This window comes from Chlorocebus sabaeus, chromosome 20 (genome assembly GCF_047675955.1).
Source record: "Chlorocebus sabaeus isolate Y175 chromosome 20, mChlSab1.0.hap1, whole genome shotgun sequence".
NCBI lineage: Eukaryota > Metazoa > Chordata > Mammalia > Primates > Cercopithecidae > Chlorocebus > Chlorocebus sabaeus.
The window spans coordinates 105,260,527-105,321,474 of record NC_132923.1 but is presented as its reverse complement, the minus strand read 5'-3'; the positions used below and the strand labels follow the sequence as shown (position 1 = coordinate 105,321,474).

The 60,948-nt window shown below is 48.4% G+C and overlaps 1 protein-coding gene across 2 annotated transcripts; it reads right to left on the bottom strand.

Annotated features, from left to right (window-relative positions):
* Window positions 1-13,183: 13,183 nt before the first annotated feature.
* Window positions 13,184-41,271, bottom strand: SPOCD1 (SPOC domain containing 1). Of its 2 annotated transcripts, XM_007979618.3 has the most exons (16): window positions 41,200-41,271; window positions 39,201-40,613; window positions 24,464-24,505; window positions 23,252-23,428; window positions 22,829-22,951; window positions 22,621-22,675; window positions 22,214-22,298; window positions 21,251-21,410; window positions 21,017-21,133; window positions 19,403-19,528; window positions 16,921-17,032; window positions 16,544-16,694; window positions 16,085-16,235; window positions 15,425-15,514; window positions 14,953-15,139; window positions 13,184-14,016 (listed from the first exon to the last, which is right to left on the bottom strand). In XM_007979618.3, the coding sequence occupies exons 2-16, from the start codon at window positions 40,572-40,574 to the stop codon at window positions 13,367-13,369; spliced, it is 3,600 nt and encodes a 1,199-aa protein (XP_007977809.2). In that variant the 5' UTR covers window positions 40,575-40,613; window positions 41,200-41,271; the 3' UTR covers window positions 13,184-13,366. The 2 variants fall into 2 exon arrangements, with proteins under 2 accessions (XP_007977809.2, XP_037849681.1); XM_037993753.2 differs by lacking the exon at window positions 24,464-24,505.
* Window positions 41,272-60,948: the final 19,677 nt, after the last annotated feature.

Here is a 60,948-nt window from a genome sequence, read left to right as displayed (position 1 = left end):
TTCCTACCTCTGTATCCACCCTATTCCCTGGGAGCTAGACACCATTTACAGATCATGCCAGGCTCCTTCACACCTCCAGTCCTTTGCCTGTGCTGTTCCCTCTGCCCAGATTGCTTTCCCAGCACCCCTTTTTTGTTACCAAATGCACTCTCCTAGGCCCCCTCTTCTGCCTCCCAGATTTCCCCAGGAAGTATCGATTCTTCTCTACCCCGGGCTCTGTTTGTAAACTCCTTCTTCTGTGGCACAGGTCACTCCATATCAGAGCTCTTTGTGCCAGGGTCTGCCTGTTCCACCCAACTTGGAGCTGATTAGAATCAGTGCCTGGGCCCAGCGCACTGGCTCACGCCTGTAATCCCAGCACTTTGGGAGGCTGAGGCAGGCGGAACACCTGAGGTCAGGAGTTTGAGACCAGCCTGACCAACATAGCGAAACCCTGTCTCTACTAAAAATACAAAAATTAAATGGGCATGGTGGTGCATGCCTTAATCTCAGCTACTCAGGAGGCTGAGGCAGGAGAATCACTTGAACCCGGGAGGCAGAGGTTGTGGTGAGCTGAGATCGCGCCATTGCACTCCAGCCTGGGCAACAAGAGCGAAACTCCATCTCAAAAAAAAAAAAAAAAAAAGAAGAAGAAGAGAAGAAGAGAGGAAAAGAAGAAAAGAAGAAAGAAGGGCGGCCTGGCGCTGATTTACTTGATGTCTCCTTCACCCAGCACCGAAAGTGAATGGAGAGAGAAGACAAAGGGACACGATAGAAACACTTGCCCCTGAGCAGAGTGCAGAAACTGAGGCAGAGACCCAGAAAAATATTTATGAACGTGGTGAATGCTTCTCTCAGAAAGGAAAGCTGGGTCAGCTTCCAGCCTCTGCCCATTGGAGCCAAGCCCCGCCTCCATCCCCTTTAAGGTTTTCTCCTGAAGCACCCCACCTCCACCAGCCGCCACCCTGGTGTTTTCACCTCTGCTTTCAGTAAGTGAGATAAAGAAAGCCCCTATAGCCAAGAATTCCCAAAAAGCAAAGGCAGCTCTCATGGGGGCAGTGGCAGAGCAGACTGAACTGCAGCATGAAGGGCTGTGGGCAGGCTCAAGGAAGAACCTCCTGACCATCAGAGCTCAGGTGATCCCTAAAGTGATCCCTAAAGGAATGGCCAATGGGGAAGAGGAGGGGGCTTGACCTATCCAAGGGATGTCGGGAAGAAGCAGCCGGGGATGGAACACAGATCTTTCTAGAGGCAGGGGCATGACCTGGCTGACTTGCCTGAGAGCTTGGTTCTCACTTGGGGGGCTGCTACTCTATCTCAAGGCCCATCGCTCACATTAATTACCGAGAAAAAGCTGATTTCTCCTCATTTCCAGATCTCAAACGACAGTATCATTAGGCTAGTAATGTGCTGAGAAATTGTGCGTGTCTGTCTTGGAATATGTCCTGAGCCAGAATGGATGAGGGCGCCCCCAGCAGGGGTTTGTCTCCAAGACACTCTCCATGGCTGAGGGACAGTCTCCAGAAGAGATGCTGTACCACCAAGGCAGAGATACTCTCCCGCTCTGTTCAGTTGGTACTAACGATGGTGATTAAATCATAGCAGGCAATGGTGTGGGCAATAGCCCACAACACAAAAACCCTGCCACACATGAACAGAGCCACTGCTGACTTACCACAAGGACAGGAACTCCCTGGTCTGGGCTGAACTTGAATTTGAAACCTGCTCTGCTGTGCCATGGTCCTTCCCAGTCTTGCCTGGACACTTTTCTCTGAGCTCCTATCCACCTGTGAATCAAGAGGCATCTGGGCGCCATCTTGCCTCAGGGAAGGAGGAGTTGGCTGGTCCTGAACATTTTCTCTTCCCTCAGCAAAGTCAGCTCCCTGGATGTGAGCGGAACACTGCCTCCTATCCCTGAAAAACTCCTCTGCTCACAGCTCTTCACACGCCTCTCCACACTCTTCTCTTCGTGTCTAGTGCTCTTTATTTATTTATTTTTTTTTTTTTGAGGCAGAGTCTCGCTCTGTCGCCCAGGCTGGAGTGCAGTGGTGTGATCTCGGCTCACTACAACCTCCGCCTCCCGGGTTCACGCCATTCTCCTGCCTCAGCCTCCTGAGTAGCTGGGACTACAGGCACCCGCCACCATGCCCGGCTAATTTTTTGTATTTTTAGTAGAGACGGGGTTTCACCATGTTAGCCCAGATGGTCTTGATCTCCTGACCTCGTGATCCGCCCGCCTCAGCCTCCCTAAGTGCTGGGATTACAGGCGTGAGCCACCGCGCCTGGCTGTCTAGTACTCTTTCAAACGCACTTGACACACGAGGAAACTGAGGCCCAGAGAAGCAAGGCGATTTGCCCAAGTTCAAGCCTCAGAGCTAAGCCTGACCCCCAGGTCTGCCAGAGGCCAAAGCTCAGACTGAAGTCAGAGGCCTCAATTCAATCCACACAGTACTCTAGGCATATGATGTCCTCCGTCCCAGCTCCCGCCCTCAGAGCTGAGGTTGGTGAGGGAGAGGCAGGATGTGAAAATATAATTATAGCTCAGTGTGATGCATGCATGACACAAAAGAGGAGATCCAAAGGTTTATCCTCCCCAGTAATCAAAGAAATGCAAATTAAAACAACAGTGTAATGCAGTTTTACCTGTTGAAATTAAGACAGGTTTTTGTTTTGTTTTGTTTTGTTTTTTAAAGATAGCACCAGTGTTGGTGAAAAGTGCAATCTGGGCGCTGTCAGACTCCATTGATGAAAGGGTAAATTAGAACAACTTTTCTAGAAGGCCACTGGGCAGGAGTGTCAAGAGCTTTAAAAACAGATAGACCCTTTGGCCCCATTAATCTACTTGGAGGAACTCAATCCAAAAAATAACCACAGCTGTTAAAAAGAACCAGGTACAAAGATGCTTATTACTGTTATTTACAACTATAAAAAATCACAACCAACATAAATGTCTAGCAATAGAGGGTTGGTTCAATAAATTATCATATATCCATATATAAGGATATTATGCAAACATTAAAAGTCATGTTCTTGAAGAATTAATCTGGGCAAATGCTCACAATATAATGATACATGAAACAAAGCAGGAGAGAAAACCATACAGATAGGATGGGCTTTATTTTATAAAGAAAATGTTTTATCAATTCATTTGAAGAAGTCTGGAAGGAAATAAACTGAGAGTTAATCTGAGAGGATTCTGGGTGATTTTTTGTTTCAATTTATACTTTTCTGTTTCTTCCAAATCTTCTATACATTTTGGGGGGAAATAAAAGCCATTAGAAATATATGCAGTGTGTGTGTGCGGGTGGGGGAGTAGCCCAGGATGAAAAACAGAGGCTCCTAACCAGCCTGCAGGCAGTCAGGGAAGGCTTCCTGTTGGAGGTAATGCTTGTGCTGTGTCCCAGGATGACTAAACTTTATCCAACGGAGGGAGGATTCGAGTTCTAGGCTGGGGAACAGGTATGTGCACAGGCACAGAGGCAAGAGAGATCCTGGCCTCTTCTGGAAACTCTTAGTCACTGGCTAGGTGAGGGGACAACAGGGAGAGGATGGGGGTGGGCAGAGGTCTGACCAGGGAAGGCCCAGAAGACCAGGCTGAGGAGCTGACACTTTGCCCTAGGAACAAAGTGAAGCATTGACAGGTCCTAAGCAGGTGGGTGACAGGATCTAAGCTGTGTTTTATCTTCATGTACACAGAATGGTGAGCGGATGGGGCATGGAAGATAGAGAGAGGCCAGATGTGGAACCTGGGCCAAGGGGGCAGCGGTGGGGAGGCTGCTGCATGTCCGGAGGAGGGAGGGTTTGGCCTGGGCTGGGCAGTGGTGGCCAAGAGAGGAGGGGCCCTTGGAAGCAGTGATTAGGAGGAGATTGGACAGGACTTGTGATTAATTGAAGAGTAGCGGCAGAGTGCGGGAGGGGGCCTCTGCTGCTGACAGTGACTATAGCATGCTCAGAGATTTCGATCGCAGTTTTAGGAGTGGCTTCCTCCTCCATTTCCCCTAGATAGACAGATCTGGCCTTCTATGATATTAGGCTGCAGATGGTGGGAGAAGTTGACCTTGGTCCCACCACCATACCCAGCCTGACCTCTGACTCACCCTGAGCACCCTGCACCTTCGTCACCTCTGCACTGCCAGCCCTGGAAGGTGGGGCGGGCAACGACAAGGGAAGTCCACAGGAAGGTCAGGAAGTCCCTGGCAAGGTCCCTCCCTCAGGACACAGGCACACACTGTCACACATGGGGACACACATCCTCAGAGAGAGAGCACAGCCACTCACGGGGCTCTGAGAGTCAAGTCACAGGCACTGATGTATACCCAGGGACACAGCCTGACAGGAGCTATAAGATATGGGACTGTCACACACACAGTCACCACCCCACAGTTACACAGCCTCTGACACTGCCAACTCCAGCCTGGGTCTCACATACAGGCCATTGTGCTCAGCTAGAGTTCCCAAGGTCCTCCCTCCTGCCCTGCCCCCCACCTGCCCCCCCCACCCTCCTCCAGGAGGACAGGGCAGAGGGCTGGCTGGCAGAGAGGCCAGCACAGGGGGCTGGCACAGGGACCCGCAGCTCAACGGGGCAGCCCAGCCAGGAGGGAGGCCTCTGAGAAGAGGTTGCCAAGGCAACAGGCTCCTGCAGAGCCAACCAGAGGCTGAGATTCTCGGCTCTTATTTTTAGAAGTTGGGCCTGGGCTGGTTGGGCCGGTCAGGGGCCAGGCTCCCCCGGGCACACCCAGGGCATAGACACCAGCTGAACACCCTAAGGGGTTCTGGTGGGCAGCATCCATGCTGCGACTTCTTCCACACACTCCCAGCCTCCTTCCTGGGTGTCATGCCCCAGGTGGGATCTTGCATTTCCTCTGTCTTCAAATACAGCCAGGGGCCTACCAGCAGCACCCACCACCCACCAGGGCCCAGGCCAGGAACACAGCCTGTTCGCCCTCTGCACTGCAGCCTCTGAATGTCTGTGCTTCGACTGATGGCATCAGGGGAAGGGGAGCTTGGCCAGGCCTGTAGGGTGGTGTTGCGAGGCTTGCGTGTCATTGTCAGCGTAAGTGTATATGTGTGTATTGCAGGGGCTGCTCTCACTCTCAACTGTGTGTGTGTGTGCATGTGTGTGTGCATGTGTGTGTGTGTGAATTCCCTCTTCTATGGGGCAAAACAGAGGGTCTCCCTCTGGCTCAGCTCCACTCACCACCCCCTGCTAACTTCCACCCCTGCCTGGATTTCTTTAAGGTGAGCAGAGGGGGCAGAGATCTCAAGCTGCTGCACTAACCTTGGTGGCCCCCCTTGTCCAGCCCCTTTCTGTGTCTGAGCAGGCTTCTGAGGGGGTAGAAAAGTGGTGGCCAGGAGAGGGAGGGGCCAGGCAGGCCCAGCCCGACAGAGCCTGGGAGAGGGGTACTGGGGAAGCTGGGGTGAACTGACTTTAAGGTGACTCCTCCAGCTGCCAGGGATTTCTCTGTTAATCTGGGACGGCTCTGTTTGCATCTCATTTCCCTATATTTGCATAACAAGGGCCTGGCTGGCACCAGAGATCGAAATTCCTGGCCTGGTAAATTGTGTGGAAAAGCCTCTGGAGGCCCAGCAGGAATCCTGGGGAAGCAGAGGCAGGGGTTGGCTGTGTTGATGGGGAAGGTCCCCATCCAATCCCAGGAGTCTCCACTTCTTCCCTAATCCCTGGTCAGGAGGGATGGGAATGTTGGTGGAAACAGAGAGGGAGGGGTGACATATCGCTAACAGAGTAAATTTCTAATGTTCTCATCACCAAAAAAAGTTAAATATTTGAGAAGCAAGATATGCTGATTAGCTTAATTTAATCATTCCACAGTATATTAAAAACTCATAACACCACTTTGTACCCCACAAATAAATACAACCATAACTGGTCAATTTACAGTAAGAAAACAATTTGAGTCATCCTCAACAGACCCTGGCACCCAGCATGGAGCTGGGGTGCGTACCCATTGGTGGAAATGGCCTGAACTTGGTAAGGTCAGAGTTGGGATGAGGAAGTAAACCTCAGCCCCCACTAGTCTCAGGAGAGGGCCTCTCTGGCAGGAATGACTGGGATCATATCTGGGACCTGCCACTTACTGTCCCCAGGACTCTCAGACCTGGGCAAACAAGGTCCATGCCCTGGGGTCCCACTTTAGATGACACCCTTTGGCCCTCTTCTGCATGGGGGTGAGGAATTCAAAGGTTCAGGGTCCACCCGGAGCTCCAGTCCCCTTCTAGGCCATATTCCAACCCACAACCCTGAATTCCCTGCCCAAGGAGGCCTAGGCCAGCAACCAGGGTCTATGGAGCCACTTTCCCATGCGCATCCTTCCTCCTCAAGCCCAAAGGGTGGCTGTTTGCCAGGAGTGTGGACCAAGCAGGGACTGGAATGTTGGGGTGCCCACAGGCATGCATACAAGGGCCCTTATACTGTAGGATGGAGCCCAAGGTAGGATGAGAAGGGGGGTGGGCAGAGGGCTGGGGTCCTCCTTTTGTGTTGCTGCCCTAGGCTCTTTAAACACTTGGGGTGGCTCTGACAAGCTGTTTGACCTTGGGCAAGTTACTTAACCTTCCTGTGCCCCCCAGTAGGGTTAATAATAGTACTTGCCTCTCAGAGTTGTTATGAGGATGAACTGAGTTAATTCATGTAAAGCAATTTGAACAGTGCCTGGCACAGAGTACCAGTGCGTAAGCGTTAGCTATTATTATCCATTATCCTGGGATTTGGCTTTTTTTTTCTCTCCAGCTGCAGAAGCCCCTTCTCTTTCATTTAAGAGACTGAGCAGGAAGCAGGGGAAGGGGATCCCCTCCACTTCCTCTTCCTCCTCCCTCAGCCCAGGCCCCTTTTCTCCTTTCCCAGCTCTTGCACCCCCAGGCCAGGGGTGCCAGGAGGACAGCCAGGTCATTGGACTGAATGTCATGATTTGTTTAAAGTCTTTATTGGCTGAATGACTGGATGAGCAAGTGAATAAATGAAAAACAAGGACTGAGTGAATAAAAGTCAAACAGAAGGCTGGACGGACTGATGGAAGAACAGACTGACAGACATTTTGGCTTTGGGGCCCTCAGATCTGTTTCCCTGAACATTACTGTTTTCTGCCTGTTTTGATTAGATGGTGGGAGGCAGATAGGGGAGGCAGGCTCTCTGCAAGGTCAGCTCTGGCCTGGTGAGTGGCTCACCCTGCAGAAGGGGCCCCTGTGCCTGTAGCATTAGAGGGAGAATGCCCACATTCAACCAAGTCCTTCTGTGTCCTGTAGATGTCTGACTGTGAATGAGAGACCTTGGGACAGGCTCTGTCCTGGCCTAGGGCAGTGGGGGCTGAGGGGAGAAGCTGATGAGCCTCATTACTTCCTTATTTACACCCCAGTCTGCTTCTGGCAGAGCCAGGCCTCAGTGCCCGCCTGTCAGCCAGCGGGTTAGCGGTGATGGAGAGCTCCCTTGGGGCCTGTCAGCCTCCACCATCTGGCCAGGCTGGGGAAGCTGGGGGGACCTGTCGCAGGATGCCCCTCTGGGCCCCCCGGCTTGGCACTTGGCTCATCTCAGAGAGTGATGGACGAGTGGGCATGGGGGGGTGCAGCTGTGTGGGCCTTCATGTGTGTGGCCAGCCAGTGCACACAGTGGCTAGGTTGGGGTGTGACAATAAGCAGCATTTGATGTGTTCGTATTCACGACTGGCCATGTTTGTGTGTCTGCATGACTGTATTCTGTGCATGACAGTGTATGCCCCAGAACGTGAGCAAAGTGCATGGGTCTCACGTCTGGGGGTTTTCCAAGGGAAGCTCAGGGCGGAGACAAGGGTGGGGAAGGCTTGAGCCCAGTGGGGACTGGAGCTGCGGCTTTAAGAGGAAGGTGCTCAGTGAATTCCTGGCACAGCTTTCAAGCAGGAGAAATTAACCTCCATGTCTGTCTGTTGAAAGGGGCTGGAAGTCCCTGTGAGGGAAGCCAAGTCAGCCTGAGAGCTTCCCTGCCTGTCCTTGAGCCCCATTCCGGTGGTGCGCGGCGGGGAGACAACTGCTTTCAGGTACCATCCCAGGCTTCCCAGGGCCCGGCCCCAGCACAGAAACAGGATACATGTAAAGCCACTCGGAAGTACAGACACACAATTACCCAGACATGGACACTAGCACAGCATGATTACATGTGATCCAGTCACCCACAAGTGTAGTCAGAGATCTGCTGGGCACAGCACACATACATATACCCAGGCATCACGACAGACACTCACCTCATGCAGCCACACAAACGTATAGACACACGCATGTTTACACACAGGAATGTGCCCATACATGGGTGAAACACATTCTTATAAAGACGCACATGCTTACAGTCGCATGCATGCAGACACACTTGCATGTTTTCACACACATTCTGTCACTCCTGTGTCCCCTCCCACCCTCCAGCTCTCTCTCAGTCCAATTCTCTCCAGTTCACGCCAGTTCTCTCTCAGTCCAGTGCCCTGCTGCTGCCCTCACCCACTATGGACAATCCTCTGAAGGGCATCACAGGAGGGTTGTATGCACATGTGACCCTATGAGTAGAAAGCTGTGTGTGTCTACACATCTAAGTTTGTATATGTGAATGTCACTGATAGTCTGTGTGGCTCTAGCTCTGTGAAAGTGTATGTTTGTGACACTGTGGGTATTTTTCTGTGTATCTCTGTATAGGCTTCTGGAAGGCCCTATGTGTGCTGTGTGTACTCGTCTGTGTGAATGTGAGTATGTGAGACAGTGAGGAATTTTTATATCTTTGTGACTGCATTCTGTGGGCCACCTCTCTGAGTATGTCTGGATGTGTTTCTCTCTGTGTGCATTTGCATATCTGTGCCTGTGTACATGCCTCTGCAGTCCAGGATCCACAGTCTGGCTCAGTGGGCACCCCTGCCAACAGAGGCTGTGGCCTGGGGTGGGGCCAGGCAGGACTGAACTGAATACCCTGGCCATTGACAGTTGTATTTACAGAGCTCCGAGTAGGACGTAATTGCTTCTATTAATCTTTCTCCGGTTGTTAATTGCTCATTTATTGGGTTGTGTATTATGCCGACTGTTGCTCTTAATTCGCCTCCATAGCTGCAGGTGTTTGCTGCCTTATTAACTGTTAATCGGCACGGCTAGGGATGGAGACTTAATTGGCCCCCAGAGTGGGACACAGGCGGGCCAGCCGGGCACTGCCAGGCTCACAGCCTGTCCCTGGAACCCTCACCTGTGGAGCACAGGTGGCTGGCCCACTGCCATCCACCAGTAGACAGCAGTTTTGCATACCGCAGTCAGAGTGACAACTGCAGAGTACGGCCCCCATACAGTCCTATCTCCTCCAGGAAACTACTCAATTCCTTGGAACCCAGTTCTTATACCCCTGTCCATCACCAACAATCTTCCTCCACCTAGAATAGGAGCCAACCCTAGTTTTTAAATGAACAAGAGCCTCCAGGAGTTCTGCTGCTCCTATCCAGCACACTTTAGGGGTCCCTTTCGGCTTCTGCTTGCACAGCGCAAAGAACAGGGAACTCCCTCCACAGCACTGTTACCATAGCTGCAGCAACCAGAGGGTTCTCCATACTGAGCTGACTTCTTACCCCCCACACACGTTGCAACAGAGGAGTCCTTACTGCCTACAACACGGAAACTCAGGCTCAGAAATGGCAAGGGGGTGGCCCCAGGGTTCCCCAGTCCTCTCTGGTAAAGGTACAGACATGTGGCTCTCCAAGCAGTTTCTGCTCTCAGTCTCCCTTCCACCCCAGTCCTGCTCCATCCCAAACACCTCAGTCCTGGAAGGTACTGCCTCAGCCACCACCTGCTCCGCCCTGGTCTTCGGGCCTCCCAAGCTGTCACTGCTGCAGCTGTCTCAGGCTCCAGGCCTTTGGAACAAGAAAGCAAGTTTTCTGGAAACCAGTGGGCTCCCTGAGAGAGACAAGGCTGTAAGGTGGAGGCGGGAGGAGGGTCCATGCTCACCAACCTGACCTCCAGCTTCTGAGAAGGACAAATAGGGAAACCAACAGTCCTCATCCTGTGCGTCAAATCCAGTCTGCCCTGACATCTGGAAGTTCTTCTGGTGTCTAGTTGGCATGTCTTAAGCAGCAGTGGAAGTTGATTTGCTTTGGTTGGGTTCTGAGAAGAGTTAGGCTCCAGGGAAGGAGGAAGGGAGTACCACTGAGTGCCTACTATTAAGGAATGAGACCACTACTACTTCTGCCGCCCTCCTCCCCTCAGCTTTGCCCAGTTCACAAGATAGGAGGAAAGAGAGAAAGCAAAAAGTTGGAAAAAAACAAAAGTAAGATAAATAGCCAGACAACCTTGGCACCACCACCCAGCCCTAGGAGTTAAAAAAAGTAATAATAATAACATCAACCCCTGACCTAAACTACCTGTGTTATCTGTAAATTCCAGACACTGTATGAAAAAAGCATTGTAAAACTTTCTGTTCTGTTAGCTGATGCATGTAGCCCCCAGTCATGTTTCCCATGCTTGCTTGATTTATCACGACCCTTTCACGTGGACCCCTTAAAGTTGTAAGCCTTTAAAAAGGTCAAGAATTTCTTTTTCGGGCAGCTCGGCTTTTAAGATGCGAATCTGCCGACGCTCCCAGCCGAATAAACCACTTCCTTCTGTAATCCGGTGTCTGAGGAGTTTTGTCTGCGGCTTGTCCTGCTACACTATATGCCAGAAAGCAGCAATTGGTGTGTGTAAAAGTGGCATCCCGTTTAACCCTCCCGTAACCTGGTAAGTTAGAGATTAGTATCCCTATTTACAGAGAAAAAAACTGAGCCACCTAGAGGGCAACGAAACGTGTGCAAGGCCACACAGCCAGAAAAGGGCAGAACTGGAGTGCCAACAAGGCCTGGCATTGCTTGAGAAGCTGAGTGTCTTCAGTCAGGGATATCTGGATGGATTCATGCTAAGGGTTCAATAAGGGGACGTGGGGAAAGGGAACTGATGGTCACTATCACAGCTTACTCATCCACCCCATGTATGACAACACGGACAGGCGAAACACGCATGCGCAGCCCACGTGCCCATCAGACGGGATAAGGAAGCAGCAAAGAGAACCGTCCAGGGATAGTTGCCCAAACAAGTTCCGGCCCCGCCTCTATGTTAATGACATGCAGATATATGTAAATTTGTACAAGCAACCGCTCAAACCTTTGGGAGCAATGGGGTGACACAGGAGCAGTTGCTATGGAAATCCAAAAGTGATACCCGCTCCGCGCCCCCACCCCACAACAGGCAGGCGCACAGACACGTGCACAAAGACGCAGCGTTCTTCACTCCAGAGCCAAGAGGATCACGGAGTGACAGTGTGTGTGAACCGGAAGGACCCTCAGAAACTGCGTCCAGCTGGGCGAAGCTCAGGCCCGAAGAAAGTCACCGGGAGAGCAGCGTCGCGATCCCTGGTAGCCTGGGGCGCCTTCCACTAAAACCCAGGGCGCAAGGTGTCCCTTCTGGGTCCCGGGCGATTCCAGCTCCGGCCTAGCAACGAGACCCGCCCAGTGTTGCATAGCAACGTCCCTGGAGCCTAGCAACCACCAGCCACGCCCCCTAGCAACGTCATGCCTAATCCTCGCTCCAGGCCTTTGCCAAGAGAGAGAGGCAAGGGGCTCGTGGACTGAGGCCAAAAGGTGGCGAGGGTGGGGGAGGGTGTCATGTTTAGCAGGCTGCAGGATTTTAGGGGCCACCTACAGCCCTTCCACGGGCGAGCTGTTACAGAGCCGCGTTATCACCCCCATTTACAGAGGGGAAAACTGAAGCTCCCAAAGGACATCCCTGCCCAGAGTACAGAGCTCGCTCTTCCCTGCGTGCTCCAGGAGAGCAGCTCTGGCAGCTCTCTGGAGGAAGCCCTGGGCCTGGAGGGGAGGTGGTGCACAGTCGTTTCCCTCCGTACCAACTGCATTAGGAAAACCACCCAAACTGTGGGCTCAAAACGGAGCTGTAGGTTTGCATAGTAATTTGCGTCATTTGCATATAGTGCGGAGGCTGCGGCACTCCCAGGCCATTCCGAGCCGGAAAAGTTCCCGAAGGAGCCCCGCTTCCTCCCCCGGTTCAACTGTCCAGCCCCCTCTCCCTACCCCTCACCCGCACTCCACCCGCATCCCATGCCGCCCCCGCTTCCAACTCCTTCCGCTAAGTTCCCGCACCTCGCCCCACCCCCCGCTTTGACTCCGGTCCTGCCAGCCCCGACCTCCATCCCAAGGCCGAGGGCCCCCTCTGCTGTCTTCCGCCGGTAGGGCAGCCGCAGAGCTCATGGGGCAGAGAAGAGGGGCTCCCCCAACCGAACATCACCCCACCCCTCCCAGTCCGGCAGGGTCCAGGAGAGGCCTGTACACGGATGGACATTGCGAAGGGGTGGGCAAGGAGGGAGTTAGGGCCCTTCTGGCCCCGGGGCGAAGGGTGGGGTTCTAGAGAGGTTCTCTCCTGGAAGCCAGGCCCCTTTCCCTACGCTGGGTTGGTTTGGCCCTGGCAGCTGGTTCCCCCATCAGTCCGCAGATTCAGTTCTCAAGACGTACACCCCACATGAGACACTTGACAGTTACAGCTGCTGTTAGAAGATTATTCTAGCCCCAAGGCAAGGCAGCACCATCCAACCCTAATACCAGTCTCCAACCCCACCCTGAACCTTTGACATTTTCTAATACCAGTCTCTGGGATCTGGCAAGAGATACAGAGAGGAGTCACTCAATCTCGATCTCCTGACTTCCTCAACAGAGACCTACACACAGGCAGGCCATGAAACTCACACGGATACTCACGCATGCTTGCAGGCACACCCATGCACAGAGATCCCCAGAAGCACATAGACACAGAGACTTGGAGGGAATATGGTGGAGGTATGTACTGTCCTTCCCCATCTAGTCAAAGGAAAAAAATCTTAGTATTAACTGAAAAATTTAAAAACTACTGCAACTTGCTCTTTTTCTCTCTCTAGCAATCTCTTGATGTCTGTGATCCTCCAAAAGGCTCTGTCCATTTCTCTCTCCACCCCCAACCTTGGTCCTACTGTCTTTCCTACCACTTCGTCTTCCTTCCAGTTCAGAATACTTGCAAAATGCCTCCAGAAACTACTGTGGCAATAGCTGTGCCCTGGGGCACAGTGATGGTTCAGGACCTCAGACCAGCAATGAGCAAGGCTGCACATTTGTGCACAAGACACTCACTGACACACCCACCCAACCATGGGACCAGGACCAGGGGCTCTCCTGACCAGCTAGCAGATGCAAACCCAATTTTGCCAAATTCTTTATTGAACAAAAAATCAACAGCAAACACTGTCAAACAAGAAGCTCAAACAGGGCAGGTGGGTAGAGCTAACCATCCTCTCCTTGCAGCCCCGTCTCTCTCTGTAACAGGCTTCAACACTAGTGAGAGCATCAAAACCCGTTCTGGTGGGTAAGGAGGATCACGCCTTTCTAGGGAAGGGACACTCAGAGCCAGCTTCATCTGTAGTCCCCAAAGAGGAGTCAGGGGCTGGGCCAGGGGGCTCTGGAGCTGCAAGGGGGCTGGACAGACACTGCAGAGGGCAGGAGATGGAGTTCTTGTCCTGGGGGCACAGTAAGGCTTGGAGCTGGTGACTCATGGTCACCAGGGATTCGAGGTGCCGGAGCAGGGCTTGGTGGGGACAGGAGTCCCTGTGGAGGTGCTGGCCACGGCCAAAGCCATGACCAGCTGGTGCTACTGAATAGAGATGCTGGGACTGGCGCAAGCCTGGTTCTGGAGGCCATTGCCCTCGCCCAGGACCCTGCCAGGTTTCAGGCTTTGGCCAGAGCCTCCCCCTGCCTCTGGGGGGCCTCTGCCAAGCACAGATTTCCCTTGGAGCTATACTGCCCCTGCCCTGGCTCTGCTGCCAGGCACCTCCTGGGGGAGGGGTGCCCTTCAGGGGCACATTCGGCCTCCTGTCATCTGGCTGGTAGTATCTCTTCTCCACCTTACTGTTGAAGGAAACCATCTTTTGAATCTTCCCCAGCCAGAGGCTGGACCCTGCTGTGTCTGGAAGCCCTTCCTTGGGGAGCAGCACAGCCAGCAACAGACTTGAGTGAGTGACCTCCAGACCTGCGAAAAGAAGAGGGGAGACAGGAAGAGCCCAAAGGCCTGTGAGGGAGAACTGTGTGCAGCTTAGCTGCAGCAGATCTGGAGGCTAGATCCCAGGAAGGGCTTCTCCACAGTGAGATGGGGCCCATGAGATGCTGGGAAAAGTAAGTGGGAAGGTGGGGCTGTCTCAGAAGATTTGAGCTCTGTGGGATCAAGGCTCATCCGGCTGAGGCTGGGATATGGATGGTTTGACCTGAAGACTCTACAGACTCAAAGTCTACCTCATTGTCTCAGGACATGGAGCGTCGAAAGGCCAAGCGCTTTGCTCAGGAGTGGGTAAAGCCACACCGCCACCCTCGCTGCTTTCCAGAGCCACACTGTGGAGGGTGTCTGTGCACAGAGGCCGAGCTTGGCCCCCCGGGGCTGTGGTGAAACATCTCTCCCTCCTCTCTGAGGTGACAGTTACAGTCAACTGTGTGTAGGTCCTGCCTCTGTCCTGCTGCCTGGGTGTCCCAGGAGTTTCTCTTCAAGGGTGCCTACCTTGAGAGGCAGTGTAGTGTGGTGGTTAGGGGCCAGGTTTCTGAAGCCATGTTGCTTGGGAGTGAAGCCCAGTTCTGCTACTGACTGGCTGTGTGACTTTTGACAAGTCACTTGCCTTCTTCCTCCCTCAGTTTCTTCGTCTATGAGATGGAGAGTCTAGTCTAATAGTACCATGCTCATAGTGTGATTTTGAGACTACAAGAATTCGTCTAGGTAAAGCTCTTAGAACAATGGCTGACATGCAGTTCATGATATCCAAGCGTGAGCTATTGCTGTCATTGTTCTCACATTTGCCTGGCTGGGTAAGGAGTTCCCTTCTGAGATGTGCCTGCCTCTGCTGGGTAACTGTGTCAACCGTGCCTGGTCTGGTCACCAAGTGAGCAGAGGCAGGGTCTGGTATGGGGACTGGGCACTCACCTGGGCCCCCCAGAGGGTGCAGCCTGGTGGGCAGGGGCTGGAAGGCAGGCAAGGGCAGCAGGACCATCCCCACGTGCTCCACAGAGGCCAGGCCGTGGCGCTGCCTGTCATTGAGGTACGAGTAGAGCAGGCGGCAGTTCTGGGTGTCCCGGGCCCCATGTGGGCACAGTCTGATCACGCAGACGTCCTGAGGTGGCAGGAGAAGAGCAGCTGTAAGCGCAGTCATCCTCTGCTCCTGCCAACACCCCTGGGCTCCCTGAAACCTGAGAACCCTGTAAGAAAGTATGTCCCCATCTTCCAGAGGAGGAAACAGAGGGACCTGCCCAGGGTCACACAGTGAGTCTGCAGTCACTCTGGGAACTAGAGCCAGATATCCAAGCCAGGCCTCTGCTCTGGAAATGGAGAGGGAGGGGGCACAAGGGTGGGAGTAAGGTGCTAGGAAAAGAAGGGATGCCCAAGAGTGGGCAGTTACCTTGGCTTTCGCTGGGCAGATGCTGGCCAGAAGGTCCCAGACAGTGTTGGAGGGGATGCAGCCTGCCGAGCAGATCACGGTGGGCAGAGCCTGGGGGCAGGAAGGATGGCCAGTCAGCCCCCCAGCTTCCCACCCACTCGGGGTGGACGCATTCCCAGCCCCCTGGAAGGTTGCAGCCTGTGGCAAAGATGGGCAGGCAGTATTCCAGTACCCTCGGTGCCTGCCCAGAAAGCTCTAATTGCCCCATGGAGGTCTGCAGCCTCTCCTGGCTAATCTACAACTTATCCGAAGCCCCTCCCTCCCTCCTCTATCCTCTGCCCTCATCCAACACTTTAGCTGATCATTAAGTCACTCAACGATCACTCTTAAAACCCTCCTTTGGGCCCTTCTTGCTATGTGCTTTGGGTGACAAGGAGTCTTTTGCCCTGTTTGTCTCTGTAGGAATGGGACCAACATCTCATTTACTCCCATGCCTCGCACAGGGCCAGGCACAGAGAGGAGTGTCCATGAGTTGTTTTAGAATGTGTGAGTGAAAGGAAAGGGGAGGGGAGGGGAGGGGAGGGGAGGGGAGGGGAGGGGAGGGGAAAGGAAAACAAAAGAGAGAGGCTGCCTAGGCTGGTCAGTGTGTAAGGGAGTCCCTGGTGAGGAGGGCAGGTGCACCTGGATGAGCCGACAGCTGTGTCCTGAGACCAGCTGGGCCCTGGCCCGGAACCGCTTAATGGAGAACATGTCCAGAACACCTTCCCAGGGTGGCACGCAGGGCAGAGCCTTTGTGGGTGCAGCAGACACCTGGAGCCCGGATGGAGGGACCCTAGAGGGAGGGATAGAAGACAGAGCAGGCCATGAGGACTTCCCCAGCACCTCCTTTCTTTTCAGAGCAGATCCTGTGTCCCCACTGTGGGGACTGGAACATTGGCCCAAGCTTGGTCTTGGGCAGGGGGCGGCCAGGAGGCTGGGATGATTAGTTCCATTGCACAGATGGGGAAAGGGAGGCTCCCAAGGGAGGGAAGACTTGCCCAAGGCCACACGGAAAAAGCCAGTGCTATGTCTGTTGCCCCAGCTGGTGGCCTCCCGCTCAGCCCTGCTGGGTTATCCACCTCCCTGCTCCCAATCCCACACCTGTCCTGTGGTTCTGTGGGAGGCATCTCCCTGGCTTTGGGAATCTCTGGAGCAGGCATAGGAGTTTGGCTTAGGGCTTTCTGGAAGATATTGTCCCCACAGCTCTTGGCGGCTTTGGAGGAGCCTAGCAGCTCATTCGAGGACTCCCGGTCTACAAATAGCAGAGGCAGGAGCTGAAACAAGGGCAGCAGCAGCACTGAAGCCAGTCCAGGGCTTTAGAGCCAGGGTTGAACCAGGTGCTTTTCTAGGTGACCTGGGGCACAGGCACCCCCACTCTGCTACCCTCTCCCCAGGCCACAAATCCCTGTTGCTGCTGAACTGCATGCTCAGCCCCAGCCTGGCCGCCACCCCTGCACCCCTCCCGTGTCCACTCCCACCCATGCAGATGCGGCAGTTGGGGTCTAGGAAGTGGTGGTCATGCTGCCCCGTGGTGTCCTCTGATGCGATGGGCAGGGCCTGTGGGCTGCAGTCCATGAACACCTGCGGTCCCTGGGAGAAAGAAGACAGAGGGGTAGGCTGAGAAGGTGGCTGGGGACGCCAGGAGCCCTCCATGGGTAGAGGGCCCCAGGATATGGTTTATTTTTCTCAATAATAAATGTTTTATTACCAAAATACTGTGAACTCATAAAGAAAATTGGGAAAATACCAAAACTTGAAAATTAAAAAGAAAATCCCTTCTTGTCCCACCACTGAGACCACTGTTGATATTCTAGGTATTCCTTTATAATCTTTTTCTTTTGTTGTTGTTTTTTGTTTGTTTTTTTGGTTTTTGGTTTTTTGTTGTTGTTGTTTGTTTTTTGAGACGGAGTCTCGCTCTACTGCCTGGGCTGGAGTGCAGTAGCTCGATCTCGGCTCACTGCAACCTCCGCCTCCCGGGTTCAAGCGATTCTTCTGCCTCAGCCTCCCGAGTAGCTGGGACTATAGGCATGCACCACTACGCCCAGCTAATTTTTGTATTTTTAGTAGAGACAGGGTTTCACTATGTTGGTTGGCTAAGATGATCTTGATCTCTTGACCTCATGATCCGCCTGTCTCGGCCTCCCAAAGTGCTGGGATTACAGGCATGAGCTACCGCACCCTGCCCTTTATAATCTTTTTCTATACACAGGGCTTGGGGGTCCTTTTCCTAAAATAGCTGGGATCAAATATTCAACTTAGTGTTCTCTTTTTGTCCACTAATAACAGCAGAGGCGTTTGTCACGTCATATAGTCCCCATAGACACTGCTGTGATGGGGTGAGACTGGAGTGGACGCCTTACCTCTGTTGCTATGCATTTGGGTCATTTCCAGGTTTTTACTATTACTAAATAGCAGTGAGGACATTTTTGTGCAGAAAGTAGTTTCCTAAACTTTAAATTATGTCCTTAGGATAAGATTTCAGAAGCAGATGACAGAATCAGGGATAAGGAACATTTTAAAGACTCTTGACGTCTATTGCCAAATCACTTTTTTTCCTCATACTAGAAATAGCTTTCAACATAAAACAATCATTGCTTTAGGACGGTTTAAGAAGATTTTGAAACTCTTCTCTTATCAACCACCTCCAGAACAGTCTCAAAGCACAGGCTTTGGAGTCAGACAGGATGGGTTCAAATCTCAGCTTCCCCACCACACATATGTGACCTTGTGTAAATGGCATCAGGTTCCGCACCCCAGAAATGGCCAGGGAATAGCACCGATCTCCTAGGCCATTGTGAGATGTAAATGAGACACTGCTTGTAAAGGGGCACATAGCAGGTGTTCAATAAACAGTAAAGATTGTTATCATGTGTTATTTTCCCCTCCCCTCCCCTCCCACCTCCTCTCTCTCTTCCTCTCTGGGGCTATCTAGGTTTTTCTCCTATATTGCCTTCAGTTTGTTCAGGGAATACAAACTGATTTAGACTGGGGAGCAGCCACACCCCTTGGGGCTCCTCTTAGCACAGGTAGAAGTTCTCCCAATCGTTGGCCTGAGTATTAGTGGTAGGAGTGGGGAGCAGGGATTTCTGTCTGTTCACTGTCACTTCCCCAGTGCCTAGAACCGTGCCTGGCACCTGGTAGGTGCCCATAAATGTACTGACTGACTGAATATAGTTAAAGGGACCTGCCCTGCACCCCTCTCCTGAACACGCAGCTAATGAGACCCAGGTGAACATCTGACCCACACAACACTCAACTACAGCCAGAGTGGCCTTCCGAGAATGACCGAAGGGAGCCAAGGGAAAGTTCTAATCAACTGCAGGAGTCTGAGATGATGGCTTCACGGATTCTGGGGCTGCTGAGTCACCATGTCAGGCTATGTGCAAGCCGGGGCCAAGGGGGAGGAAGGAGCAGGATGGACATAAGGATGGAGCAGACCCTCAGCGCCAAGACCCCTAGACTCTTGTCACTCCTGTTGGCTTTTCAGGTCTGAGGACAAGTTCCAGGAGGCCCTCTGGATGGACTGCCAGGGCACCGGATGGTTCCCTGCCTGGAGCATCCCTTAACCAATCCACTGAATACAGTGGGTCTTCATTCCTTCCATCTGAAAAAGTCACTGCCTGGAACAGCGCAGCCTGCTGCTCCCAGCAGAGATCGGGCAGAATGCCTGAGGTTGGGGATGACTATGATGATGGGACTTAATACCACTCATGTGGGGACCTTGGGGTAAGGCCAAAAGGAGGAGGACCGACAGTGACAAGGCACTGGCAAGCCTGTGCCAGCAGCACTGTCCCACCCCATGTTCCCCTATGCATTAAGGATCGCGGTCCCTATTTTATCACAAACAAAGTGGGCCTCAGAGCAGTCAGGTGACATGCCCAAGGCCACACCGCTGGTGAGGCGAGGCGTGGGACCCCCAGGCATGGGCTCTGCCCAGCACCAGGTCACGCTCCAACTTACCACCAGATCCTCCAGGGTCAGCGTCTGGTCCACGTCCCGCTGGATCTCCACTTCGCCCTTGTGGGTCATTTTGGAGGCTGGAAGTCTACACGGCTCCTTCTGTTGCTGCTCAATGATATTCAGGCCCTGAAGAGGCGGAGCAGCCCAAGCTGAGCCCAATTAGGGGACGTCTGGCCATCAAAAGCCCAAGTGCTCACTTTCCTCCCTTGAGGCTCCTCTCTTGTGGTTTCCCTCTCCTCAACACTTCTACTTCCATCATACCCTTCCCCTGGGAAGCCCTCCACCCTTAGCACTACCTCTCCATATTCCACTGATTCACCCTTCAAGTCCTGCCTCCTCCAGGAAGCCTTCCTGGATTTTGCTTTCATCCCAGGTCAATTCAACCTCTGACTGTACCTCATCCTCTTCTGAGAAGAGTGTGGTGTTGCTGAAAGAGTGCAGGCTCTGGAGTTCCCACTGGGCCATTAATAAAATTCATAAGATGGTATGGCCTGGGGCAAGCACTTAGCTGCTCTAAGCCTCAGTTTATCTGCTCTGTAGGAATTTAATTAAAAGCACTATATTAAACAACATATATAGAGTGCTTAGCCTGGAACATGGCTCATAGTAAATGCTAGTTGTGAGTCTTACTGTCGATCAATGTCACTCTACCTGCAATGCTTCCCAAAAACCTGTCTCTCCTTTTCTAACAACCCCTGGAGGACAGGGGGTCTGCTCCTGTCTGGAGGGATCAGCCTCGTGGGCATGAGATCTGTGCAATCACTCAGGACCCCGCACTTAGGAGGCCCACGCTTGGTTTAGCGTTCTGTTGTTGTCACCTTGAAATTCTTAGCAGTTGTTGAACAAAGGGCCCCACATTTTCATTCTGCACTGGCTCCCGCAAATTATAAAGCCGGTCCTGATCCCTGGTCCCCACAGAGCCTGGACAGAAGCTCAGCCTCTAGTGGACGGATTCACCTGATGGACTCTGGTTATTCATTCTAATCAGTTCAGTGTCTTCCAGAGCAGGGGCTGGAGTGCCTCGCCCCATCCCAGTGGCCTCAGCCCCTAAATCAGTCCCTTCTTCTCTCACTGGGCCACCAACAAACATGAGGTGAGCATTCTCCAAAGCCTGCTCAGTGCCACAGCTCCCCTGTCACAGAGCAGACCCCAGGCAGGGAGAGACCCACGGCCACAGGGTACATGGGGACACAGCTGTGAATCCCGGGGGCTATGGGGCCCCTCCCTCAACCTGGGGTACCAGGAAGACCTCCAGTCTTTTCCAGGGCATCTGAAGCTGGGATAGGAAGAGAGGTACCTCAGGACTCCAGACTCCGGATCTCACCACAGTCCTCCCCCAGCCCCCGACCCCACAGTCTAGCTCCATTGAAAACCAAGTGTGTCACATCTCTACCAAGCTCTCCATCCCCAGTCCCTTTCATTTCCACCCCTTCTCCTGTTTCTCTTGTGGGGAGGGTCTCTCTGACTCCCTGTCTGCCTTCTCTGTTTCCTTGTTTCTGTCTTTCTGAATTCCTCCTCCCTCGTTCTCTGTCTCTGTCTCTCCCTCTTCCAACCTCAGGCCACCCACGCTGCCCCCACATCCCCTCACCCATCCTGACTGGGCTCAGCACTCACCCTTTTCTCCTCCTGGTCCCGCCAGCGGGCCAGCTCCTGGGGGGCCAGCTGCATCGAGCTCATCCGTACCAGGTCGTAGTGGGTGACATCTCCATGAACCACTTTGAGAAACAAGTCCTGTGGGGGTAGGGGGCAAGGCTGCACCACACGCTAAAACAGCTCCCCCACTGTAGCATCCTGCAGGGGCTCTGAGATTCAGAGAGGGGACCTGGCCCAGCCCAAAGCCCTGCTCACCAGGTTCCTGGGGTCCCGCAGGTTGAACAGCAGGCTGCGGTACTTGGTCTTGTACCGGCCGTTGGTGCCTTGCGTCAGGTCCCAGAGGGCTGCCTCAATGCCAGCAGCGATGCCCTTCACCACTTCCTCACTCAGCACCAGGTCTGGGAGCTCCCGAAGGCTGTAGAGGCCAGGGCAGGGTGGGGGGCACTGAGCCCAGGAGGCTCTCCAGGCACTTAACCCCAGAGGGAGGCAAATGGGTGGGCAGCAGGGTCTGGGCCAACTTGTTCCTGTCATGGGTGTTTCCCTGCAGGAACCTACTTATTCTCACCCCTACTCTGTGAGGAGGAAATAGGATCATTCGCCTTTTACAGATGGGGTTACTAGGGCTCAAAGAAAATAAGGGGCTTACTCACAGCCATGTAATTAGTGGCAAAAGCAAGATTTGAAACACGATTGTTTGACTCACCAACTCATGCCCCATCTCTGGCCCACAGGATGTATGGAGGGGAGGAAGCTGGGATCAGGTCAGAGTAAGGCAGGAGTCGGGGGAGGGAACAGAGCCCTGGCCCTCGGTGTCATCTGTCATTGACTTGCTATGTGGACTTTGCAAAGTCTGACCCTCTCTGGGTCTTGGTCTCTCCATCAGCAAATGAGAGCTCTGGGCTCAGATCTCTGAGCCACTCCCAGCACAGCCTCTCACTGTGTGAAAGTATTTGCTGCGGGTGATATTGACGTGGATGAACCTGAGCCCAGGCTGAGAACTGCAGCAGCTGAGTGGGGAAGCACAGCCTTAAAGCCAGAGAGACCCAGCTTCAAATTTCAGCTCTCCACTGGCTCTTTGTGTGGGCAAGAGACCTGGCACAGTTACCAAACAGGGTTAGCCAGACACCCAGAAGCCCTTAGAACGTGGCAGGGCCCCGGAGACGGGGGCATGTGAGGGCGGCCCTTGGGATGTCAGGGGAGTGGGGAGCAAGGTCTCACCGAGTCCACAGCACCTCCTGCATGGAACGGACAACAGTGCCCCGCACCCCGATATACAAGGATGGCTTCTCCTGTTGGAGCTGAGCTGTGGGGAGAGAGTGTCACAAGCTCCCAGGGGTGACCAGGGGGAAGGGGAGGGGGCTGACTCAAGACTGATGGGCTTAGGCAGACCGGAGAGGGGTCCTACCCTCGAAGACCTAGACCCCTCCCTCTATCCATCTGGGAGCCAAGACGGGGCAGCCAGTGGCCCCCACCCCTTTGGGGAGGAGCTACAGGCTGATGGGATGTGGGGAGAGAAGAGTTGTAGCAGGGGCTGGGGCCAGGAGCTGGGCCCTTGTCCTCCCCAGACCCCAACAGTCTCTGGAAGCCAGGGACCAGCAGAGGAGGCTCCCTCCAGGGCCCTTCACCTGAGTCCTCTGCCCGCTCCAGCAGAGGCTCCTCTTCAGCCTCCATTGGGCCACTCTGTGGGGGAGGCATGAGGAATTGAGGCTGTGCTGGTGGGCCCGGCCTTCCAGCCCAGTGGACACTGCTTCCTCTAGTCACCTCCCCACTCCCACATCCTCTCTGACCCATGCTCCAGCGAAGGAGGCATGTGGCCAGGGCAGAAGCACTCACCTGGGGACACGCAGGGTCCGAGGTGGGGTCGCCAAGGGCCAGGGAACCGCTTCTTGGAGGGTAGAAGGGGTGAGAGAGGCCACCAGGGTCCCCTGCTGTGCCTCCTGGAGGAGGCTGGAAAACCTTGGGGCAGGGAGCAGACAAGCTAGTTAGCTGGAAATGGAGGCCAGGGACTGTTCCCTCCCCAGATGCACTGGAGGCCCAGCCCCTCCCTCCGCCAGTCCACCCTGAATTCAGAGCTGCAGAAGGAAGTACACATGGAGCCCAGGCCAGCCATGCAGGCTGGGGCCTAACCCTGCCTCTGGCTATTCTGAATGACCGCAAGCAAGTGGCACCCTCTGTCTAAGCCTCAGGGACATCTCTGTGAATCAGGTGTGAAGGTGCCTCTCTCAGCAGGATTAAATGGCATCGCTTGTTCTGTACCTGGCACCCAGCGGGGCCCTGCGCCATGGGCCTTTTCTTTCTTCTGAGCCTCTGGGCAGGTGAGGGTGAGCTGACCTCCATCAAGTCCTCTAGAACCTCCAGCTTTGGTGGCAGCTGCCCCGCTGCCTGGCCGTGGCTGACGGCCCCCAGGAGCTGGATCACTGGCCCGGAACCCAGCTACGAGGGAGATCGCACTTCAGAAGCAAGCAGGGCCAGCCACTGTCCCCGCCTTCAGAGTGCTCGCCTCAGCTGTAATTGTAATCTCCCACTGGACTATAAGCTCCGTGAGGATAGCGAATACGCCTGTCTTGGTTCCCCCTGAATTCCCAATGCTTGGAAAAGGCCTGGCACATAGTGTTCAGTGAATGTTTGTTACCTGGCTAGCCTCTGTCCCAAGAGAGGAGCCTGTCTCCATCCCCATCCTTTCTCAACTTCCCCCTTAACCCCCAGTCACATTCACAGTTAGCTGGACTCTGTGCCAGGACCCTCTCACCCTCCTTCTGACCACAGATGCATCTCATCAGAAGGGACACGCCTTGTTCTGACTCCACCTCCTCCTGTTCAAAGCTCTGTCGTGACCCTTTCAGGGGTCACTGACTTGTCTGCCTCTCCCTTGAAGCAGCCAAATGCAGTCATCTGTAAGGCTTACACTCTGTAAGGCTGCTGATCACTCCTCTATTGCTGATAAAAGAAATCCTTTCATGACCATTTCAAGGTGCACAGATTTTGTTCTTCTAATGAACTATGAAGTCTATCCTGCTCCCCCTTTTGCTATGGCTGCCAGGAAGCTCAGTGTTAACTTTGAGCCTGGCAGGTGTACCTTTACAGGACTGGTAGAGAGTAAAGTGTTATTGTAACAAGATCCCCCTTCTCCTTCCTCTTTTCTTGCTTTCTTTAGGCTTTTAGCCCATTTTAAGTGTGTTTCAATTCTTTTCACTTATTGCAAACCATAGGGGATTGTTTAAAAAGTAGGTGAGTCTGAAGACTAATAATCCTTGAATGAATGATCATGAAATGGTCAGGTTCCAAGGTCTGCAGGAAACTAAAAGTCTAAGATCCAACATTATAGAGGGAGGAGAACACTAGGATCCACTGGGGCAGGGCAGGCTGGGTGGGGGTAGGATCTCCACATCTACTGTGGAGGAGCCCTGCCACTCCACCCCACCTGAGGAAGCGGAGGAAGAAAAGCAGTAATAAAATGTAAAAACCTACGTAACACACAAGCTTCACTCCATGGGGTATTTTCACTTCCTCCTTGGAGAGAAAGAGGATGCAGAGATTAGAATCCATAGGACCCAGCCACCCCCTGGCAGGGAATTCACAAAAAGAAGACATTCTTGTTGAAAGGGTATGTGTTCAGTGTTCACTGAGTTGTACTTATAGCAAAAAAGTTGTCCATCAAAGGGTAAATGGTTAATTTTAAAAAGTCCATCAGGCTGGGTGTGGTGGCTCACGCATGTAATCCCAGCACTTTGGGAGGCCGAGGTGGGTGGATCACCTGAGATCAGGAGTTCAAGACCATCCTGGCCAACATGGCGAAACCCCATCTCTACTAAAAATACAAAAATTAGCCAAGCATGGTGGCAGGCACCTGTAATCCCAGCTACTCGGGAGGCTGAGGCAGGAGAATCACTTGAACCCAGGAGGCGGAGGTTGCAGTGAGCCAAGATTGCACCACTGCACTCCAGCCTAAGCAACAGAGTGAGACTTTGTCTCAAAAAAAAAAAAAGGCTCATCAAAGGGAAATGGTTAATAAATGGTGACACTTCGCACTACGAATTCTATGTGGCTTATAAAGGGTAAGGAAGTCATCATAAAAATTACCACTTGTTGAGGGCTTGTGAAGTATCTGACCCCACAGGAAGCACATCATTCATGCTATTAAGGTCTCAGAACGACACCATGAGGTATATACTGTTTGTATCCCCATTTTACAGATGAAGAAACTGAGGCTCCAAGAGGATGTGAAAAGTCCTATAGCTGCTAAGCTACAGAGCTAGTATTAGAACCTAGCTCTGTCTGACTCCAAAGCCCAAGCACTTAGCTGTGGGGCTATGTGGAGACATGGAAAGATTCATGGATAGATGTCATGAAGTATTATTGGGAGAAAAAGAAAAAATAGGTTACAGAAGAATATCTGTTGCATAAACCCATTTATGTAAATATATATCTATAGATACATAATAGAGGTTATCTCTGGGGAATGAAATTCCAGGGAGACTTTGACTTTCTACTTGTAGACACTTGGGTATTCATGTTATTCAAAACGAGCATGTATTTCTTTTATAACCAGAAACATATTTTTTATTAAAAACAAGTTAAGAACAATACGTGTGGTATGCTACCATTCGCGTGACAGGCAGAATGAATTTTAAAATTTGTATTTGCTTGAATACGCATAAAATATCACAGGAAGTATCTGCAAAAACCTATATAACCCAGGCTGCCAGTAGGGAAGCGACTGGGTGCCGGGAAAGATGAGTTTCACTTTTTTTTGTTTTTTTGAACCATGGAAATGAATCAGCCTTTCAAAAAAGTAAATTGAGAAAGAGGGAGAAAAAACAAAGAAAACAGGTGTGTGTGAAGAAGAGCAACAGGAAAAATATCAGGACCAGCCCTTCACAGTTCAAAGCCTTCTGGCTGGCCCGTCTCAGGGGTCCTAACGTCCACGTTATGAGGCTCCAAAACAACAGGCAGGAGAATGAGGCGAGCGAAGGACTATCAGACCAGAATACAAACTACGTATGTATAGTAAGTTTGAAGAAATAAAAGGAGGACACGAACACATGAGTGAAGGACAAAAAAAACTACAAAAAACAACCAGGCAGATTTGATCAGGAACCAAACACAACTTCTGGGAATGAAAAATGTAACAATCCTAATTAAAATTTAAAAACTCAACATATAGGTTTACTAGCATATTAGATGCAGCTGAAACAAATTAGCTAACTGGACAACACATTTAAATAAATTATCCAGAATCTTCACACAGACACTGTGTGAAGCACTAAGAGACACATCACGCCTGTAATCTCAGCACTTTGGGAGGCCAAGACAGGAGGATTGCTTGAGGCCAGAAGTTCGACAGCAGCCTGGGAAACATAGCGAGACCGTCTCTACAAAAACAAGAAAGAAAAAACCGGCCAGGCGTGGTGTTGTCTACCTGTAGTCCCAACTACTCAGGGGGCTGAGATGGCAACATTGTTTGAGCCCTAGAAGTCAAGGCTGCAGTGAGCAGTGATCACACCACTGCACTCTAGTCTGGGTGACATAGCAAGACGCTGTCTCAAAATAAAGGAAAGGAGAGGGGAGGGGAAGGGAGGGGAGGGGAGGGGAGGAAGGAGGAGGAGGAGGGGGGAAAGAAAGAGAGAGAGAGAGAGAGAGAGAGAGAGAGGGAGGGAGGGAGGGAGGGAGGGAGGGAGGGAGGGAAAGAAGGAAGGAAGGAAGGAAGGAAGGAAGGAAGGAAGGAAGGAAGGAAGGAAGGAAGGAAGGAAGGAAGGAAGGAAGGACTAAAGTTCCAGAAGCAGAGAGGAAAGAGAATGGGTAGAAGCAGTGTTTAAAGAAATAGGGCTAAGAATTTTTCAAAATTGATAAAAGACAAAAATTTACACATTCAAAAAGCTCAGTGAATCTCAAACAGAATAAATAAAAGGAAATTCATACCTAGACACATCAACACTCATGATAAGGAGATCCTTACACGCATAAAGAGAAAAAATAATACCTAACACTTGAATAGCACTTAAAATGTGCTTTGTCTGTGGCAAGTGCTTTACATATTAGTTAATTTAATCCTCACCACAATCTTATGAGGTACTAGTACTATTATCTCCCCCATTTTACAAAAGAGGAAACTAAGGCACACAGAGGCACAGGGAGGTTAATCACCTTGCCCAATGTCACACAGCTAGAAAACCAAAGAGCTGGGATTTAAATCCAGGCAGTCTGATTCTAGAGGCCATACCTTTGGCTACTATTCTATGATCCCATTCACCAAAATACATTTTACCTATAAAGGAATGGCAATTAGACTAACAGCTACTTTCTCAATAGTAATAATGAAAAGCAAAACATAGAAAAATAGTATTTTCAATGTGCTTAAAGAAAATAACTATCAATTGTGAACCCAGACAAAACACTTTTCAAGAATAAGAAACAAAGAAAGATATAGAAAAAAATTGAGAGCTGTTATTTTTCTTGATAATTTTGTTTTGCTTAATAAACAAAATGCTAAAAGATAAACCTGAGGCAGAAGGAAGGAAAAACAATTCCAGATAGAAAAGCTGAGACAAAAGGAAGAATTTTGAGCAAAGAAAATGATGAAGATGTTGTTAAATCCATACAAACACTGATTGTATGAAACTATAATAACTGTGTAATTTGGGGATTTAAAAAAAAAGAGCTGGGCGCGGTGGCTCACGCCTGTAATTGCAGCACTTTGGGAGGCCAAGGCGGGCAGATCATGAGGTCAGGAGATCGAGACCATCCTGGCTAACACAGTGAAACCCCATCTCTACTAAAAATACAAAAAATAGCCGGGCATGGTGGCAGGCGCCTGTAGTCCCAGCTACTCGGGAGGCTGAGGCAGGAGAATGGCGCGAACCCAGGATGCGGAGCTTGCGGTGAGCCGAGATCGTGCCACTGCACTCCAGCCTGGGTGACAGAGCAAGACTCCGTCTCAAAAAAAAAAAGAGATAGGACCAATTTACTGGATAACAACAACACACAAATTGGAAAGGTACACACTTGGAAGTAGAGCATTCCAAGATCCTTATATCATTTTGGAGGAAGATAAACATTGTAACTACCTTTATACTTTGATAAGTTAGTTATTTGTGCTCAAATTTCTTTTTTCTTTCTTTCTTTCTTTCTCTTTTTTTTTGAGATGGAGTCTCGCTCTGTCGCCCAGCCTGGAATGCAGTGGCATGATCTCGGCTCACTGCAACCTCCACCTCCCGGGTTCAAGCGATTCTCCTGCCTAGGTCTTCCAAGTAGCTGGCACTACAGGCGCCCGCCACCACATCCGGCTTTTTTTTTTTTTTTTTTTTTTTTTTGTATTTTTATTAGAGACAGGGTTTCACTGTGTTAGCCAGGATGGTCTCAATCTCCTGACCTTGTGATCTGCCGGTCTCAGCCTCCCAAAGTGCTGGGATCACAGGTGTGAGCCACCGAGCCTGGCCTGTACTCAAATTTCTAAGAGAACCACCAAAAAAATATAAACTGAGGATAGGAAACATCTAAACTACTCAGGGATAAAAAGGAGTAAGAAAAAATAATCCAAAAGGAGGCAATGAAAGGGAGAAAGTGCCAAAATGCAAAACATACGCAAAGCACAAAATAGGCCGGGTGCGGTGGCTCATGCCTATAATCCCACCACCTTAGGAGGCTGAGGCGGGAGGATTGCTTGAGCTCAGGAATTCGAGACCAGCCTGGCCAACATAGCCAGACACTGGCCCTACTAAAAAAATTTTTTTTTCAAGAGCCAGGCACAGCGGCATGCACCTGTAGTCTCAGCTACTTGGGAGGCTGAGGTGGGAGAATTGTGAGCCCAGGAGATCAAAGCTGCAGTGAGCTATGATCACGCCACTACACTCTAGCCTAATCAACAGCAACAGAGTGAGACTGTGGCTCAAAAAAAAGCACGAAATAAAATGGTAGGAGTAGATGTAAATAAATCAGTAACCACAACAAATGTAAATGAACTAATACTTCAGAAAAATACAAAAATTATCAGACCTTTAAGGAAAGAAAATACAATTATAAAATCTTCATGAGACCCATTTCTAAGACATAATGATGCAAAAAGGTTAAAATAACAAAATGGAATAATATATGGACAGGTAAATCACCAACCAAAATAAAGTTTTGTAGCTATATTAACAATCAGATAAAACAGACTTTAAGGCAAAAAATCATTAGAGGCAAAGACTTGACTACATAATGATATGTAGTTTTACCAGGAAGCTATAACAACTCTAAACTTATAAGCATCTAATAGCATAAGCTCAAAAACTATAAAGCAAAAAATGGTAGAACTATAAGCAAAAAGACAAATCCATCATGATAGCACAAAAATTTCATGTATCTCTCTAACTACTGATAAATAAAGCTGACAAAATAATCAGTAGGAATAAAAAATAATTAATGAAATCAACAAGCTTAATCTGTACATATTTATAAATATACACTGAATATTAATCCTAATAACTAGATAATACATATTCTTTTCCAGTATATGTAACATATATATATATAAATTGAGCAAAGCCTGGGTCAAAATGCAAATATCAACACATTTCAAAAGACTTTTTTAGCTTAGCACTGCCCAACTGAAACAGAAGCCACATATATACTTTTAAATATTCTGGTAGCCACATTTTAAAAAGCAAAATTAATTTTGTATTTTATTTAATTCACTATGTCCAATATATTATCATTTCAACATGTAATTGATAGGAAAACTTTTTTTTTTTTTTTGAGACGGAGTCTCACACTGTTGCCCAGGGTTGGAGTGCAGTGGTGTGATCTCGGCTCACTGCAATCTCCGCTCCCCAGGTTAAGCAATTCTCCTGCCTCAGCCTCCTGAGCAGCTTGTATTACAGGTGCCCACCACCACACCTGGCTAATTTGTTTGTTTGTTTGTTTGTTTTCAGTAGATACAGGGTTTCACTATGTTGGCTAGGCTGCTCTCAAACTCTTGACCTTATTATCCGCCTGCCTCGGGCTCCGAAAGTGCTGGGATTACAGGCGTGAGGCACCTCATCCAGACATAAACAACTCTTAATGAAATGTTTACATTTTTTTGTACTAAGTCTTTGAAATTCAGTGTATATTTTACACTTATAGTACATCTCAATTTGGTCTAACCAGATTTCAAGTGCTTAATAGATACAAGTGGCCAGCGGCTATCAGACTGGATAACTCAGATAAAGACCAACTTCTCAGACCACAATATTACTAAGTTAGAAGGCAATAAAGGCAAAAGCAACAAAAGATCAGTTTGGAAATTAAGAAATACACTTTTAGCCGGGCATGGTGTCTCATGCCTGTAATCCCAGCACTTTGGGAGGCCAGGTGGGCGGATCACCTGGGGTCAGGAGTTTGAGACCAGCCTGGCCAATATGGCGAAACTCCATCTCTACTAAAAATACAAAAATTAGCCAGACGTGGTGGCAACTGTTATCTCACCTACTCGGGAGGCTGAGACATGAGAATTGCTTGAAGATGGGAGGTGGAGGCTGCAGTAAGCCAAGATACCACAACTGCACTCCAGCCTGGGGGATAGAGCTAGACTCTGTCTCCAAAAGAAAAAAAAAAAAAAGAAAGAAAAGAAATAAACAAACTTTTAAAGAACACACAGGTCAAAGAAAAATTGTGATTAAAAATGATAAAATATTGAGATTGAATGATAATAAGACTGTATGTAAATTCTATGAATGCAGCAAAAGCGATAATTAAAAGGTTCCTTTACAGCTTTAAATGACTTATTACAAAGGAAAAACAGCAGAAAACTAATGAACCAAACATAATTTTTAAGACTTTATAAATAGTAGCATAAACTGAAAGGAAGGCGACATTGACAACATACAATGGAGAGGATGAACAAACCAAAAATCGGTTCTTTGAAAAAACTGACAATTCTCTGACAAGATTGATTAAGGAACAGAAAGGAGGTATAACTGGCTATTATTTGGAATGTATAATTACAAATGCACAGTCCTTAAAGAGGCTATTGTGAAATACTGTATGCCAACATGCCAATAAATGTGAAAACTCAGATGAAACAAATAGACATCTAGAAAAGTATAACTTACCAAAATTGATTCAAGAGAAAAACAACACTGGATAAACCTATAGCCACAAGATAAACTGAATTCATACGGAAGGAAACACCTTCCTTAAAGAGAACATCAGTCCATACTTTTTTTTAACCAGCCATTCTATCAAAATGCCCAAAGAACAAATAATTCAAATCTTAATTACATTATCCCAAAGAATAGGAAACAAAAAGATAATCCACAATTCATTCTATGAAGCTAGCAAAACCCTGATACCAAAATCCCAGAAGGGTAGTAGGAGAACAAATCATTTCAGGCCAGTTAATTCACCCACTGAAAACCCCAAACAAAACATGAAATTGAATTCACAAAATATGGAAAAGATATAGCATTACCAAATTGGGTTTGTTCCAGCAAGGCAAGAACTTAACATTCAAAAAAGCTTAATATTTAAAAAAAAACCCCACTAACTCCTTAAATTAATGTTAATAAATTCGAGGATAAACATCATATTATTATCTCAGAAATGGAAAAAACATATTTGATTAAATGCACTGTGCAATAATAATAATTATAAATATTGTAATTGTAAAAATTATAATAATAATTGTAAATAATTAGCAAACCAGGAAGAAAGGGAGTTTCCTTTACCTGATAAAGAGCATCTATATAAAAAACATAGCAAGTGTCATACTTAAGGTGAAATGATGACCACATTTCCTTTAAAATCCAGAACAAGTCATGGGTTCCTTGCTATCACCACTTCTATGCAACATTATACTAACAGTCTCAGCTAGCACAATAAGGAAAGAGAAGGGAAGAGAGATGTAAAGAATTGGAAAGGAAATAACAAAAACTGTCATTTGTCTACATACGATTGTCTACACAGAAAACAAACAAAATCTAAATAGATAAATTATATAGATTAATAAAAGCAAGATTTCTGGACACAAAAACAATAAACAAAACTCAATTGTGTTTTTACATGGGAGAAAGTGTAGAAATGCAAAACATATGCAAAGCACAAAACAGGCCGAGCCTAGTGGCTCATGCCTGTAATCCCAGCACTTTGAGAGGCCGAGGCGGGTGGATCACCTGAGGTCAGGAGTTCAAGACCAGCCTGACCAACATGGTGAAACCCCGTCTCTACTAAAAATACACAAATTAGCCGGGTATGGTGGTGGGTGCCTGTAGTCTCAGCTACTTAGGAGGCTGAGACAGGAGAATTGCTTGAACCCAGGAGGTAGAGGTTGCAGTGAGCTGAGATCGCACCACTGCATTCTAGCTTGAGTGACAGAGCAAGACTTCGTCTCAAAAAAAAAAATATATATATATATATATAAAATATATACACATATATATAAAATATATATATACACATATACACACATATACACACACATATATATAAAATAGCATCAATAAATATAAAGTAGTACAAGGAGACATGTACCTTCTGATGGAAAGAATACACCACCAACCTATGAAGTAGTTCGGGCTAAAAACTGCATCCAATTCTAAGCAAACCTCTACATTCAACCACCAGTTCACAGCTTAAAGCGAAGACAGAGGAACAAGTTTAACTATACTACAGCAATACAAAAATTACAGCGATGCAAAAATAAGAAATTAGGACAATCGAATTTCTTCACACACACACACAAAAAGACTGCAAGGAAAAACAAGATATGGAGGGAGAACCTATAGTTTAAAAGGCTTAAAAGAAACATCAACCAATCCCAAAGTGTGGACCTTATTACTATCCTGACTTTAAAAAGACAAGTTATAAAAATAAGTTGTTGGCCAGGTGCGGTGGCTCACGCCTGTAATCCCAACTCTCTGAGCAGCCAAGGTGGTCGGACTGCTTGAGCTCAGGAGTTTGAGACCAGCCTGGAAAACATGGCAAAATCCCATCTCTACAAAAAATACAAAAATTGGCTGAGCGTGGTGGCACATGCCTGTGGTCCCAGCTACTCAGGAGTCTGAGACAGAAGGATCGCTTGAGCCCAGGAGGTGGAGGCTGCAGTAAGCTGAGATCATGCTACTACAGCCTGGGAAATAGAGCAAAACTCTGTCTCAAAAAAAATTAATTAATTAATTTTTTAAAAATTTGTCATCTTTATGAAACTATTGCAAATTTGGATATTAAATGAATATTTGCTGATTTTCAGGCAAGATAACACATGGTGGCTAGGGTTAAGTGTGAGTACAAAAGGGTTCACTCCAGGGGGTAATTCCAGCACTTTGGGAGGCTGAGGCAGGTGGATCACCTGAGATCAAGAGTTCAAAACCAGCCTGGCCAACATGGTGAAACCCCGTCTCTACTAAAAATACAAAAAAAATTTAGCCAAGCGTGGTGGCGGGTACCTCTAATTCCAGCTACTCAGGAGGCTGAGGTAGAAGAATCACTTGAACCCGGGAGGCAGAGGTTGCAGTTAGCTGAGGTCGCACCACTGCACTCCAGCCTGGCAAGGGAGCGAGACTCCATCTCAAAAAAAAAGAGAAAAATTTTAAATTAGCTGGACATGCATGGTGGCACTTACCTGTAGTCCCAGCTACTTGGGAGTCTGAGGCAGGAGGATTTCTGGAGCCCTAGGAGTTCAAAGCTGCAGTGAACTATGATCTTACCACTGCACTCCAGCCTGGGTGACAGAGCAAGACCCTGTCTCTAACAAAACAATTAAAAAATGGCTGGGCGCGGTGGCTCACGCCTGTAATCCCAGCACTTTGGGAGGCCAAGGTGGGCTGATCACGAGGTCAGGAGTTTGAGACCAGCATACAAAAATTAGCCAGGCGTGGTGGCGGGCGCCTATAATCCCAGTTACTCAGGAGGCTGAGGCAGGAAAATCGCTTGAACCTGGCAGGTGGAGTTTGCAGTGAGCTGAGATCATGCCACTGTACTCCAGCCTGGGCAACAGAGGGAGACTCTGTCTCAAAAAAAAAAAAAAAACAAAAAAACAAAAAAAAAACTCCTCCTACAAATCAATAAGGGAAAGTTAAACAACAAAAACTTTTTAAGGAAAAGACTTAACAAGAATAACCAAAATTCATGAAAAGATGCTCCTTAGTAAGAGGGCAGTGAAAGTTAAATTAAAACAACATTAAGACACTGCAGCATATCTCCATTTCAGCAAAAAACCCAAGTCTGATAACTATCAAGGGTTGGCAAAGATGAGAAGTCACTGGAACATTCATACATTCATACACTGCTTGATGGGGGTGTATACTGTTTCAACCACTTTAGAAAACATCTGGCACTGTTTAAGTTGAAGATGTGTACACCTTATAACCTAGCAATTCCACCCCGGAAAATATTCCCTGGAGATACTCTTGCCCCTATGTACCAAAACCCATACAAAACTATCACTGCAGCACCAAATGTAGTAGCAAAAAAAAAAACACACACAAAAAAACACAAATGTCCACACGGAGTCAACAAATAAATAAATTGGGGCATATTCATGCAGTGGGGATACTTGGTGCCAACACTTAGGAGCTGTGTGATCTTGGGAAAGTTACTTAATCTCTCTGTGCCTCAGTTTCCTCATCAGTAACAAGAGGATAATACCAGTATTTACCTCATGGTGTTGGGGCAAGGATCATTATCATTACTCGAGACTCTTAGAACAGTGCCTGGAACAGAACAAGCTCTCTCTGTAAATGCTGGTGTTGATAAAGTTCGTTGGTCCCTGCCCTGGAGAAAGGCCATCCTGACACTCGACCATCCTGCAGGCTCTCCATTTCCATTCAAGCAATGTTGCCCTTGCTGGTCTCTCCCACCTGGTTCCTGTCCCACCTGTAACCCCCACCTACCCCTCCACTCCTGCAACACTCCAAGCTGCCTCCTGCAATGCAGCCCTGCAGAGCACTGCCTTCTTCCTAGCAAGCCTCTCCTACTTTCTCACCTGCTGAACACCTACTTCCCTTGCCCAGACCCAGTTCAGACAGCCCCCTCCTCTGCCCTCCCCTCCCCTCTGGACATCCATGACCCACTGGGCTTCAGACTGTATTTCAATTCTCTGGTTAGTGGCTTTCTCCTCCCACTAGACTGTAAGATCCCTGGACGAGACCCCCTCCTTGTTCAACAAATTATAATAAAGCCCCATAAACACCCAAGCTATGCAGGACTGGAGTCAAATCCTGGCTCGGCCACTTACTCAGTATGTGCCCCAAGTGAGTCACTTAACTTCTCGGAATCCCAGTTTTCTTACTCAGTAAAATGGGGATATTAATGCTGACTTTTTTTTTTTCTTTTTTTTAGACAGGGTCTCACTCTGTTGCCCAGGCTGGAAGGCAGCAGCACCAGCACAGCTTACCACAGCCTTGACCTCCTGGAATCAGGTGATCCTCTCACCTCAGCCTCCCGGGTAGCTGGAACTACAAGCACACGCCACCGTGCCCAGCTAATTTTTATATTTTTTGTAGAGACAGGGTTTTGCCACATTGCCCAGGATGGTCTCCTGAGCTTAAGCAATCCATCCACCTTGGCCTCCCAAAGTGCTGGGATTACAGGTGTGAGCTACCATGCCCGGCCAACATTGACCTTTAATGGTTAATGTGGGGATTAAATAAGATACATGAAGCTCGGCTGGGCGCGGTGGCTCAAGCCTGTAATCCCAGCACTTTGGGAGGCCGAGACGGGCGGATCACGAGGTCAGGAGATCAAGACCATCCTGGCTAATACGGTGAAACCCCGTCTCTACTAAAAAATACAAAAAAACTTGCCGGGCGAGGTGGCGGGCGCCTGTAGTCCCAGCTACTCAGGAGGCTGAGGCAGGAGAATGGCGGGAACCCGGGAGGCGGAGCTTGCAGTGAGCTGAGATCTGGCCACTGCACTCTAGCCGGGGTGACAGAGCGAGACTCCGTCTCAAAAAAAAAAAAAAAATATGAAGCTCTCAGTCTATAGTAAGCACACTAATGAAACGAGCTCTTCTTAGGCTGCTCATCTGTTGGGAAGACATGCTCCTCCTTTACTCATCTCCTGACACCTCGCAGCTGCAGACAGCATACCTTGAACCAGGGATTCTGGGTCAGGCCAGAGGAGCTGTGTGCCTCCCTGGTGATGACGGGCGGACTGAGAGCAGTACAGGGTCACTGACAGAGCTGCCCTCCCCACACCCACTGCTCTCCTACCCACAGAGCAGCTCTAAACCTCACTGGCCACTGTGGGGCCCAGGATGGACAAGAGAATGGCATCCAGTCCCCTCCCATCTCTCCTGCAAGAGTCTCTGGTTCATGCCGGAAGAATACAACATGGCCAGCCTCTGATATCAGACTCCTGGCAGTTCTGGGGCCCAGTTCATTCTCTCCACTTCATAGAGGAGGCAACTCAGATTCAGAGAAGGGACATTTCTAAATGTCTAAAGTCTTCTTGCAGCCAGGTGCGGTGGCTCACGCCTGTAATTCCAGCACTTTGGGAGGCCGAGGTGGCGGATCACCTGAGGTCAGGAGTTCGAGACCAGCCTGGGCAACATAATGAAATCCTGTCCCTACTAAAAATACAAAAATTAGCCGGGCGTGATGGCCCACATCTGTAGTCCCAGCTACTCGGGAGGTTGAGGCAGGAGAATCCCTTGAAACCAGGAGGCGAAGGTTGCAGTGAGTCAAGATTGTTCCACTGCACTCCAGCCTGGGTGATAGGGCGAGACTCCACCTTTAAAAAAAAAGAAAAGTAAATTAAAAAAAACAGTAATAAAGTCTTCTTGCCACTGAGCTTAAGAAAAGTAAAAAAATAATAATTAAAAAAAAGTTAAACTCATCTAAATGTCTAAAGACAGGTCTAAAGTCACCCTGGAATAAGAGGCAGAGCTTGACCTTGAACCTCTCTGTCTGCCCCTGCTACAAGCCAGGCTATCTCCAGGGGAAGGTGCTAAGGCCCTAAACGGGGCTCCAGACCAGCCGGCACTGTGCCCCCCATTGCCCAGGCCCCACTCAGCCCTGTCTGCAACCACCCGCCTGTCCCTGTCACAGCCCAGACTCAATTCTTCTCCCTCAGCTGGTACTGGTTGTCATGGCAACGAGTTGTTTGGAAAGCTGTAGGATGATGGGCTGTGCCGCAGAGTCAAGGATGGAGCCTGGAGGAGCCAGCAGTCGTGGGCTGCTTCCAGTCAAGCCAGGCAGGAAGCTGGCTCCACCATTGCACTCACACCAGCCCCCTCAAAGGCTGCAGACCCAGGAATCCCAATTCTGGGCATCTGGTCCAAATAAATCATGTGAAGAAGGGAGAAGCCAGACGCACAAGGATGGTCACCTCTGCGTTACTTACAGCAGGACGAAATTGCTTATGTCGCTAACAGGTAACCTATTTGGGTATTTTTCTTGCACCAAGCACTGTGTTAAATGTCAGACATGTGTCATCTCATTTCATCCTCACCACCTCCCTAGGAGGTAAGTACTCTTCATACCCACATTTTGCAGATGAGAGAATTACACTTGAAAAGGTGAAGCCACTCACCTCGGTTGTTCAGACAGCGGCAAAGTCAGGATTGAACGTTAGCCTATTGGCCTCCAGGGCTCATGCTCCTAACTAGACTACAGCGGTTGGAAATGAGAAGAGGAAGTCCCAGCCCTCATCCTGACAGCACCTGTGGCTGTGACAAATACATCCATAGACACTTATGATGCAGGGCTCAGGAAAAGATCAAATTCGGCAGAACAAGGTGAACCCACTGGGAAAGATCTTCAAATACTACAGAACTTACAAAACCAAGCAAAGTCCTGGAACAATAAGGCATAACAGGAACCTATTTAGAGATAAAAAGACTTGATGCATAGTGGAAAACAGCTCACTGGTTCTATTTTACTAATTGGCTGTTTGGCCTTGAGTACTCATGTCACCTCTCAGAGTCTCAGGGTTCAGATCAGTAAAATGGGTATATGTCAATAGTGTCTACCTCATAGGATTGTTACAAAGATTGCAGATAAAGGGCTTAGCACAATATCCAGTACATGTTAAGTAAGCCAGATGCTGTTACGACTGTGCCAATAACACAGAAGATACACAGAGAAGGCAGTGCAGTGAGATCTCAAGACAGACCGCCTGGCCTTGTACCCTTGCTCCCATTCACCAGCTGGGTCTGTTACCTCACCTCCGTGGACGTCATGTGAAGATTAAATCAAAAACACCTAGCACATCATGCACATTCAATAAACGTGATGAAAATTCAACTATGTGAGAAATATGCACCAAAAACAAGTAGAATCTTATTCTGCCTTTGGTGTTTAAATGTTAGCTATGATTATTAATAAAATGATGATGATGATAAGGAAAAGAACAAAGGAAAGGGAAGTGGTGATATAGGGAACATAGCTGGGCACTGACTCCCTAGCTGTGTGAGCCTGGAGAATATTGTTAACCCTCCGAGCCTCAGTTTCCCCATCTGGTTATATAGGGCTAACACCTATCTTACAGGGTAACTGTGAACACTAAAAGAAAAGCAAATTTAACACGAATTAAGCAATTTACCTTGTGCCTTGTGCTGTGCTAGGCACCTCTGTTTCTTAAAGACAGAGTCTTGCTCTGTTGCCAGGCTGGAGTACAGTGGCATGATCTTAGCTCACTGCAACCTCTGCTTCCCAGGTTCAAGCGATTCTCCTGCCTCAGCCTCCAGAGTAGCTGGAACAGGGACACGCCACCATGCACAGCTAATTTTTGTATTTTTAGTGGAGACAGGGTTTCACCATGTTAGCCAGGATGGTCTCGATCTCTTGACCTCATGATCTGCCTGCCTCCGCCTCCCAAAGTGCTGGGATTACAGACGTGAGCCACTGCACTAGGCCTAGGTACATTATTTTATACCATAATCTCATTTAATCCTTGAAACAAACCCATGAAGCTGAAATTAGTATCATTTTTTTACAAAGAGGAAACCTAGAGAGGTTAAAAAAACATCCCACAGTCACTCAGCTAGGAAGTGGGCAGAGGCAAGATTCCAATCCAGGACTCACTGACTCCAAAAGATAATGACCCCTCATAAGGATTCAGCGAATGTAGTTTACTTTCTCTTTCCCAGCTCGTGGGCCTCATTTTACCCAGTTTGGTTAACAGGGATGAGAGAGAGAAGGTTCACAAAGAGCCCATCTCGCTTAGCTTTATTAAATTCTACCACCAAGCATGGTATTGAGAAACATGGCCAGGCCCTTCCTATCCCAAACTCTCAGACTCAGCTCACCAGTCTGGGGCAGCCTCCTAGGCTGGGTTCCTCCGGCCTGTCCTGGTGGGAGTTGTCTGAGCTTCTGTCTGTGCTCTGGTCTTGGGCACAGGGCACTGGACTTTTCTTCAGGTTCTTAGTGCCCTTGGATCTTCTCTGCTCCATGAGTGGGCCTGAGCAGGCCCTGCTGGCTTCAGGGTCCAGGGAGGAGCTGAGGCCGCCCAAGTGCTCCCAGGAGCTGGCACAGGTGTCAGCGAGTCTTTGCTCCAGCCTTCCTCTGGATGCTGGCTGAGCCTTGGCCTCCAGCTCCTCCTGGTCCTGTGCTGGAGCCCGGCCTTCATCGCTGCCAGCCCGCACGACACACAGAGCTTCTTGCTGCTCTGCAGAGGCCTGTGCTGACGCCCCCAGGCACAGCGCTGCACTCTGTGGAGGAGCCTGTGCAGCTGAACTGAGGGACTCCCCTCCACTGAGCACTGGGAACCAGACAGGGCCACAGGGGCTGCCTGGCTGGGCCCCACCCCCTGTAGCAGGCAAATATCCAAATTTTTCAGTCCCTGAGGCACATCCTGCCCCACTTCCACCTGGCTCTCCAGGCCCAGACCCAGTATCTTTTGGAGAAGGAGGTCTGCAGGGGCCTCCCAAGGACTCCAGGTCAGCACCTTGGGGAGGGTCTCCCACAGAGAGGAGGTTGTCCCCAGGAGGGCTCTGATCGAGCCACAAGAAACCACCAGCCCCTTCCCTGCACTCTGAATTAGTCCCTTGCTTCCTCCATTTCTTTCTTACCCTCACAGGGACTGGGCCTGGTGAGGATGTCAGGGGCCTTCCAGGGGGCTCCTCTTTGCTGAGTGTGGGGCTTCTTCTGTCACACCCTGGAGAACTCATTCCACCGTCTCTGGCCTCCCTAGGCTTGGGGCAGCTCACCTCCTCCAGCCCTGCAAGGCTCTCCCTGCAGACCAGAGCTCTCTCTGGGAAACCAGCAGACCTGCTACAAAGTTTCCTGGGGCAACTGTCATCTAAGATGTCACACAGAGAAACCTGGAGCCTCTTGGAGGTCAGAGCTCTCCCCTGAGCAGGCACCGAGGGCGGCTGCAAGTGGAGCCCAGGACCCGGCATCGAGCCCCGGCTCTGTCCCACAGCTAGCAGCTCCATGAGCCCTGGGCAGACCCCAGCCGCACCCGCAGCCTGGGAGCTGGCACCTCGACAGGCCTCCTTCCTGGGGATCTTCCTTCTGCTGCCAGCCCTGACTCGGGGCCCAGAGCTTGCTCCTGGCCCGTGTGGTGCCAGGCCTGGTGTGGAGCTGGCTCCTTCCATGTTCTCTAAAAGCTCACAGTTGTGTTGGAGACTCAACACGGGGTCTCCTGTACCGGGGCCTTCTACGTCCCCCGCCTGGGACATGTCTGTCCACCTACCTGGGCCAAAAGCACAACAAGGGCCCTGTGTAGAGACAGAAAGAGGGGACTTTGTTATGTAGAGTCCGACTTGTCAGCCCGTTCAGTGGGAGCTGGGAGAAGCCCCTCTTCCAGCCAGCGCTCCCAGACCCTTCCACTCCTGAGGCCTAGGGGTGAGCACTCCAGGCAGGGGAGCACCCAGCAGGAGCTGGTGTCCTGAGTGAGGACGCAGAGGCCTGCCTCCAAACAGGGCCGAGCTACAGTGGCCTCCAGGGTCTTCTTGTCTCTGAAAGTTCACGAATTCGCTTAAATGGGACCGACTAAGATACCATTTATTTATGACTTATGTGCTTATTTCATTGCATACTGGCAGCCATAGGTGAGGACAGAGATTCTGAGACGTTAAGACACTCACCCAAGGGCGCACAGGAAGTGGAAAGGCCAGCAGTCTCTCTCCCAGTTCTCACACTCCGCAAGGAGCAGATACTGAACGGGGTTCGTGCCCATAACCCTTCCCGTCTCTCTCCCATCGCTCCCGTTCTGAAAGGCGCCCCACCCAGGTTCCCAAGCCTTACTGGGACAGTCCCCCAGCATCCAGGAAACCCGGGCCCCATCAGTCCCGTCGCTCTCACCTGGGCTTCCCCGGGTTTTCCCTCCTGAGGTTCCACCCACTAGCTGAAAAGGAGCTGGGATCACGTGACGCGGGGGAGGAAGGCCCTCGCTGAGGGATAGGGGCGGAGTGCCTGATGGTGCGCAAAGGGCGGCTCCCCAGGCGTGCTGGCGTTCCTACCCCGGCAGAGGGCGCCCTCTTCCTCCTGAGGGCTTCCCGGAGGAGGTGCCAATGCTTGTGGCTCCCAAGCAGAGGTAAGTGGGTGCAAGTGGCAGCGAGGAGCTTTGGCTGCCTGCCTGAGAGTTTAACTTGATCCTACCGCAATAGTCCCTGAGCCAGTAGGGTAATGTCAGACTTATCTAGATTATTTGCCTAATTTTATTTTGTTTTATTTTTAAACTTTTATTTTAGGGTCAGAGGTCCGTATGCAGGTTTTTAATATAGGTGAATTTGTGTCACGGGGATTGTTGTACAGATTATTTCATCACCCAGTTGTTAAGCCTAGTACCCAATGTTTATGTTTATTTTTTCTTATCCTCTACTTCCTTCCACCCTCCACCCTCAAGTAGGCCCCAGGGTCTGTTTTTTTTCTCTTTCTGTCCACGTGTTCTCATCATTTAGCTCCCACTTATAACTGAGAACATGCAATATTTGGTTTTTCCATTCCTACATTAGTTTGCTAAGGATAATGGCCTCCAGCTCCATCCACGTTCCTGCAAAGGACATGAGCTTGTTCTTCTTTATGGCTGCATAGTATTCCATTGTGTATATGTACCACATTTTATTTAGCCAATCTGCCATTGATGGGCATTTAGGTTGATTCCATGTCTTTGCTATTGTGAACAGTGCTTGCCTAATTAAAAAAAAAATATCTCAGATATAATTAATGTAGATGGAAATGCAGATTCAAGCCCAGTAGAAGGTTAGAAATAAAAAGTTTAAAGCTATCTATCATTTGCCAATCCCCCAACTCCTGGAAACAACTATGGTTTTTTTGTTTGTTTTTAACCATGTTTGTTGTCATGTTAGTTTTTTAAATTTCATAACTGTGAATAATATACTCATACCTCTATTACTTGATTTATTAGTTTTAACTATGTCTGTGGTATCTATCTGTTGACTTCCTGCTGTGGTGATTTTATTAACCACCCTTTCCCCATTTCTCTTCCATTTTTCATATATATATATATCTTTTTTCTTTTTTTTTTTTTTTTTTTTTGAGACAGTCTCGCTCTGTCACCCAGGCTGGAGTGCAGTGGCATGATCTCAGCTCACTGCAACCTCTGCCTCCCAGGGTCAAATGATTCTCCTACCTCAGCCTCCCGAGTAGCTGGGATTACGGGCATGCGCCACCATGCCCTGCTAATTTTTGTATTTTTAGTAGAGATGGGGTTTCACCATGCTGGCCAGGCTAGTCTTGAACTCCTGACCTTGTGATCCACCCACCTCAGCCTCCCAAAGTGCTGGGATTACAGGCATTAGCCACCATGCCTGGCCTTCTTTTTTATATTTATATTTTAAGTTTTACTATTGGTTTCTATTATCACTTTGAATAACAGTCTTAAATGTCTGTTTCTTCTGTATATTGTATCTCTTGACTCTTCTCCGTGTGAAATGGATAATTTCCCTTGATGTCCCCTCCCTGCTTCTGCCTTCATCCATGAACTAAGCTTTTACTTTTGTGTCACTGAGGTTTATAGCATTTACGTTCCATTTGGTAAAGATAATTCAGTTTACCGTTGTTTACCTGTAGATTGATTCTTAACATTGAAAACTAAATGGCATTTATAATGTTATGATTATGTAAATACTTTTACTGCAGAAACAGGGGTGTTTGGCTTTTTTTGAGATAGGGTCTGGCTCTGTCACTCAGGCTGGGTTGTGGTAGTGTAATCATAGCTCACTGCAACCTCGAACTCCCGGGCTCAAGTGATATTCCCATCTCAGCCTCCTGAGTAGCTGGTACTACAGGTATGCACCACCATGCCCAGCTAATCTTTTAAAAATTTTTGGTGGAGACGATGTCTCACATTGTAGCCCAGACTGGTCTCGAACTCCTGAGCTCAAGCAATCCTCCCATCTTGGCCTGGGATTACAGGTGTGAGCCACCACACCCAGCCAGAACCAGGGATTTGATAAGTCTGATTGCAAGGGAGATGGAATTCCCTGGCACTAAACCTGTGCCAGGTGAGACTGTGAGAACCTTCCAGGCCAATGGAATACTAAACCACAGTTAGACTAAATAAATTAGATCTATATATCAACATGAATGATGAATGTATCTCAATGACATCATGTGGAATTTTAAAAACAACATAATATGAATAACAAGGGAAATCGAGTCTGGAGTACACAGGAACTCCCTGTACTAATCTTCAGATTTTTCTGTAGATCTAAAACTATTCTAAAAAACAGGTTTGTTACAAAAAACAAACCGAACTATTGGATAATCCATATTGAACACTGTCATGATACGGTGTCGGAGCACAGATGAGGTAAGAGGAAAGACTGGATGCCACCGATGACCAAAATTACTGCTCTAAGGAAGTAATTTTTGTAAGTAAGAAGCCCTCCCTCTAAGGAATGCCTTGGTCATGATGGCAGAGTTGACTAGGTTCCCTAAGACCAGTGAACTAAGCCATTCTGGTCCATTTGGATAGTGGAAGCCTCCCACATTAGGCAGAGGAAGGGGGAGTGGAGATGCTGTCAGTACCACATGGTATAGAGATAAAGAATGGCTAACATGTAGTGCTGTTTTGAGCCAGGGACTGGTCTAAATGCTTTACCTATATTAATCCTATATTTGCTTATATTAATTTACCTATATTAATCCTTACACCAAGTCTGTGAGGTAAGAACTGTTATTATCCTTATTTGACAGATGAGGAAATAGGCAAAAAGAGATTAAGTAATTTGCTCAAGGTTAGCAAGTACGGGTTTTAGAAACCAGCCAGTCTCTGGCTAGTTTCTCTATATCCTGGTATTCTATTTTTTATTTTTTATTTTTTACTTTTATTTTTTTGAGACAGTCTCACTCTATCACCCAGACTGGAGTGCAGTGGCATGATCTTGACTCACTGCAACCTCCACCTCCCAGGTGCAAGCCATTCTTCTACCTCAGCCTCCGGAGTAGCTGGGATTACAGGCACGTGCCACAACCAGCTAAATTTTGTGTTTTAGGTAGAGATGAGGTTTCACTATGTTGGCCAGCCTGGCCTCAAACTCCTGACCTCAAGTAATCTGCCCGTCTCGGCCTCTCAAACTACTGAGATTACAGGTGTAAGCCGCTGGGCCTGGCCTATCTCCTGGTATTCTAAAATGTCTCATTGTCATAAAAAAATAAAGTAAGGTTTTGCCCAGGTTTTGGCCTAATGCCATTTACCCCATCATTAGCTGTTTGCTCCATTGACTCATGACAGCACCTCTGCGATATACCTGGTTCCCATGAATGAATGCAATTTATTTCTTGGCTTTCTTTTCTTTCTTAAATGGAGTTTCACTCTCATTGCCCAGGCTAGTGTGCAGTGGTGGGATCTTGGTTCACTGCAACCTTTGCCTCCTGGGTTCAAATGATTCCCCTGCCTCAACCTCCCAAGTAGCTGGGATTATAGTTGTCCACCACCATGCCCAGCTAATTTTTGTATTATTAGTAGAGATGAGGTTTCACCATGTTGGCCAGGCTGGTCTCGAACTCCTGACCTCAGGTGATCCACCTGCCTCGGCCTTCCAAAATGCTGGGATTACGGGTGTGAACCATCACACCTGGCCTATTTATTGGCTTTCTTTTCTTTTCCATTGATCGATTTGTTTATTCTTGATCAATATTGTTTTAGTTCTATGGTTTCGTGATAAATATTGCTAACTGGGGAGCAAGCTCCACCCCCCCCAGCTTGGTTTCTATTTTTTATTATCGTCTTAGCTAACTATATACCTTTATTCTTCCATATGAGCTGTAGAATCATTTTATCAAGATCCTTGCAGAATTCTGTTGGGATTTAAATTGGAATTTCATCAAATTTACAGATTAGGGATAAAATTGAGTAATACTAAGTCTTCTCATCCATAAATGTAACTTATTTCCATTCTTTCAGGCCTTCAATTCATTTTTGTGATTTTTCTTCATCAAAATATTACACATTTTAATTAAATTATTCTATTCTTTAATATTTTTATTGCATTTTCTTTTTTCTTTTTTTTGAGATAAGGTCTCGCTCTGTGTACAGGCTGAAGTGCAGTAGTACGATCACCTGGGCTCAGATGGTTCCACCACTTGAGCCTCCTGAGTAGCTGAGACTACAGGCGCCTACCACCATGCCTGACTAAATTTTTGGTTTTTTGTAGAAACGGCATCTTGCTATGTTGCTCAGGCTGGTCTCGAACTCCTGGGCTCAAGCAATCCTCCCACCTCAGCCTCCCAAAGTGCTGGGATTGCAGACATGAACCACCATGCCGGGCACGGTGACTGACTCCTGTAATCCCAACACTTTGGGAGGCCCGGGCAACAGATCACTTAAGCTCAGGAATTGGAGCCAGTCTGGGCAACATGGTGAAGCCCTGTCTCTACAAAAACTGCAAAATTATCCAGAAGTGGTGGCATGTCCTATACACCCTGTAGTCCCAGTTATCGGGAGGCTAAGGTGGGAGGATGGCTTGAGCCCGGGAGATTGAGGCTGCAGTGAGCTGAGATTGTGCCACCGCACTCCCGCCTAAGTGACAGAGTGAGACCTTGTTGCAAAAAAATAAATAAATAAAATAAAGTAAAAATTAATGTCATAAAGATATTCGTAGTATTCTCATGATTCAAAAATCTCTATTGTATCGGTTACAGCCCCCTTTTAATTCCTAATACTATTTATTTGTGCTTGCTCTCTCTCTTTCTCTCTCTCAGTCATCCTAGGGTTTTTTGTTAAATCAGATTTTTGCCTTTTTATCTCTGTTTTTTTATGATGTTGTTATTATATTTTCTATTTCACTATCTTCTGGTTTTACCTTTCTTATTTACTTTCTTCTACTTCCTTTGGTTTACTCTTGTTCTTTCATTTTTTTTAAGAGACAGGGTCTTGCTCTGTTGTCCAGGCTGGAGTGCAATGGTGTGATCATAGCTCACTGCATCCTTAAATGCCTACTAATTGGCCTCAAGCTAATTTTCTAAATTATTTTAAATTATTTTGGAGAGATAGAGTCTCACTATGTTTTCCAGGCTGGTCTCAAACTTGTGGCCCAAAGTAACCCACTCCCAACACTTTGGGAGACCAAGGTGGAAGGATCACTTGCATCCAGGAGTTTGAGACAAGCTAGACAACATAGAGACCTTGTCTCTATAAAAAATACCAAAATTAGTCAGGCATGGTGGTGCATGCATGTAGTCCCAGCCTAGAGACAGGGTGTCTAGGGAAACAGAGTATTAGTGCCTAACATTTCTATTTTGTGAAGATGAAGTCTCTGTATGCTGCCCGGGCTGGTCTTAAATTCCAGGGCCCAAGCAATCCTCCTGCCTCAGCCTCCCAAAGCACTGGGATGGGAAGCATAAGCCACCACACTTGGCGGCTACCTGTTATTATTAAAAATAAATGTAGTTTCAGGCCAGACATGGTGGCTCATGCTTGTAATCCCAGCACTTTGGGAAGCCAAGATAGGAGGATCACTTGAGGCCAGGAGTCCAAGACCAGCCTGCAACATAGTGAGAACCCCATCTCTAAATAAAAATAAATAAATCATACATAAATAAATGTTTCAGCCAGGCATGATGGTGAACGTGTGTAATCCCAGCTACTCTGGTGGCTGAGGTGGGAGGATCCCTTGAGCTCAGGAGTTTGAGACCAGCCTAGGCAACATAGCGAGACCCTCTCTCTATTGAAAAGAAAATTAAAATATACTTTTACTGCATTATGATCAGTTAAAATTGTCTATATAATGTTGATTTTTTTTTTTTTTTTTTTTTTTTTTTAGATAGAGTCTTGCTCTGTTACCCAGGCTGGAGTACAGTGGTGCGATCTCAGCTCACTGCAACCTCTGCCTCCTGGTTCAAGCAATTCTCCTGCCTCAGCCTCCCAAGTAGCTGGGATTACAGGCACCCGCCACTGCGCCCAGCTAATTTTTGTATTTTTAGTAGAGATGGGGGTTTCACCATTTTGGCCAGGATGGTCTTGAACCCCTGACCTCATGATCCACTAGTCTCAGCCTCCCAAAGTGCTGGGATTACAGGTGTGAGCCACCACGCCCAGCCAACCGTTTAAGCTTTTCTTACCTCAAGCTTTTTACTCATGTTTTTCAAATCCATAGTAATCTAATCTATTGTAACTTGAATCTATAGAAATCAGTGTTCAATGCAGAAAACAAAACTACCATAGGTATTTTAAGCAGAATGAGGTTTAATACACTGGGTACTTCAAAAGTCACTGGGAGGTCAGGCACAGTGGCTCACGTCTGTAATCCCAGCACTTTGGGAGGCCGAGGCAGATGGACTGCTTGAACTTAGAGGAGTTCAAGACCAGCCCCGGCAACATGGCAAAACCCTGTCTCTACAAAAAGTACAAAAATTAGCCAGATGTGGTGGTGCGTCCCTGTAGTCCTAGCTACTTACGAGGCTGATGTAGGAAAATGGCTTGAGCCCAGGAGGCAGAGGTTGTAGAGAGCCGAGATCGCACCACTGTACTCCAGCCTGGGCAACAGAGCCAGACCCTATCTTTTTTTAAAAAAAAAAAAAAGTCATTGGGAGGCTGTAGGAGTGGACCCGAGGCTGGGCCTAGAACACACGTTAGAACTGTATTTATAAATACACTGCTAGGGTAACAATACAAAGATCTAATAACAGGCACCGCCACTGCTGCTTCTACTGCCCACATGCACAACACTGGGGGCCAGACATCGATGCGGGCAAACTCGATAGCGCCACAGTTGTGCTTGGAAGCAGTAACAGCCCACGGAAAAGGACAGTGGTCTTGGCCTCTCATCTGCTTTTCAGATTTTGCACAATAGCACTAAGTGGTGGAAAATAATTCACATCTGACACACTCATTGTAAGGGAATCTGGGAAAAAGCTTTTGGCTTTCTGTCCTCTACACGCAGGCATACTAGGATGTGGAGGATCGCTTGAGCCCCGGAGTTCAAGGCTTCCATGAGCTATGATAGCACCACTGCACTCCAACCTGGGTAACAATGAGGCCGTCTCTAAAAAAACCTTTTAAATAAAATTTTTTAAAAATCAGCTGGGCGCAGTGGCTCATGCCTATAATCCCAGCACTTTGGTAGGCCAAGGCGGGCAGATCACTTGAGGTCAGGAGTTCGAGACCATCCTGGCTAACATGGCGAAACCCCATCTCTACTAAAAATACAAAAATTAGCTGGGCTTGGGGGAAGTTGCCTGTAATCCCAGCTACTCGGGAGGCTGAGGCAGGAGAATCGCTTAAACTCGGGAGGCAGAGGCTGCAGTGAACCGAGGTTGTACCACTGCACTCCAGCCTGGACAACAGAGAGAGACTCCAGCTCAAAAAAGAAAAAAAATTTTTTTAATCTCAAATAATTATTATGGACTTGTCAATTTTTTCCTTTACCTCTGTAAGTTCCTGCTTTATATGTATTTAAAAACACTTTTTTAGGAGCATGCAAATTCATAAATTTTTACATCTTTTTGGGAGATTATAACTTTCATCAGTGCCAAATGTGCCTTTTCTTCCTATTAATGTTGTTCTGCTTTAATTCAGTTTTCTGATATTAATATTGGTACACTGCTTCCTTGTAGTCAGTATTTAGCTGATACAGTTTTGTGGGTTTTTGTTTTTGTTTCAGAGACAAGGTCATGCTGTGTCACCCAGCTTAAGTGCAGTGACACGATTACAGCTCACTGCAGCCTCTAACTCTTGGGCCAGGCTGGAGTGCAATGGTGCAATCTCAGCTCACTGCAACCTCCACCTCCTGGGTTCAAGCGATTCTCTTGCATCAGCCTCCCGACAAGCTGGGACTACAGGTGCCCGGCAACATGCCCAGCTAATGTTTGTATTTTTAGTAGAGATGGGGTTTTGCCATGTTGGCCAGGCTGGTCTCGAACTCCTCCTGACCTCAAATGATCTGCCCGCCTCAGCCTCCCAAAGTGTTGGGATTATAGGTGTGAGCCACTGTGTCCAGCCTTTAAAATTCTTAAAGTAGTAATTTGGCAGTGGAGTTTTGTTTTCAGAGACAAATTAGAGGTGAGTGGAGGAGAGGTGATGCTGGCACCAGAGACAGCTGCCAGAGAGGATAAGAGAATGTCCCACTTTACAGACTCATGCCAAACTGTCTTCCCGAGCACTTGTGCCAATTTACACTCCCATCTGCAGCCTCTGAGCAACCCAATGAACCCACATCCTCTCTGACACCTGGTACTGTCAGGCTGCTGCTGCTGCTGCTGCTGCTGCTTTTTTTTTTTTTTTTTTTTTTTGTAGATGTAGTCTCGCTCTGTCGCCCAGGCTGGAGCGCAGTGGTGTGATCTCGGGTTACTGCAACCTCTGTCTCCCGGGTTCAAGCGATTCTCCTGCCTCAGCTTCCCAAGTAGCTGGGATTGCAGGTGCCCACCACCACGTGGGGCTAATTTTTGTATTTTTAGTAGAGACAGGGTTTCACTATGTTGGCCAGGCTGGTCTGAAACTCCTGACCTCAGGTGATCCACTCTCCTTGGCCTCCCAAAGTGCTGGGATTACAGGTGTGAGCCACCACGCTGGCCTTTTATTTTATTTTTTGATATGGGGTCTTCTTCCAGCAGCACTTGCGGTTGCTCCATCTCAGGTCCTAGGGTCCTTCCACTGTGTTCTCCCAGCCAGAAATCTGGGTGTCAGCCTTGCCTCCCCAACTCAGCAGCCATCTAGGGTATGGACTCAGCCTCACTCTGCTTTTTCCAGGAGGTTCCTGGGCCTGGGGCGCCTTCGGGCAGCTCCAGGCAGCTCTCATCTGGCGGGACTCCCTTCCACCGTTGCGCAGGAGGCTGGGGGCTTCACTGGCTCCCTCTGGCTCCCAAAAGGATCCACCATCATGGATCCAGCTGAGGGGAACTCTCAGTCTCGCCTTCCTGAGATGCACTGATATTTGGGAACTGGCTTCTCAAGCTGCTGGGGAAGGGTGGGGAGGGCAAAATTTCATTTTCCATGGATGCCTTTGTGCACATCCCTCAACCTGGCTTCATGAGCTGTGGGAAGGAGGAAAGGGGGGCGGATCTGGACCACACTGAGCAGCCAGGAGGTGAACTCTGGAGAGAGAGCAGTCTCTGCAAATCACGTTAAGCTGGGGCACTCCCTAACCTGCCCATCCCGTGCCTGCCTAGTCTCGGCCAGCAAGCAGCAGGCACCACTGCTTTGCACTGTGCATGCCAGGCCCTTTCAGGCCCTTCAGCAGAAGGCAGTGGGGTCACTCAGCCAGCAGTCACCACTGCTGTCCACAGCTCCACTGACCCAGCCCAACATGCCGTAGCTCACTTTGTCACCCCGCCTCCCAGGTTCTCTGATTTGCTAAAGGACATGTTCATGGTTGTCTATCTTATGAACTGGAAAACCGGAGCAGATCCTCAGGGCCCCAAGCAAGAGGCTCAGTGTTAACAGAGCTTGCAACTCTGTGTCCTGAGATGGACACCACTGCCCCCTAGGGCCACCAGCACCAGGACCCTCTGAAGCTGCCAGGTGCCCCTGCCCCTTGGGGCCTCCTCCCAAGACCCTTGCTCTTCTGCACCGAAGGTCATGCCTGCTGCCCCTGGACACTGCTAACTGTAGCTGCGGGTCACTGGTGAGTGTGATGGGCATTGTTTGTGCCTCCGACAGTGCTCTATGCAGACACCACTCAAACTGGTTGCACCTCTAAGTCCTGGGCTGCAGCCAAGGTGGCTGGATTTCCTATGCCTCTGAGCTGCTAGCTGCTATAGACACAGTCAGATGCTCCAAGGCTCCTGATCCTTGTCCCGAGGGCACGTGAACAGACACAGCCAGGAGGAAACCGGCGCGCTGGCTGCTGCGGGTGCATGTGTTTGTGCTCATGAAAAGTGGCCCTTTTCTGAGGCTGCCAGGTGCTGCTGGCAGCCTGACCCAGGCTGCTGAGGGACACACTTGGATCAACAAGCCTTATACTACAGATGGCGACCTGGGTCACCTGGTCCGGGTAGGGTTTGTCAAGTTTCTCCACTGAGAAGGTGACTCTTCTCCCGTCCACGCTCCCTTCCATACTTACCCTTAGGAAGGAAGTCATTATGCACAGCCCACGCTTAAGCAGTGGGGGCTCATGTGCCACCTCCTTGAGGGTGGACTATCTACATAAATTATTTGGAATCTGCATGGGAGATCTGTCTCTTCTCATTCATTTATTTATATCATCTGTTCAATCACTTATTTATATCATGCTGGACTCATGGGTATTGATTTTATATTTTGGGTTGTAATCCATTGCTACTTTATTTGGTTTGTTGCTCAAACTGTTCCTGTTTTGGCTGTTGGGGGCTCTGTGTCTCTTTAACATTTTGTTGTGTCCCCATTATTACGGGGTGGGATATGTTTCCTACCTCCTTGAAGACTTTCCACTCCCCTGATGACACACATCAAATGCCGTTGAGACTCCAATTCATCCCTCCTTCACTCACCCCTGCCACTTGCTACTCTGGACCCTGAGCCCTGGCTGGGCCTCTGGTCCTGGGGATCTCAAAGCTGCTGGACACACTGAACTTTGAACCTTGCCTTTCCCCCTGCCCAGCCACTGCCACGCACAAACAATGCCCTTTCCCCTGGTTGAGTCTGTCTGTCCTCCAGTTCCAGCCTCCAAAAAGCTTTATATCACTTTAGTGCCAAAGCTGCCAGCTACAGTGTATATGAACAAATGTACTTAAAGGACAAAACAAAACAAAAAGACCTGCCTCTCTATTGCCTTTCAAACCTACCTTATCTTCTCCACTCCCACACTTTAGATAAATGTCCATTTGCCTTTATCACACACCCTCTCATTGGCCAGGGTAGTGTCGTGTTCTTTGGAATCCCCCAGACTCTGATTCCAATCCTAGTGACCCTAGGCAGTCAGTTGATCCCTCAAAGCCTCACTTTTAGGCATCTGTAAAAGAGGGGCAGTAACAACCTCCAAATAGCTCACAGTGATTATCACCATTATCGATATCAGGCAATAACTTCTGAAAAGTACCTAATATCCTCTATCTGCCAGGCCCTTCCTTCCTCCATCTGGGGACTCCAAGGTCTGGGTTTCAGTCTTCATGAAACCTTTCCCAACCAACCAGCTGGAGTAAGTGGTTCCTTCCTGCCTGCCTGCACCTCCCTAGTAATTCGAGCGATGATTTGCTGACTCTCTGCTCCATCCCACCGCACCTCCAAACAGGCTGCCCAATGGTCAGAGTCAGGCTGCATTAGAGCCGCGGGTTAGGAAGAAGGGGCATGGACTTGGACTTGGACAAAAGGGCATGGACTTGGACTTGGACATCACACTTGAGTGTGATCTGCATTGGGACTATGGCTCTGCACCTCAGCTGCTTGGCCTCAGCAAGTCCCCTAACCTCTTTGAGCTTCCTTTTCCTTATTTATAAAATTGTGATGATAGTAGTTATTTTATAGGAATGCTGTGGAGATGTAAGTACATAATCCATGTCAAGCATTTCACATAACGCCCAGCACAGAGAAAGTGCTTAATAAATGGTCCCTTCCTCTCTTCTTAATATCAGGCAGGCTGCTCTGCCAGGCTCCGTTTATTGATGGATTCAAGGTTAAAAATAGAGCGGCAGCCTTGGGGAGTAGGTCCTTCAGAGCTGGGAATTGACACCTTTGGGGCTGTGAATAGGGAAGGAGCCTGCCTCTCCCTTCAGGGGCCTCTCAGAGAAACACAAATCTTGATGCCTCTGGCCTTTCTCTCATTGATTTCCAGGGCAGGCATGCAGAGGCCAGACTGCTCGGCTGGCAAGCTCAGAGCAGAAGCTCTGCGATCAAACGCGCTGTCTTCTCACCCTAGCCCTGCCATTCAGTTGGCTGTGTGACCTTGGGCAAGCAGTGTTTCCTCTCAGAGGATCATCAGGGAAACTGACAATGTTAACAACATTGATTTTATATATATATATTACATATGTATATAACATATATATTACATGTATATATTACATATGTGTGATATATATATATAAAAACACACACATACATACATACATATATATATAAAAAAGCAAACAGAGACCTTGAGGTCGATGAACAACCAGCTCTGGAACTCAGGGCAATGGTGTCCCCTCTCTGAGCCTCAGTTTCCATATCTCTGAGACAGACGCAGCAGCCCCGACTTACAAAGCTATTGTGAGGATGCAGCAAGGTCATGGATAGCAGCTCTGACAGCGGTAACGCCTGATGGGCACCTGAGTTATCTAATAGTCTATCTTCCAGTCTAAGGGTATGGGGAGACACATTTATTTTAGCTGTTTGTAACTATTGATCTACCAGCCTTGGAAAATGCAAAGAAATGCATCAACAGAAAAACCCTTCACATCTTGAGTTGCTAACAGGCTGGTCCTGCCAGTGGGTAAACCACTTCTGTGTGATTGACTTGCCCTGCCATCAGCTCAGCACTCTTGGCAACTTGTTTTGTCACCCAGGATAAGACACTGGTTTAATTAAACCAGATCCTGATTTGTGGGCAGGAGCCCCCACTCTCCCTTCTGCAGGGAGTCTTAGCAGTGATGTCAAAGGGCATAAATCTGACTTCCAGGGCCACTGAGCCAGCCTCCTTCAAGCAGGTACGCAAGGGCTGGATGCTCCATGACTTCAGGGCCACACTCCTGGGTTGTTTCTCCCCTTCCCTTCCTGGGAGGGGTCTATCAGGCTCCAAAACCCTGTCCTTCACTCATTTCTGACCCTGAAATGGATACGGAATTTCATGACAATAACATTAATAAAAATACACAGTCCTGGCCAGGCACAGGCTTACACGGTCCCAGCTCTGGGATTACAGCTATGAGCCACTGCATCTGGCCTACCATTGTTATTTTAAATCTTTCTTGACCTGAACCCTCAGTTCATTTTTAAAACTCTTCTTTTGGCAGGACAAAGGATCATGGTGGCTCATGCCTATAATCCCAGCATTTTGGGAGGCCGAGGTGGGCAGATCACTTGAGGTCAGGAGTTCGAGACCAGTCTGGCCAACACAGAAATCCCGTCTCTACTAAAAATACAAAAATTGGCCAGGCGCGGTGGCTCATGCCTATAATTTCAGCACTTTGGGAGGCTGAGGCAGGCGAATCACCTGAAGTCGGGAGTTCGAGACCAGCCTGACCAGCATGGAGAAACCCCATCTCTACTAAAAATACAAAATTAGCTTGGCATGGTGGCACATGCCTGTAATCCCAGCTTCTCAGGAGGCTGAGGCAGGAGAATCGCTTGAACCCAGGAGGCGGAGGTTGCAGTGAGCCAAGATGGCACCACTGCACTCCAGCCTGGGTAACAAGAGTGAAACTCCGTCTCAAAAAATACATAAATACATAATAAAAACTGACCGGGCATGGTGGTGCACACTTGTGATTCCAGATACTTGGTGGCTGAGGCATGAGAATTGCTTGAATCCAGGAGGCAGAGGTTGCAGTGAGCCGAGATCATGACACTGCACTCCAGCCTGGGCAACAGAGCGAAACTTTCCCTAAATAAATTAAATAAATAAATACACAATCCCATCACATTGCAGTCCTCAAGGGAGATTTCTGCCAGAGCTCAGGAGCCTTGGGCCAAGGCACTACATGCAAAAGCTCTCTTCCCTGCCACCTGCAACCTCTGCATCTAACAAGCAGAGACGAAACTCGTGTTTTGTCTAGGCTGAACAGGATGATCACCTGAGGCTACGAGCAACCCCTATAGGACTGTTCTCACCAGGTGGGGGCGTTGATCTGACAGCATCCTATAAAAGTCCAAGCTCTAGATTCTCATTCTCTTGAGTTTCAGTCTCAGCTATAGCTTCGGTGACTCTAGGCCACACTCTTAACCTCTCAAACCGTTAGTTCCTCAGTGTGTGCAATTGCTCGTTGAATAACATGGGGGCACTGACCCTTGCATAGTTGAAAATCCACACATGTGAATAACTTTTGACTCCCCCAAAACTTAACCACTAACAGCCTACTGTGGACTGGAAGTCTTACCAATAACATAAACAGTTGATTAACACATATCTTGTGTGTTTTGTATATATTATATGCTGTATTCATACCGCAAAGTAAGCTAGAGAAAAGCAAATGTTATTAAGAAAATCATAAGGAAGAGAAGATACATTTACTACTCCTTACGTGGAAATGGATCATAGATCATCATAAAGGTTTCCACAACCTCGTCATCTTCATGCTGAGTAGGCTGAAGAGGAGGAAGAGGAGGGCTTGTTCCTGCTGTCTCAGGGGTGACAGAGGCAGAAGGAAATCTGCATGAGAGTGGACCACACCATTCAAACCTGTGTTGTTCAAGGGTCAGCTGCATATTTATTTGTTTATTTGCATGTTTATTAGTATTCTTGCTTGTAGACAACAGAGTCCACTCTGGCTAGTTTCCGTAGAAGGGAAATTTATTTAGGGATGTTAGAGAAACAGGACCTGCATGCAGCTTCAGGAGCCTCTCCAAGAAGCACACTGCAGAATCAGACTCATGGGGGACCTGCTGCCCCTGTCACCGACTCCAGGCCACACTGCTTTAGCTGCCACCAGGCTGGCAGAAAAAGGATGCCCTGCACACAGCTGTTCCCATACATAACTCATCTCTCAGGTGGCGTCTCAGGTGGGCAAGTGTGATTGGAGGAACTGAGGTCACATGCCTGCACCCTAGCTGCAAGGGAGGCTCCCTTGGCTCTGAGGAGGAACTCAAGATATTAGGAATCCTGCTTCAATTTTTTCCACTTGATTGCTTTCTTGGGTCCCTAGTAAGTAGTTCAAATGCAAAAGAAGTTGGAAATTTTAAGCTAAAAACAAGTTATTTTAAAGAAGAAAAAATCCGGAGAATTTCATTAGAAGTAGTTCTTCACCAATAGACAACCAATCAACTGTAAGTTCAGGCAAGCTGTCCTGCTGCATCAGAAATGTTTAAAGGCCTGTATTCCCAGCTACTGGGAGGATCGTTTGAGTCCAAGAATTCAATCAAGGCTGCAGTGAGCTATGATCGTGCCACCGCACTCCAGTCTGGGCAACAGAGCAAGACCTCTCTAAAAACAAAAACAACACACACACACACACAAAGGAAATGCTGAAAGGATTGCTTTCTTTTCTACAATAAGTAAAAATCCTCCAGAAAACAGGAGGAAAGGAAAGGGCACCGATACTGGTGTGTATATTATGTGCTAAGCGTTTTACACGTATTCTTTCTTTTAATTTTATTTATTCTTTTTTTTGAGACAGAGTCTCACAGAGAGGAATTTTTTAAACTGTTGAGCAGCAGTGAAAGATAAATGGTCAGTACAGCTTCCTTCCTGTGTCCCTCAATTAGACTGTAAACTCCAGGTAGTCAGGTACCTTGAATATCTTATTCATTACTGTATCTCCAGCACCTAACATGGAGCCTGTGATAATGAAACAGATAAAGGAAATGTGAATAATAATAGAACCACCTCAACTTTGAGGCTTCTGGCCAACTTACAGTCTCCGAAGGGGCTATGTCTCCAAACCTTTGGAAAAACTCTTCCTTATTCATGGAATGTCCATTCCTCCACAGCCCCTTGCCTGATGGTGAAGTTGTCTTTGTCTTTCTGTTCTCAGCTTTGACTCACCTCCTCCCGGAGGGTTTCCTTGATGTACATCTCCATACCTATCACCTCTGTTGGCATCACCACCACATCCCTGCCCTAAGAGCTAGTTTTGTGCAGTAGTTAAGAAGGCAAGCTCTGAAGTCCAACTGCCTGATTTCAAATACTGGCTTCAGCTCTTATTGGCTGTTGGGGCTTAGGTAAGTCGTGTGGCCATTCTGAGGCTCATTCTCCTCATCTGTAAAATGGGAATAAAACTAGTAGCTAAGTCTCAGGATTGTTGTGAGTTTTAAATGAGATAGTATATGCAAGTTCTTAGAATGGGGCCTGGTACAGAGAGAGAGAGGGAGTGTGCGATCAACCTCTGCTGCTGTTGCAATTCTTTACTGCTTTAGAACTTAGCAGGACAATATTGTAATTGTTTTCCAGTTTGTATTCCCAGCTTAACTGAGGCCTTCTGGAGTCAGGAACTGGGATGTCCTTTACTCCCATACCTCTTCATGCACCTGGCATCCAGATCGGATGTTCACTTAATATTTGTTGTATAAACTCAATTAAAGAAATCACAAATGCAAAGATGGAAAGATAAAACATTTAGAGTTTGTATAATAGAAAAACAACTAAACTAAAATGTCACCTGGGAGTGGAGAAAATGGAAAATGACTAATAGCTATATGGTGTAAAGATTTTACACACATCAATAAAAAATATCTGAGTTGCTAAGACAGATGGGTACAAAGGTCATGAGCAGGCAATTTAAGTAAGGAAATAGAAGTAGTAAGTAAAATATGGAAGAATAGTCGGTCTTCCACAAATGAGCTACAAATTATAGCAACAGTATTATAGAATGCAGAATTAAATATAGAACTATCCATAACTGAGAAATGTCCAATGGCAGAAGAATGGTTACATAAATAATGATATATTGGCTCAATGGCATGGTGTTCCGCCATAAAATAATTATGAAAATGTTGAAACAAGTGTTTATGACATAGAAAGTTTGCAAGCAGATTGCAAAATTAAACTTAAAGCATGATCACCGTGTGCGAAATGTTCATCTGGACTTGATAAAAGCTTGGCAGAGAATATAAGAAAATGAACACAGTTGCCTTGATAAAAAAAGGGAAACTTTACCGAGTGCCCCCATAGGCCAGACTCCAAGCCCAGGGCTTCCACACATACGGTCTCACTGAATCCTCCAGTTCTCCCCAGCGCCCTGTGAGCTAAGAGTCATTCCCCTTTACAGGTAAGGCAGCTAAGGCAAAGAGAAGAGCAAGAAAACCTGCCTGAGGAGGTGCAGGCAGTAATTAGCAGAGAGGCGTGCCAACCCTGGTGTGTTGGACTCCAAGTTCGGTGCTCTTTCCAACTCATCAGATGTGTAAGATGGATGTGATCCAACAGCTTTTATTTCTCTTTAAACATTGCCTTTAGTGCTGTTTAAATGTCACTTGCGCAATTAAAACACAATTAAAAGAAAAACCAAAGCTGTCTCGGGAAGGCAGTTTAGTCCCTGTTCCTCCAGAGAGCTCCGTGGACCAGAACCCCACCCTCTCCTGGCCGACGCCCTGGGTTTTGCCCAAACAATCCCAGGACACAGCCCTGCTGAATTTTCTGTCCCTCTTCATTGGATTTAAAGCACATGGGAGGCATCTGGCATTTCCTCCACCCCTCTCACCAAGACTCTCCTTTCATTTGAAGGTGACTAGGAACTCTAGTTACCCTGTCATGGGGACCCCAGTACTATTGTCGGTATTTCAAAAAGCCAAATGGAAATTATGCTTTCATCCTAACAAGGCCTGGTGGGCTGATGAAGTGCCCTTCGTGTCTGTCCTTGGATGAAAATATGTCCTGATCCTGTGCACCGGGAGAAAAGGTACAGAATCCCAGGTTGCTGAGTTTGGGGGAGTCAGAGAGGTCTCCCTGGAGAGTGGACTTTTCCAGCTGAGAACTGGAGGGCAAAGAACAGAAGAAAGAGGCTCACTCTGTTGTCCAGGTTGCAGTTCAGTGGCACAAGCATAGCTCACCATGACCTTGAAGTCAAAGCAAAAGTAACACAAAGGAGAACACACTGATGCAACACGTAAGATAGAAATGAAGAAAGAAAAATTAAATGAGAAAAAAATTTTAAAGTTTACATGATAAGAGAAAAAAATGTGAGACCCTGTCTCTAAAAACAACAAAATGGGCTGAGCACAGTGGCTCACACCTGTAATCCCAGTACTTTGGGAGGCAGAGGCGGGTGGATCACCTGAGGTCAGGAGTTCAAGACCAGCCTGACCAACATGGAGAAACCTCGTCTCTACTAAAAATACAAAATTAGCCAGGCGTGGTGGCGCATGCCTGTAATCCCAGCTTCTCTGGAGACTGAGGCAGGAGAATCACTTGAATCTGGAAGGTGGAGGTTGTGGTGAGCTGAGATTGTGCCATTGCACTCCAGCCTGGGCAACAAGAGCAAAACTCCGTCTCAAAAAAAAAAGCCCTGAGGCAGGAAAGATGTGGAGCTTTCAAGGAAATGAAATGAAAGATGCACTATGGACTGGGTATGGAGGCTCACGCCTGTAATCCCAGCACTTTGGGAGGCCAAGGTGGGCAGATCATTTGAGGTCAGGAGTTCAAGACCAGCCTGGCCAACATGGTGAAACCCGGTCTCTACTAAAAATACAATGACCCTAAAAAACCATATACACATATCAGAGTCGCTGAAGAAGGAAACTCAAATAATGGTATCAAAACAATATTCTATTATATAATGATCAATATCAAAATATATTATATTGGCCAGGCACAATGACTCATTCCTGTAATCCCAGCACTTTGGGAGGCCGAAGCGGGTGGATCACCTGAGGTCAGGAGTTCGAGAGCAGCCTGGCCAACATGGAGAAACCCTGTCTCCACTAAAAATACAAAAAATTAGCTGGGCGTGGTGGCAGGCGCCTGTAGTCCCAGCTCCTCGGGAGGCTGAGGCATGAGAATCACTTGAACCCAGGAAGCAAAGGTTGCGGTGAGCCGAGATTGCACCACTGCACTCCAGCCTGGGCAACAGAGCAAGACTCTGTCTCACACACACACACATACACACACTATATATATATATATATATATATATATATATATATATATATATATATGCTATTTAAAAATTATTAGATTTTAAAGTTAAGAAAGATTCCTTTGAGAATCTAAACATAAAGGAACAAGTCACTTAAAAATCCCAGGCTGGCCTCTGGCTTCTTCACAGCAATATCCAGCATTAGCATACAATAGAGAGATACCTACAAAGTCATCAAGGAGAGACAGTGTGACTCAAGAATTTTATTTTCAGCCAAACTGTTGTTGAAGGAGAAAGGCAAAAGACAAAATTTTTGAACATGTGTGGGAAGTTTGGAGGCTGAGGCAGCCACACAGTCTGGATTTGTTGGAAGAATAGGATTTTTTTTGCTTATGGTAACCCAGAGTTTGACTTAGGGGTTCATTTACACATTTATTCAACAGATTTTTTTTCTCTCTCTCTCTCTTTTGAAACAGGGTCTGGTTCTGTTGCCCAGGCTGGAGTGCAATGACATGATCATGGCTCACAGCAGCCTGGACCTTCTGGCCTCAAGCGATCCTCCCACCTCATTCCCCCACCCCGAGTAGCTGGGACCACAGGTGTGTGCCACCACGCCAGGCTAATTTTTTTTTATTTTTTAATTTTTTTGTAGAGATGGGGTCTCCCTAGTTTGCCCATGCTGGTCTTCAACTCCCCACTCAAGTGATCTTCCTGCCTGAGCCTCCCAAAGTGTTGGGATTACAGGTGTGAGCCACCATGCCTGGCTTAAACAGATTCTTAAAGACTCAAGAAGGTGTTGCGCCCTGTGTCCAGAACTGTCTTATACCAAATGCTAAGAAGGGTGAGGGAGAAGTGTTTTTGCAGAGGTCAGTTGGCCTTTGAAGGTGAGTCAGAGTAACTGACAGGAAGGGGATCCCAGGCAAAGAAAAGGGCATGAGCAGCTGGGCGCGGTGGCTCACACCTGTAATCCTAGCACTTTGGGAGGCCGAGGTGGGCGGTTCACAACATCAGGAGATCAAGACCATCCTG

What these genes read in the sequence shown, in the direction of transcription:
- SPOCD1 (XM_007979618.3), bottom strand. Translation starts at nt 40,574, where the DNA reads ATGTCCCAGGCGGGGGACGTAGAAGGCCCCGGTACAGGAGACCCCGTG. An exon ending in TAGGAGGCTGCCCCAGACTG is followed by an intron (nt 24,506 to 39,200) that starts GTGAGCTGAGTC and finishes TTTCTCTCCAAG; the next exon opens with GAGGAAGTGAAAATACCCCA. An exon ending in GGAGCGGGCAGAGGACTCAG is followed by an intron (nt 22,299 to 22,620) that starts GTGAAGGGCCCT and finishes CTCTCCCCACAG; the next exon opens with CTCAGCTCCAACAGGAGAAG.